The sequence below is a fragment of the Homo sapiens genome, chromosome 8, assembly GCF_000001405.40.
Source record: "Homo sapiens chromosome 8, GRCh38.p14 Primary Assembly".
Classification (NCBI taxonomy): Eukaryota; Metazoa; Chordata; class Mammalia; order Primates; family Hominidae; genus Homo; species Homo sapiens.
In genome coordinates this window covers 57331597-57403685 of record NC_000008.11, presented here as the reverse complement: position 1 = coordinate 57403685, position 72089 = coordinate 57331597, and the positions used below count along the sequence as shown (strand labels likewise).

At 43.1% G+C, this 72089-nt stretch overlaps 1 long non-coding RNA gene and 1 pseudogene across 1 annotated transcript, besides 1 other annotated feature; both read right to left on the bottom strand.

The window, feature by feature from the left end:
* On the bottom strand, positions 10804 to 11140 carry RPL30P10 (ribosomal protein L30 pseudogene 10; annotated as a pseudogene).
* On the bottom strand, positions 38829 to 59899 carry LOC101929488 (uncharacterized). Its single transcript, NR_125818.1, has 9 exons — positions 59671 to 59899; positions 58546 to 58722; positions 56623 to 56992; positions 56278 to 56464; positions 55100 to 55317; positions 51109 to 51226; positions 50278 to 50415; positions 46162 to 46240; positions 38829 to 39144 (listed from the first exon to the last, which is right to left on the bottom strand). It is a non-coding gene; the product is annotated as an uncharacterized LOC101929488 (long non-coding RNA).
* Positions 60082 to 60376: a silencer, noted in NCBI's record as "tiled region #3559; HepG2 Repressive DNase matched - State 12:CtcfO, and K562 Repressive DNase unmatched - State 12:CtcfO". NCBI's record gives its function as "represses a minimal TATA promoter and a strong SV40 promoter by Sharpr-MPRA in HepG2 and K562 cells {active_cell/tissue: HepG2 | K562}" and the evidence as "EXISTENCE:reporter gene assay evidence [ECO:0000049][PMID:27701403]".

Sequence of the window (72089 nt, the reverse complement as noted above, 5' to 3'; positions counted from 1 at the left end):
TATATAATTACAGTTTGTGAGATATTGGTGAAGATGTAGCTAGAGTTATCAAGGATAGATGCCCATATTAAGTGGAATGACATATGAATGGGGACTGGTTTTTCAAGTGGTCAGTTCTTTAGTCCTTTAATAAATATTTTCTGATATAACTAAAAAACATTTCTTGGTACAGTCTTTAAAAAACTGTGGTGCATGGAAACAATAGATGCTGCAGACTACTAGAAGGGGAAGAGAAGGGGATGTGGCCTTAAAAACTACACATTGGGTACTGTGCTCACTACCTGGGTGCAACATAGCCATGTAACAAATCTGCACATGTTCGTCCTGTATCTAAAATAAAAGTTGGCATTTGAAAAATTAATTAATTTAAACAAAAACTGGCACAACTTGAATAATGATCGCTCAGATAATGAGGCCACTCTATGCTAGATGATATGTTGTTCTAGTGGATTAATAGTGAAATGGACACCTGCCATCTTTGCAGGCAGAAAAAATAGGCTTAAAATCCCACCCACCCGTGGTGGCTATTCTTTGCCTACAACACCTCTCCTACCCTCCTGTGGTAAGAGACTCGCACCCCTGATTATAGGGGTTGGTATGTTACTGTCCTGGTTCAGTCATTATGCCCTTATCCTTTGAAGTCGGTTATTGGCTCATCCTTCTCCCGTAAGTGAAAGCTCCATTTCTACAGGAGCCATTTCTCGGCTGGCCTGTTGACCAGTAGTTGTCTATCCAGACTGAGTTCAGCCCCAGCTGCCTGAAACCTGAGCTGGTAGTCACAGCTTCAAAAGTTATTTAGTAATATCTCCTCTGCCTTGTGAACCAAAAATTATCTGAGACAAGTCTCAATCAATTTAGAAAGTTTTATTTTGCCAAGGTTAAAGACACACCCATGACACAGCCTCAGAAGGTCCTGACAAAATATGTCCAAGGTGTTCCAGGTACAGCTTGCTTTTATGCGTTTTACTGAGACATAATACATCAATTGGTACATGTAAGATTTATATTGATTCGATCCGGAAGGGCAGGGCAACTCAAAATGGGTTGGGGGGCTTCTAGGTCATGGGTAGATTTTAAAATATTCTGATTGGCAATTGGTTAAAAGAGTTATTATCAGTAGAAAAGAATGTCTGGGTTAAGATAAGGGGTTGTGGAGACTGAGGGTTTATAATGCAGATGAAGCCTCCTGGGAGCAGTCTTCAGAGAGAATAAATGATAAATGTTTCTTATCAAACTTAAGGTCTGTGTTGATCTTAATGCTGAAGGAGTATAATGAGGCATGTCCAACCTCCTCTTTCATCATTGTCTGAACTAGGTTTTCAAGTTAACTCTGAAATATCTTTGGTTGAAAGGAGGGATCCATTCACATGGCTGGGGAGCTGTAGAATCTTATTTTTGGCTTACACTCTTAAGGGTTGGCTATCTATGAGTTTCATCTTATTACTCAGCTTTATCTACTGCTTGGCAGGCATAGCAATTGTAGCTATTTGACATCTTGATGACTATCTCTGTCCTGTGCTTTTATCAAAAGAGAATGAACTGTGGCCTTCCCAAGGAAAAGGAAATGGGTATGTGTCTCAAAGATGGAAACTAGAGGCTCAAATACTCCAGCTCCCTTTCACTGGATGTTAAAGGGAAAAAGCAAAAACATTGGTCTTGTTGGTGCCCAGAAAATGATACCCTAAGTAGAGGCCTCAGAAGCAGCCTCAAAAGCAAAGTCTCTGACCTTCTCCTGCCCTCCCTTCCCTCATCTCTCATTCTCCCCTGAGGCAAGCCATAGAAAATGGAATCCCTCTTCCCAAAGCTTGGTAATAAAAAGCAGAACGCCATTCCCCCAAAGCCAGCCATAAAGCCCAAAAATATTACTCTAATCCCCACCTCCTTGCCCTTCTGTGTGATAGCTGGCCATAAAGAAATTAAGACCCTTATTCCAGAAAGGTCCTGCCCCATACCAGAGAGGAAGGAATGCTTCACAGAAAGGCCAAGAAGAATCTGAACAGACAGGCCTTTCTGGGTTTCCCCCCTCAGCCTATTAGCATTAGACCCTAGGCTTTTTGTCCAATCACCTTTCCACAGGCCTCTCTATACTTTATTGAACTTAAACATAAAAATAGATCAGTTCCCCTGTATCTTTTGGCCACTCATCCTGAAGGCTCCCATGTCACATAAAACTATAATCAAATAAACTTGTGCTTCTCTCTTGTTAACTCATTCTTGTTATAGGGGTGTTGGGCATGACCCTTATGATGGGGAGGAAAGGGATTGCCCACTTTCTGCCCCTTCAGTTCCCATCCCTCAATTTGGAATGATCTGAATCATTTAGGCTGCAATTGCTATGCTGCCCCAAGGGGATTTCATAGTGTTTAATAAAATTTATAGTGTAACTGCCCAACAGGTTCACCTTGACTGCTGCCTAGACAGAACCATTTTATCCAGACAGGGGGATTGCAATAGAGAAAGAGTTATTCATGCAGAGCCAGCTGTGTGGGAGATTCATGTTGTATTACTACTAAAATCAATCTCCCGAAGCATTCTGGCATCAGAGTTTTTAAGGTTAATTTGGTGAATGAGATCAGAAACAAAATCATCGGGAGTCAAAGCTGTCCTCTTGCACTGAATCAGTTCCTGGGTGGGGGCCACAAGATCAGATGAGACAGTTTATCGATCTGAGTGGTGTCAGCTGAGCTAACAAATACAGGGTCTGCAATATATCTCAAGCACTGATCTTAGGTTTTACAATAGTGATGTTATCCCCAGGAACAATTTGGGGAGGGTCAGAATCTTGTAGTCTCTAGCTGTATGACCTCTAAACCATAATTTCTAATCTTTCAGCTAATTTGTTAGTCCTACAAAGGCAGTCTAGTGCCCAGGCAAGAAGGGGTTTTGTTTTGGAAAGGGTTGTTATCATCTTTGTTTTAAACTATAAACTATAAACTAAGTTCTTCCCAAAGTTAGTTCAGAACTAACTTTGCCCAGAAATGAACAAGGATAGCTCAGAGGATAGAAGCAAAATGGAGTTGGTTAGGTGAGATCTATTTCACTGTCTTAGTTATAATTTGGCAAAGGTGGTTTCAAAGGAGGCTCTTGGTTTGAATTGAGCTCCTGCACTAGACACAACAGACGAAACCAAAATGGAGTCATTCATGCTGAAGTTTTCAACTGAAACTAAGCTGTTTATCTGTCCTTCTGAAAAATCAGGAGAAAGTTAACAGCAAAGTCCCCCAAACAGGCCAGTTTTAGTCAGCATGATAAGGAAGTCCCCTTCTGCTTTAACCTTCACAAGGAAAATAACTTTGCAATGACCAATCTCCTTTTTGTGTTCTGTTTCTGCTTTCTTCAGCCCTTTTCTCTCTATAAAGCAGCCTTCACTGCTTGGCTCATTGGAACACTCTATCTTATAGAATGAGATATTGCCCAGTCATAGAATTGCAAATAAAAGCCAATCAAGATGTATAAACTAGATGGGAATGGTGGCTTATGCCTGTAAACTTAGCACTTTGGGAAGCTGAGGTGGATGGAGATGGATCACTTGAGCCCAGGAGTCTGAGACCAGTCTGTGCAACATGGTGAGGCCCCATCTCTACAAAAAATACAAAAATTACCCATGTATGGTGTCATGCTCCTGTAGTCCCAGCTACTTGGGAAGCTGAAGTGGGAGGATTCCTTGAGCCCAGGAAATCAAGGCTTCAGTGAGCTGTGATTGTGCCACTGCATTCCAGTCTTGACAATAGAGAGACACTCTGTTTCAAAAAAAAAAAAAAAGAAGAAGAAGAAGAAGAAAGAAAGAAAAGAAAGAGAAAGGGAGAGAAAAAGAGAAAGGGAAGGAAATGGAAAAGGAAAGACAGGGAAGGGAAGGGAAAAAGAAAGCAAAGAGGAAAGAAAGAAAGAGAAGGAAGGAAGGAAAGAAAAAGAGGAAGAGAAAGAAAGAAGAAACAAAGAAACAAAGAAAGGAAAGAAAGAGAAACAGAGAAACAAAGAAAGAAAGAAGAGACAGAAAGAGAGAAAGAAAGAAAGATAAAGAAAGAAAGAGAAAGAAATGAAAGAAGGAAGGAAGAAAGAGGAAAAAGAAAAGAAAAAAAGAGAAGGAGGGAGGGAGGAAATGAGGGAGAAAGGAAGGGAGGAAGAAAGGAAGGAAGCAAGGAAGGAAGGGAGGGAGGGAGAGAGGGAGGGAGGGAGGGAAGGAAGGAGAAAGAAAGAAAAAAAGATTTTAAAGCTAAATTTGTTCTAATTTTGTCATTTGACAATAGAGAAATGATTTCTACTGAAATGCAGAAATGAACCTGAGGCTAAAGTCTAGATTTGCTTAGTGATATAAAATGTGCAGTTGACTTTTGATTAATCCAGTCATATAAACATTCTGTAAGTGCTGGGAGTGTTTTGTACCAAGTCCTTTCATGTCTTTCATGTAGTGAGGAGGTGGACACCTAAACAGAGTCTCCAAAGTCAGGTGCAGGTGGGGTATGAGAGTTTAAATCGTGGCTTCCTCACAAGAATGGCAGAGACAAGCTACTTTTCCCCAGGAGTCCTCAGCCTGGGCAGTGATACTATCAGCTGGCCAGCCCTTGGGGTTCTGGGAAACCCCATTTATAGCTGTGTGGCCTTCTGCCTTATATCTAACTGCTATGTAATTTTTTACCTTTTGCCATTAAATTAAGTTTGTAACTTCTTCTAACTGTACCTGTCCATTAGTCACATTGCTGTTCCTTTGTGATAACATGTCTGGTGGTTTAGACCACAGTTGGAAAAAGACTTTCAGATGATTAGGTCTGAGGTCAGGGATTTTTGCAGAAGTTCCCCTTTGTTCTGGCTCTTTAGGCCACATGCTAGAGATGATTTCTATAGTCAGTCTATTAGAAATTCACAAGCACACAAGGAATGGGCTTCTTCATTCTTTTCCTTTCAGAAAGGCAGATATTTATTGAATAAGCCAGCTGGCTCCACCGACCCTCACTGTATTAACCCTGATGGCACTATAAAATGAAATTTACAGAATAAGTCAGTTCATGTGACCAGCAAGTTCAGAAAACATCTGGATGGGTCTGACATGAAGCATAGTAACACAGTCACCTCATTCCAGCACTGCTTTCGGAAGTTCTCTCTCAGACTGGAGGCTTGCCAAGAGTTGTGAGTCCAATTTTCCACCTTGACGTATTACAAATTATCATGGTTGATACCAAAAATTATTACAGTTTTTGGCTGTATGCCAATGTAATTTCCTAGGAATTGAACAAAATGGTTCTTACAGCATTAAAAGGCCTATATTTTTTTTCTGTGGGTAAAAAAAGCCAAATTACTCCTCCCAGCCCTCATTGTATGGAACTCATACTATTGGCATTGTGACCCCAGTTAATTCATAAAAGCAGCACCATTTCATTTCTACCACCGTATTTCAGAAAATGATTCTGTAGAATGGTGTCCCCCACGCATGGAGCCTCAAACATCTGAGAGTAATTCAAAAGCTATTGGGCCCTAAACACTGAAGTTGCATCTATAAACTGAGATATTGAAAACTTAAATAAGCACCCATTTTGGGAGGATGTATCCCTTAATAGGCTAGGATTGTGTATAAGTGTCCCAGATAATTCAGTCACTATTAATCAGGACATAATGAATATAAAATAGCCAGTCCTCATAAAGACTCACACCTTGAGAGAGACTTATTTGTGTGCTTCAATTGAACGGTGGAGGTTTGAGACGCACATGAAAGTGTATCTTGCTTACATGATACTGAATTGCTGGTAGAATATTGCTAGGGTTTACCTCTCCCTTCGACTCCACTTACAAAAGCAAATGACTTGCCTTGCTAAGAGTTAAGGCAAAGAATGTGAAACACATAAACAAAAATAGAGCTCAGAAGGGAACTTGATAAAAGGAAGTGATGAAACTCAGGAAATTCAAAGGTGGAGGCACGTGGAGTCAGGAACGTTCAGCAAGTAAATGAGCGACAGGCCAATTTAAAACAACTCCCATTGAAAGGGAATTCTTGGAAGAGTCAAATAACACCTTAACAAAAAAGCACTGTGGGAATTCAATTAAATCACAAGATGATTTTGGAAATTAAAGTAAAAGAATTTTCAGATTTAGGAGTGCAATCATCAAACTCCAAGGAGAATATCCTCTGCACCCTACATCATGACCAGGCAGATGTAAAGTCTTCTCTAAATACAAAGCAAAGGCCGAGTGGGGTGGCTCATGCCCATAATCCCAGCACTTTAGGAGCCTGAGGCAGGTGGATCCCTGAAGTCTAGGAGTTCAAGATGAGCCTGGGTAACACAGTGGAATCTCATCTCTGCAAAATATACAAAAATTAACTGGGTATGGTGGTGCACACCTGCAGTCCCAGCTACTTGGGAGGCTGAGGTGGGAGGATCGCTTGATCCCAGGAGGCAGAAGTAGCAGTGAGTGATGATCACGCCACTGCATTCCAGCCTGGACAACAGAGTGAGACTGTCTCAAAAATAAATAAATAAATACATAAATACAGACCAAAAATTACAAAGAGTTGAAAATCATAATGGAAAAGAAAGATGCTCAAAGGGGAGAGTCTGGAGACTTAACAGGGAAAAATACAAATTTCAGGTGGTAAAAAAACAAGTGATGAAGAAGAGTAATGATCAAATAATAGAAACAAAGATCTCATTTGAAGATTAAAAGAATCCCTTAAATCAAGAAAGATAGAAGAAATGAGACACACATCTGAGCATATTCTCATAAAATCCTCATATTCCAAAGAGCAAGAATCATTCCAAAAAATGGTTTAAACCCAGGAATGCCTGGAGACTGGATTTTTTGTTTTTTATTAAAACAACCACACACTGAATACTCAAGAATGTGCTGGTATTGTTGGTACCTGTTGGTTGTCTTTGGAGTACATAATCAGATCTCAAGAATGGTTTGGAAGAACCAGAAGGGCATTTAAAAAACCTAAGAAAGGCAAAAGTGGGCTTCTTGTGCCCGGTGGATTGCCCCTCCATGAGGGCAGGGCCTTCAGCACTGGGCACGTCTGTGAGGATTCTGGGGGCTCTGGGATGCTACACATCCTGCTGTGAGGTGACTGCCTCATTTCCTCCTTATGTGGCCAGCTCTGCAGAAAAGTGTTCATGTCTTTTTCCACTTAGGAAACTTCGTATCCCATCATGGTATTCACTGGGATTTTCCAGACATTGATCACCATCCTAACATGACACACACAATTAAAAATAAAGTCTTCCAAGCTTCCAATCAGAAAGAATGTTATTACAAAGAAAAAGAATTAGACTTATTTCAGATTCTCATCTTAAACTCTAGAAGCTAGACAATGAAGTAGAATATATAGACTAATGGGGAAAAATAATAACACAATTCCAAGGATCCTATACCCAGCTGGGATGAACAAAAAAAAATATTGCAGGTATGGAAGAATTAGGGATTATACCACTGTATTTGTTAGAGTTCTTAGCTGCAGATAACAGAGTCTACTCTGGCTAGTTTAAACAAAAAGTTCTAGCAATAGCTGACAGAATCACTGGGAGCTCCAGAGAAATGGATAATAGCATTAGCTCCTGAGAAAAATCCTCTGACCCACACTAAAAAAATGGACCTAATAGGGCCCCCGCAGGGACATGCTGCTTCTACCTTGATCAGGAACTGCTGCTCCCACAGCCAGCCCCAGAAGAATTCAATGTTCCTGCCACCTTGCTTTTACCAGAGGGTCCCATTTCCTCACATGCTCAGCCACCATCTCACATTGCTCCTTCTTTGTTTCAAGTCTTGCAGAGGTACGATGGCCTGTGTGGTGGACAGGAGCCTAAGATGACAGTGTAAGATTTCTCACTCTAATCCTAGGAGTGTGAGTATGATAAAATATCAAACCCATGATTCTATTACATGACAGAGGGGATTTTTCAGATGTTATTAAGGTTACTCATCAGTTGACTTTGAGTTATTCAAAAGGAAGATGATCTGAGCAGTTTCAAACAAATCACACGAGCCCATTAAAGGCAGAGAGTTTTCGCTGGCTGGTAACATGAGGGCAAGTCAGAGATTTCAAGCAAGAGAAGGATTCAACACTCTATTGCTGCTTTGGAGATGGAAGAGGTGACATGAGGAGGATTGCAGGCAGCCTCCAGGAGTAGAGTAGCCTTGCCTAACAGATCAAGCCAACAAGAAAGCAGGGACCTCAGTCCTATCATCTTGAGGAAGTGGATCCTGCCAACAATGATGATCTGAATGAACATAGAAGCAGGTTATTCTGTAGACCCTCCAGACAAGAGCAGAGCCTGGCTCTAAAACCTTGATTTGGGCCTTGTAGGACCCTGAGCAGAGAACCCCTTCAAGACCTCCCAGCCTTCTGACTTACGGAATCCATGAGATAGTAAATGAGTATTGTCTTAATCCACTATATTTGTGGCCATTTGTTATGCATCCTGAAAAAGTAATTAATCTCAGTAAAACAGGTCACATGTGGAGCCTTAGCTGCACAAAAGCCTGGGAAATGTAATCTTTACCTTCTAGCATCTATTGTGAAGAAGGGATGCCAAAAGGAGAAAGGAGTGAGTGGTGAGTGAGGAAATCTGTGGCAAGTGTAACGATCACCCACGTACCTGTTTAAAATATAAAGAAAAGAGAAAATCAGGAGAAGAAACAGCATCTAAGGGGGCCCATGGAAGCCTCCCAGTATCCTGCACAAGCCAGCATCATGTGGGAAGCACCAAAATCTTTGAGGGCCACTAGAGGAGCATAGACAGGCAGAGAGGGACAGCGTGGTCAGTGAGGATAACACAGAACGCGTGGGCCTGGCACCTGACAACCTGGTAGAACCATGGGCATTGGCAGTAGATGCCCTTCTATACACAAGGTCCAGATGAGACAAGAGACATCTCAGCAGAGACCATGTGGACAGAGAATGATCAGGACCAGACACCCTCTCCCCTGGGTCACATGTGTTCAGCTCTCTGGAACTAACCAGGGGATAAGAGGGGGTAAATCAGAATGACTAAATTATTTACATGAATTTTAAATTGGAAGTGATCTGAGTTTATCCTGAATTAGCAAAATTAAATTTTCCATTATTAAATGTAAATGAGGACTTCAAGAGTTAAGTTTAATCCAGATATGCAAAAATAAAGTTTAATTTTTGCATACCTGAATTTTATGACTATAAAATTTTTATCACTATACAATGATTTGCAAACTTTTTTTAGGCATTTCCTAGTATTTTACCATCTACCTAAAATGAGGAATGAACTAAAAGAGTATAACTGGATTGTAACACTAAGGATAAATGCTTGAGGGGATGGATACCCCATTTTCCAGGATGTAATTATTACACATTGCCTGCCTGTATGAAAACACCTCATGTGCTCCATAAATACCTATTATATACCCACAAAAATTAAAAAAATATATTTTAAAATAAAATTAAAGCAAAAAACAACAAAATAAAAAGAATAATGTAATACTCAAAATCATAATTGTTAATCTATTCTTTAAATTAACATAATTGGCAAATAAATGGTGGAATTCAAAAATCAAAGAATGACTTAAGTAGTTTGCAAAGACCTTGAACTCCTTGGTTGCTTTCTTAGGGCTCTGAGGTCACTTGGTTTTTTTATTCATTTTTAATATAAGTTTGTTTCATGGGGAAATAACATAGTAAAAACTAGTCATTTGTTGTCCACTTACTCTATTCTAGACCTTATGTGTTGTTTTATTTAATCCCTGTGACAAACCTGGTCAGGGAGATATTGCCACCCAAATTTAAAACTGAGCCTCGGAAAGGTTATCTGCCCAGGGTCAAGCAGAACTGATTCTAAAAGCCCATAGTCTTTCCATCACACAGCACTTCCATTGTTTCCATTGGAAGAGAATTCCTTTTGATTTAATTCAATTATGATAGGACATTTCCCAAATTATTTGTTCCAATGAGAAGGAAATCAAATTTTTATCCCCAAGCATCCATAGTATTTTAATATCTCAGAGGCTCCTCCATGGCTTGGCCACCAGCTGATTCTGGCTAAGCCATCTCCACTCCCTGGGCCTCCTATTCTTCACCTGCCGAATGAGGTGAAGAATGCTGGATTCTAATACCCCACTGCTGCTCTGATACTCTTGAATTCTAAGACCCCCAAGAGCCTTTGAGAGGCTTCATATTGCCAAGAAAATGGTTCCAACCATATGAACTATTGGCTTATCATGGCCAGTGTCAGGGAGCCTTGATGTTTACCTGGCCACTTACCTATTCCCTGATCTTCTGCAGTTGCCAAGCTTCAAAAAGCTAAAGAGTGAATGTGTAGATATAATAGAAAGCAGACTTGTTCTGTATTTTTCCAGAAATCAGAATTAAGATAAATGAGTAGAAGTTACCAGAAAACAGACTTCAACTCATCATGAGAAAATACACTCTGTACACTACTAAAAATATTATCAATTACGTACTTCATATTACTTTGGACCTATTCCTGTGCTAATCACACTTATATATATTTATTCTTTATAACCAACCAATAAATCAGACGCTATCCTTATTTTTAATATAAGGAGATGGAGGCTCAGAGAGGTCAATTTACTTGCCCCAAATTATGTAGCTGAGTGGCAAAACTAGAATTCAGTAGTATCTTAAAAACTTTAAAAAACTTTGATCTAGACCACTGTGCTCTATTGCCTCTATAAAACCATCCAAAAATATCTAGGATTGACTGGGATTCTTAAATCTGCTCCTTGATGTTGTTCATTAGTAGCAGAAAATTTCAGACAATGCCTCTTTTTAAAAATGTTTTTAAAACAAGCTCTGGCAAGTTTTACTAAATAAAAATTTTGCATGGTTTATTTCTCACCAGCCTATTTTGGCATGCTTCTAATGATATCAGAATCATCTAGATCAATGACAGCCACTGTGCATAATCTGTAGTATTTTTCTCATGCCGTGCCCAATTCAATACTATTTTCACTATAGTGATGGACATTAGTTTTGGCCAACATTGCATAGTTCTCTATTTTGGATTTCCTCAAAGCTGGCCAATTGTTAGTGGGGATGACTAATTTTGCTTTGCCATGTCTGATCATCTTCAGAGTGTGCTTGTACCCCAGTACGTACTTTCCATTTTTCATAACCAGAGTTGATCAACTCCAGAGACTTTGTTATCTTCTTTGTGGCCACCATCTTCCTACCTTAGGTACAAGATGGCCCCCTAACCAAGAGCAGCCAGTAATACAGCTGGGAAGTGAGAAAGACACCAATAACTCTTGAGATATTATTATTTCCTATCCACTATTTTCCCTCTGGAATCTGACTAAATTTAAGTTAGACTTTCACACTTTAGCCTCTCTAACTTATTTACTGTATATCTTTTTGTCTTCCTATTCTGCATCCTGAATTTCTTCCGATTTAACTTTCAGGCCATCAATTCTCTCTTCAGTTGTGTTGAATTGGCTACTAAACCCATCCACTCATCCATTAAGTTTTACGTTTTGACTATTGTATTTTTTAACTTCTGGAAGTACTATTTAGTAATTTTTGAAATCTAACTATAGTTTTATCTTTTCAGAGATATCCTTAAACTTATCTTTACTTTTTAAAACATAGTAAATTTATTAGTTTCTTATTACTGTCCTAACTAGTTACCACAAACTCGGTGGCTTAAAACAACATGAATTTATTATCTTACAGTCCTTGAAGTATGGATTTTGAAATCAGTTTCACTGGGCTAAAATCAAGATATTTGAAGGCTTGCTTTCCTCTGGAGAGTCTAGTGGGGGACTCCATTCCCTTTGCTTTTGCAGATTCCTGAGGCCACCTACATGCCTAGGCTTGTGACCCCTTCCTCCATTTTCAAAGTCAGCAGTGTTACATCTTATCTCCTCTCTGACCTTTTTTTTTACATTCTTTCATTTCTTTCTCTCTGACACTGATCCACTTGCCTCCCTTTTATAAGAACCCCTGTTATTACATTGGACCCACTCGGATATTCCAGAATAAGCCCCCCAGTCTCAAAATCATTAATTTCATCATTTCCACAAAGTCCCTTTTCCCGTGTAAAGTAACATATTCACAGGTTCCAGAGATTAGAATATGGATGTCTTTCAGGGGCCATGATTCAACCCACCACAGTAAGCATAGTTACCTTATAGTCCATGTCCAATAATTTCAAGATCTAAAAGTATTCCCATGTTTGTGTCTGTTGTCTGTTTTTCAGATGGTTGTCACACATGCTGCTTGCTTCATTATATGCTGGGTTAAAAAAGGATGTCAAAAAATAACTTACTTAACATTTTTAGTTGTTTTTATTAGGAATGCTTGCCCTGAAAAATAGCTCACGATAACCAGAAATTAGAAGTTGAGTCTCCCAACAATCATGATAAATGTGTTGCACACTAAGATTATGGCTATCACTGTCCTCATGGTGTTATATACATTGTATCTAGAATGAAACCATGGAAGGGACTGCAGCCCTAAGTAGCAAGCTCCCAAACCCAGGACAATTCAAATAGGGATAATGAGAGCTGTTTCACTCACGTCCGTGTGAAGAGACCACCAAACAGGCTTTGTGTGAGCAATAAAGCTTTTTAATCACCTTGGTGCAGGCGGGCTGAGTCGGAAAAGAGAGTCAGCAAAGGGGAGATAGGGGTGGGGCTGTTTTTATAAGATTTGTGTAGGTAAAGGAAAATTAGAGTCAAAGGGGGGTTGTTCTTCTGGAGGGCAGGAGTAGGGGAGCTTTTTGAGCCAGGATGAGCCAGGAGAAGGAATTTCACAAGGTAATGTCATCGGTTAAGGCAAGGACCAGCCCTTTTCACTTCTTTTGTGGTGGAATGTCATCAGTTAAGGCAGGAACAGGCCATTTTCACTTCTTTTGGATTCTTCAATTACTTCAGGCCATCTGGGCATATACGTGCATGTCACAGGTGATACAATGGCTTAGCCTGGGCTCAGAAGCCTGACAAACTGAAAGGTACATCATGTTTACTGTGGAAGAAACATTTTAAATTTGATGTTATAAATGACAATGAGTCTGTGCAAATACTCTTACAATTATTACTAAAAAGTCTCACGCCCATCACACATTCCTTAAGTCACTTATTGGTCAGCAGGCATTTTATTGGACACCAATTATGTATCCGTTACTCCGCAGTGACTACAAATACAAAGATAAATAGAAGCAATCTCTGACCTTAAGGAGATCACCAATTACTTGGGAAAACACACTGAAACTGTTACAACAGCATGTGATTGTTACAGTGCAGCGATAAAGAAAAGCACACAGGAAGAGGTGCCTCATCAGAATTCTGCTGTGCTGATGTGCTGATTTGGGTTGATTTTCACTTGATTTGGACAAAGGACAAGTTCAGGGCTCTGGGCTACTAAGAATCAATGGCAAGCTCTTGTTCTTGACCACATCTGTGTGCCCATGGTTTGGCTCATGCCCTTCCATGTTCCAACTGCATGGAAGCTGTCAGCCTCCATTCTACAGTATCAAAGATGGCAGGAGGTGGCAGTCGAGTCATTTACCTGTGCACCTGCTGTGGCTGGCACCCAGGATGGCCACTCTATCTTCTCTGCAGGTCTGTGCCACATGTTAGGCAGTCGTCTAGGGAGAACAACACTTCCTCCAAGGGCTTTTGAGTCTTTGCTCCACAATGTCAGCAGCCCATCTGATTGATATCCTCTTTCTCTTGCCTCCAATCATGTGGTGACATTTTGTTTTCATAGGTCAATCTTAAGCCATGCCAAATGAGGGATGGACCTATTTGGTGAATAGGATCACTGTTTTTCCCTAGTCTTGCCTTCCCATGGCAGACGGGTTTGTGAAAGGCAGGGATGAGATCAGCATTGAAAGAGATGCCATTCTAGGAATGCAGCAATCATGGCCTAAGGCAATCAAGAGAAGACATGGCTGCAGAATGTATTGCACCATAAAATCTAAGATGGTAAGTTCAAGATGACCAGAAAACATTTTCCTGCACACTGAAGGTGAAACTTGCATTTGTAGTCATCACAAACAAAGCACAGTGACAACCTTTAGGGACCCATAAGAAGCCAATATTCACCAGGGCCATGATGGAGGATGCAGTGTCATGAGTAATGATGCACCCAGCGTGAAATAAATGACATCAGAGAACTCCAGAGGCAAGTTGATCTATAGTTTCAATACTAACAGGTCCTAAAGAGCCGTGGCATTGCCAGCAATAACAGCGTTGCTACTTTTTCCTTAAGATGAGAAATATGAAACAAGCCAGCCAAGGCACATTTTACAATAAAGAACATGACACAATGGCTCCTGAACCAGAGCCAGAAGAGATGGTGTCTGTACACTACAAAGACTTTTCATGTGCCCTAACTGCAGGATTAAGACATAATCCTCTCTTTTCTACCAATGATTCTAAATCTTTGTTGATAAGTCATTAAAAGTTATATGGCCCATGAATCTTATAACACATCTTTACTCAAATTGCTTTTAAACAGGGCCCTCCAAAAACATGTTTGAGATCTAGAAGGGTCCAATTCAGATGAATTCAAACTCTTACCCTGGTCTGAGCCCTGTCTTTTTTGTGGCCCAGGATCCAGCTGTAACTAACTCTTGCTGACTGGTTTCATTAAGATTCGGGAACCTCTGATTCACATCCAAAAGTGCATTCACTGTGATCAAATCCACGGGACAGAAGTCTGTTGATGTGCTAATTAATGAGCACACAGCTCTTTTTTTCAGTTGCTTCATCTTTGAGTGATTTTCCAAACATTCCTCTTGATAGCTAATATATCTTTTAATTTTTTTTCCTTTATGCCAATTAATGAGGTCTTGGTTACAATCTGATTCAAACTGAATTTTCTTCTCCCTTTTGGGGGCTGGATGGAGCCAACAATTCTGAACAGTTTTCTAACGAGGTGATTGGAATATTTAGGGCTTATTTTCATTTTTAGTGGGGGTAGATACACTAAAATACTTTAGATTCCAAAGTATACTCATAGGAATTGAGAACTGGGAGGAATGAATACACTTGATCTCTTGCAAAACATAAAACTGAGAATGGAGACTAGCTATGATAACTCACAGCAAATGCTATTTAAATCCAGCATTTCATTCAAGTCATGTTAATAAGCAGCCATGTGATATAGGACATGTGATTTTTTTTTAAAAGTACCTTGTTTGGATGGGTTTTAATTCCAGTTCCACCGCTAACTATCCAAGTGACCTTAACACCTAAGAACATTGAATCCTTATCAAGCTTCTGGTATGGGCCAGTCACTGAACAAAGTACTTATTTATGAAACGTATCATATTTAATTCTCACATCCTAAAAGAGAGAGGCTATTATAATATTTAGCAGCAGAAAATCTGTGTGGGTCTTCAGCAATCTCAATTTTTGCTCCTTAGAAAAAAGAAATTTGACTGAGGGGCATAAGGTAGAGTGAGAGACCAAGGCAACTTTCAGAGGAGGAGTGAAAGCTTATTAAAAAGTTTTCAAGCAGTAGTAAAAGAAAGTAAAGTACACCTGGAAGAGGGCCAAGTGGGCAACTTGAGAGTCAAGTGCATGGTCTGACCTTTGCCTTGGGGGTCTTATACATTGGCAAACTTCCAGAGAATTGCATCCCTTCTCCCCGATTCTTCCCTTGTGTCAGGCTGTCCACATGTGCAGTGGCCTGTTAGCACTTGGGAGGGGGGCTGCATGCGCAGTATGTTTCCTGGAGTTGTACACGTGCTCACACCAGGTGCTCCTCCCTTATCAGTAGAGTGTTCCTAGAAGAAGGTTATGTACTAATTAAACTCCACCACTTTCCCTCTTAGTGCATATGCTTGAGACCACTTGCCCAACTCCTGAGGTCTTATTTGGAAGCTGGTGATCATCACTTTCAGGTGTTTCTGTCTATTGGGAGACTGCCTTTCACTGGTGCTGCCTGCAACCAATTATTATTTTAGAGAGACAGCTTAACAACTGCCTATTGGCTGATGGTTGCCTGACATTCCTGGTTGGGTGAGGGGCAGGCTCTTCTGCACTACTTATGTCTGCCTGACTACCTACCTACTGTAACATGATCCCCATTCTATAAATAAATAAAAAATAAAAAAAGAGGCCTAGAGAAATAAAACATTATGAAGCTGTAAAGTAGAAAGGTCAAAAAAATTTTAACTTTAAATTAAAATATAACATGTGTACAGAAAAGAGCGCATACCTTAAGTTCATGTGATAGTTTGGTGAATTGTTACAAAGTGAACACACTCATGTAACCACTCCTTATGTAACCTCAGGAGCTGTGCTTATGGCCCTTCCAAAGACTACCTGTTGCTCCTCCGCAAACGTAACCATTAGCCTGACTTCTAACACCACATCTTGGTTTTTGCTTATTTTTGAGTTTTCATACAATTAAGGTTATACAAAATGTGGCCTTTTGTGTCTGGTTTCTTCCACCTACAGAACTGATTCTTAAATGTATTGGTTGTATACACCAACTTTCATTGTTTTTTCACCCATCACCATTTGTTGAAAAGCCATCCTGTCCCCACTACTCTGCTATGGTGCTTTCTCATAAATCAAGTGTGCATGTATATTTGGGTCTTCTGGACTTTCTGCGTTGTTCTGAAGATCTGTTTGTCTCTCCTGTGTCGATATGACACTGAAGTCTTTCCAAAGTCTTGGTATCCAGTTAAGAAATTCTTTCAATTTTGTTCTTCTTCAAAATTGCTTGGCTATTCTAGCCCCTTTGCATTATCACAAAAATTTTAGAATCAGCTTCTTCATTTTTACAAAATACCTGGAATTTTTTATTGGATTTGCATTGCATTGGAATAGATCAATTTGAGAACTGACATCTTGAGATAAATGAACCTTTAATCCATAAACATCTCTTCATTTATTTAGCTCTTCTTTTATATTTTTAACAATGTTTTGTAGTTTTCAGCATAGAACTCTTAAACGTGTTCGTTAGATTTATTTCTAACAAAATCTATTTTGTTAAATTTATGAGATTTTTAAGTGTTATCCTTTGAATATAACTTATAATTGTGATTTCTATAAATTGACTGTTTCAAACAACCTTGTTCAATTTATTTACTAAATCTAATAGTATGTCTTTAGGTTCTTAGGAATTTTTTAAGCACAAAATCATGTAATATGCATGTAATTTTAGCTTTATTTCTTCCTTTACAATCCTTATATGTTTTATTTCTTTTTCTTACCTTCTTGCACTGGCTATGACCTTAAGTAAAATATTGAGAAGTAAGGCACTATTCAAGCAAGTGTCTTTGTCTTATTCTGTTCTTACAGGGAAAAGTTAGAAAAATTCACCTTTATATGTTTGCTGTGAATTTTTAAAAACTGATTTTTTTTTATTAAGGAAGTTTTCTTCTATTACCAATATGCTAAGAATTGTTTAGGAATATGTGTTGCATTTTATCACATGCAGTTTCTACATTTATTGAAATAATTGTACAATTTTCTTTTTTATTTCATTAGTGTGGTGAAGAATTATTCAATGATAAACCAGCTTTGCTTTCCTGGAATAAATTCAATTTGGTTATGATGCATTCTTTTTTTTCATATAGTGTTTTTTTTTTGGTTTGCTAATATTTTGTTTAGGATTTTTGCATTTATCTTCTTGAATGAAATGGGCCTCTAAGTTTGCTTTCTTATAAGGTTCTTATCAAATTTTGAAATCAGGTTTTTCTGGCATCATAAAAATCTTGAGGAGTGTTTTTTTTTTTTTCTGTTTTCTGGAAGACTTATGTAAAATTGATGCCATTTCTTTTCTAAATGTTTGGTAGTATTCACCTGAGAAGTCATCTGGGTCTGGGGTATTCTTTACAGGAAGATTTTTAAATGATGCATTAATTATTTAGATTTTCTATTTATTCTTGTGTTTGTTTTGGTAACTCTTGTTTTTCTAGGAATTTATACATTTTACCAAAATGTACTGGCATAAAGTTGTTAATGATGCCCTCTTATCTTTAAAAAAATGCCTTTAAAATCTTTCTAGCAAGCCTCAATTTCACTCTGGATACAGAGTTGCAGTGGACAGCCAGCAGGCATCTTCTGTCATCAGCCCTCCATTGGGAAGACAGCTTCAGCAACAGTTCTGGGAGAGGCTTGGGATAGAAAAAGAAAGGATGTTGCTGTAGATTAAGCAAATGTTCCAAGATACTCCATTAATTAAGAAAATCTTGGAGAATATTATACAGTCCTCATGGTCCTAGATTGTAAAACCGTTGTGTTGAGCTGAAGCAAGTGTCAAAAAGAAACGTGGAATGTCACTACCAAGACTTTTAGATGGAAAGCATACTTAATGGAAACACCTCTTTCTTAACTCAGAACACTTTCTGTAGCATGCAGATTTCTGCTTTAATTGAATTAAGCTGTGTAGTGTTCTGAGCGCATTTTTGGGACATTGCAGAGACACTCTCTGTAGATTACATGATTTGAAAATATAGTTAAACAAAATTTAATGAAGTGGTGCAACTCTCAGAAATCAGACATGACTATGCTGTCCAGGTGCAGTAGCCCATGCCTATAATCCTAGCACTTTGGCAAACTGAGGTGGGAGGATTGCTTGAGCTTAGGAGTTGAAGACCAGCCTGGGCAACATAGTGAGACCACGTCTCTACTAAAAATAATTAAAAAAAAAAAAAAGCTGGGCATGGTGGTGGGCACCTGTAGTCTCAGCTACTTGGGAGGCTGTGGGAGGATTGCTTGAGCCCAGGAGGTCAAGGCCACAGTTAGCTGTGACCGTGCCACTGCACTCCAGGCTGGGTGACAGAGCAAGACTCTGTTTCAAATAAAAAAAATTTTTTTAAACCACGACTATGCAAAATAAATGACATTATTTTTGTATATTACTACCTCCAACTCTCCTGGGCCATTAACAACTAATCTCGGTCATATTGGAGTTCCCTTCCCCTCTTTCCTCTGGGATTCCAGTAAGTTCCAGGCACAGGGTAATGATGGCAAGACTTACATGGTTCTGAGGCTTTGGGAAAGGGGACCTCTCATCTTTACACATTAGTTTCAACTTGTATTATTAACAGAAACTTCCACTGTCCCAACTGGCCTGTGACCAAGCATCCACACAATTTGTCCACAAGGACTTCTCCTGATCTGTGTCCTCTCTTGGACCCATGAACATGATTCAACATCTCTTGTGTAATGGGAGGTGGACAAATGTCCAGTCCACCTAGTCACATCATACCATTTCTTCTCCTAGAAGCCATGACTTCTGAGTGTTGAAGGCTGCAAGCTTATTTAAGATTTGGGGCCTCCCTGAGGCTCACAGCCTGGGGAATGGGCTGCTTGTCCTGTTGTCTCCAGAACCTGTCCACCTGAACACCACACCTAACTCTTGATTCTGTCTCCAACCCCTCGCCTGGGAGGAGGCAAGAAAGCCTTGCGCTTAGCCATATCGTCTCCTCCCACATTTTCTGCCAGATATGTTGTGCATGCCCTGAGTCTTTCTTGTTCCTCTAAGAACCTGGACTTATTTTGTTTTGATTTGCATTTTTAAGTGTCATTTATACATAAGAAAATGCACAGATCTTAAGCATTCACTTTGAACAAGATACAGAGCATTTTCTTTAGCCCAGAAGGTTCCCAATAAAAGGGCCTAGACTTTTGAAAACTAAAAAAGCCAAAAAGATCTTCCCCTTTTTTTCCTCTACCCTGTTCTGCTACTCCTCTTTGCTGTGATAATGAGCACACCCTGGCCTACTTGCAGCTACCTAACTGGGCCAAGGTATATAAAGAAACACCAAGGGCAGAGGTACCCATGAGATCACATTTTAAACAGTATCCTCAATATTAATCACTCAATAACAAAGAATGTTTCTCATGACATTCATGCAGTACATTAGAGTCTACTAGGTGCTTTTCCACTGTTCATCTCATTTACCCTTATAATGACCCATTGTATTCATGTACAAATTATCATGCCTGTTTTGCAGGTGAGAAAATGGAGATCCAGAGAGAAGATGTGATTTTCTAATGCTCCAAAGGTGCTAGATGTCAGGGATGAGACAGGATCCTGGTTCAAGCTCCTCCATTTCCCTTTTCAGAGAATCTAATTATCACTGTCCCACAAAAGAGAGAACAGAAAAGACAGCCACTGATGCAGAAGAAGCTGAAGGGCTCCCAAGCTGCCTTCCCTTCCCCAGCCGCCCATTAAGTTTCCTAGGACAGGGCTACCTCCTTGTACTCTCCACTGGTTCTTCCTGTGTGGTAAAGCTTCAATGACCTCAATGAATTGCCCCTCTAGAGGGTGCCATGAAGACAGGGCCCAACAAATTTACTTCCAGGAGAGAAGGAGTGCTGGAAATGAAGCAGAATGAGATGGAGGTCCACAGCATGGTGCGGGCTGAACTCCCCAGGCCAAAGCTAGAGTACACACTTGTAAGCTCTGTGATTCTGGGTAATTTACCAAACCTCTTTATGCCTCTGTTTTCTCATACATAGAGAGAAGATAATAATCAAATCTCCCTCAAAAGGGTTAATGTGAGACTTACATGATATTATCCAGGTAAAATATTTCTCTAATGCAGAGTAAACATCAATAAATGCTAACAAATATTACTGCCACCAGGTGTGATAGCTCACGCCTGTAATACCAGCACTTTGGGAAGTCAAGGTGGGAGGACTGCTTGAGCCCAGGAGTTCAAGAGCAGCCGAACTGGGTGACATAGCGAAACCCCATCTCTACCAAAAATACAAAAATTAGCCAGGTTTGGTAGCATGCACCTGTAGTCCTAGCTACTTTGGGAGGCTGAGGTGGGAGAATCACCCTAGCATAGGAGGCCAAGGCTGTTGTGAACTGCACTCCATGCCACCACATTTCAGCTTGGATGACAGAGCAAGATCCTGCCTCCCTCTCTTTATATATATATATATATATATATATATATATATATATATATCCTTTCAATTATATATAATATATAATATTATACTAGATTATATATTATAACATTATAATATATTATAATGGATTATATTATATATACATTATATATATATATACTATATATATATATACTATTATATATACATTATATATATATATACTATATATATATATACTATATATATATATATATAGTACATATAATATAATGTACTATATAATGTATATATAATGTATATTATATATACATTATATAGTACATTATATTATAATATACTAGATTATATATTATAATGTTATAACATTATACATTATATATTATATATATACATTATACATATATATGTTATATATATATATTATACATTGTATATTATATATAATATGTATTATAATTGTATATTATATATATTACATTATATATAATATACTAGATTATAATATTATAATATATAATATATTATAATGTTATAACATTATAATATTATAATCTAGTATAATGTAATATATAATATATTATACATTATATTATATATTATACACATATGTAATATATATTATACACGTATATAATATAATATATATACTATATACAATATATGCTGTATAATAATATTATAATATATAATTCTAATATTATATACATAACTGAAAGGATGCTGTAAAAACATGCAGATACTAATCTTTCATTGGCGTGTCACTAACGCTACAGAAAGACATTACTGTTGTTGAAGTTGAATAAACTACCGACACAAATCTGTAAGTTAAAAATGTTTTATCTGGGAAGCAAGAATTGCAATTCAGGGCATACACACAGACCAGGTGGTCTTCTGTTTGTCCAAAGGGCAGAGAAGTTTGGAGGTTTCATAAAAACATAAATGTTACAAATTGTTTTGATAGAAAGTTCATTGGCACTAGTAAAGTTTTGGGGGCACTGGCAAACACTGATTGGTGAATGGTGGTGTTAGATTTCAGCAGATTATTTCAGTGGCTGTTAGAGAAAACTGGTTTGAGGTTAACAGCAGGCAGTTTCAGCAGCCAGGAGCACAGAGAATTGTATCCTTCGAGCAATGCTATGTGCCCTGAGTGTTTCCCCCCAGGCCTCTTGACTCTGTTTTAGTTGAATATGACAAGAAAGACCCAATTTGTATGATCAACTGTGACACTGTTTTGTAAATCCTCTTTGATGCACTGTTCTTTTGGGGAAGCTTCTGGGAGTAACCAGCCAGGCCAATCAGAAACAAAGGTGGAATTCAGTGGTTATGGGTGGAGGCCATCACTCTATTTTCCAGGGAGAGCAGACCAAGAATGAGCCTCATGGAGGACAGCAATGCTGCCCTCAGGAAGCAGAACAGCACTGAGCAGAGAGAACTGTGAGAAAAGCAGGCAGGTCTGAGCTGGTACCACTGGCCAGGCTGGGAGACATAGGGTGATGCATGGCTGGGTGAGCCACTCACCAGGTAAGAGCATTCTTCAGGGTAGCTCACCCCAGATGGAGATGGGGACTATAACCAAGGAGGGCATGAAGGTCAGAGTCATGTGTGGGGCTGAGGGGCCAGGTGGCTGCCTTTTGAGGTCCAAGGACAGGAAGCTTTGGAACAGGACAGAAAGGGGAGCCCAGGGTAAAGGGAGGGGTCCGAGCAGTTCTGACCTCCGACTTCAAGCTGTGCAGAAATGGAGAAGATCCTCTTTCATGTGGGTGTCCAGGGCACCCAGGCCTGAGGGAGCCAAGCTGAAGGGTATAAGGTTTCATGTCTGCATAGCAACTGGATGTTTAAAAGCAAAGATGTAGGTCAGATGCGGTGGCTCATGCCTGTAATCTCAACATTTTGGGAGGCCGAGGTGAGCAGATCACCTGAGATCAGGAGTCCAAGACCAGCCTTGCCAATATGGCAAAAGCCCATCTCTACTAAAAATACAAAAATTAGCTGGGTGTGGTGGCACACACCTGTAATCCCAACTACTCAGGAGATTGAGTCAGGAGAATCGCTTGAACCTGGGAAGCAAAGCCTGCAATGAGCTGAGATCGCACCACTGCACTCCAGCCTGGGCCACAAAGTGAGACTCCATCTCAAAAAAATAAAAATAAAATAAAAAAATAAAAATAAAAATAAAGCAAACTGCCCATTAAGCCCTTTGGGAGATTGAGGAGAATTGGTTTGCCATTTTAGGAATTGTTTGGTTTTGGCTTTCTTTTTTTTTCTTTTTCACTAAGATATTGAAATCTGAAAGAGTCTTTCAGCTTATTATTGAAAATCATCAGGACCTAAAAATTAGAGGCTGAGACTGAGATTTCAGCAGATTTGAACTCACTGGAGTGAGGTGGAAAAAATCATGGGAGGCAGATTGGCTAATTTGGAAAATAGGGAAAGGGAAGACAAGCTGTATCAGAGAAACACAGTGCCTATCCTCTCCTTGATGTAACCTGGACCACATGTAAATCTTTGTCCACTGAGGCTGAGAGGCCTGCTCTGGGTCTAACCACTCTACCTTGGGGCCTGACTTGGCCCTGCCCTTTGGAACATTCCACAAACACTTGTAGAAGGAGTGAACAAATGACAAGTCACTAAAGCTTCAATTCAGGAGTGTCACAAGAACTCCTCCAGGCAGCTAGTCATTTAGCACTGCACAGATAGCAATGTTTTAAATACTTTACCTTTAGTGATGGTAATTTCATATTTCTTTCTTTCTTTTACTTTAGCATACTGTTTTATGGTGTCTTAAACTATCACACAATTTCATGGATATACAGCACAAAGAATTGAGAAGCAGTTCTGCTAAGGAACAGGAAGATATCAATCAGAACTGACATCCATGTGACACTTTACAGTTTACAAAGTGCATTTGTTGCAATTCCAGAGTTTTCAGTTTTGGAGGAGACTGATGTGAGGGGCATAGAAAAGCAGACCATTATCTTAGAGACACAAAAATGACCATGATAAATTCATTTAAAGTAAAACCACATGAATTCTGTTACATCACCAAGCCCTGATCATTTCCAGCATCCAGGTGAGTGGATGGTGTAAATTCTCCACCAATAATTACAGAAGGAAACAAATAAAAGGGAAGGGGTAGGGGGAGAAGAAGCCCAAACCTACATTTATCTTCAGGGTCTCTTTACAAACAGGTGAGCTGGATGAGTTGGGAGTGAAAGCTCTTCTGAGTGTGGAAGATTTGGACCAGAAAAGCAGCCAGATGCCACGACTCAAGGCCAGGAAGCTCCGCTGGATGATTTGGTCTCCCCTTGGTGTGTGGCTGTTGGAGGTGAAGGGAAGCAAGCTTCCTGCGGGGTGAGGAGTGAGGCCATCCCCTTGTCACCTAAGCCTTCCTTTGATGTGCTTGGAAAGCAAGTTTCTCTCTCTTCACTGGGAGGGGAGAATTAATTAATGTTTGCAAAGACCTTTATGATCTTTGTCAAAAGGGGTTTGGCTGGCTCTAACTATCCAGGTTCCAGCTGCCACTGCTTCTATCTCAGCATGGCATCTCTGCCCTGGAAGATGTCAAACATGATTGCTGTTGTCAGGGGTGTATCCAACTCCTGTGGTTTTCTATCTGCATCACCAATTACTGCTGAGATTCCAAAGCCCTATAGAGAGAAGGCATCTTGTTTGGGGAGGTGGCGACACTAGACCTGTACCGTCATCTAGCTCCACCCCATGAGAAGGCAGCTGCCTGAGAGGTATACTTTGACAAGCTTCTCAAATGCCTCACACATTCAAAAGCAACTCCCCCATTACTTCTCATGGGGGCCAGAAATTTCTCCACTAAATATTCACTCCTTTATGGGTGTTGGATGCTTTTTTGAACAATATAGAATGTGGTCATGAAAGGAGAACTTGCCCAGGAGCCAGGAAGCATAGTCCTGAGTTTCCTCCCTTGTTTTTGGTGCTGGCTCTGCCCTCACTGGCCTGGTGACCTGGATAAGCGCATTCTCTTTCTTTCTCAGTTTTTTTTTTTTCCTATCTAAAATGGCAATGCTGATGCCTGTCTCAAAGCACTAATGTGAAGATTAGATGAGATAATGGATGTGAAAGCCAAGTGTTACAGAAATGTAAGCAGCATCATAGTTACTGAAATGTCCAGGCTAGATAATGCTCAGGAGGGATTAGCTGATGGCTCACCAGAACCACATGGGCACCTGGGGTGGTCACAACAGAAGAGGCAGAGGGACTACAGCGAGGAGAAAGACTTCAGGAAAAGGAAAGAAAGAGAACTCACTGCTGGCACAATCACGGAAGTTTTGTGGGTGGGGAGGGGCTCTAGAAATTTCCTCTTTTCCCCAGACAACTGTGTGCACTTACAGGGGAACCGAAGCTGCCCAGCCCAGCTCAGGCTTGACCCCTCGCCTTTCTGCTGCCCTGCATGTGCAGGATGAGGAGTGATGGCTGATGAACACCTGCTTGGTGAAAGAGCCAATAAGAAAAATAAACAAATGAACCTGAATCAATGCAGACACATCACTCAGGTAATTTAGACAAAAAAGCCCAGTTTGGGCACCAGTAACTGATGTATGTCAGACTGGAGTAATTGCTTTCTTTGTCAGAATTCCTGGATAATTTCTTCCCCTTTGTTTAGCTGAAAGAAACTGGCCTTGCATCTGGGAGCCTGCTTGCTAAACATGATTGGATCCTTAGAAACGAAAGACACAGCATGAGCTACTTTCTATAAACACATTGGCACATGGATTAATTACTACAAGGGGAATATAGGCCCCTATCTTTTATGTGAGAGGTGCATGGTGCCATGGGGCAGCAATGAGTGAAGGGAGGACAAATCCTCGTGAGATCACAGTAGCTACTTCTCACCAGGACCCCGCCGCAATCTAGGCTTTGTTCTGGATATTTTGCATTAAAAATATTAATCTTCACAACAGGCCTATGAGGCAGAATCCAGGAACGAAAAGAACTTGAGTTTAGAAGCCAAACATTGGTGGATTTGATTCTGTACTCTACCATTTACTGGGTGAACTGGGCAAGCTACTTGCTTGTTGGAGCTTCAGTTTTCTCATCTGTTAAATGGAAATAATGCTGGCCTCAGTGGGTTGTGAGAATTAACTGTAGCAATGACCATGAAGCAGCTGAAACCCTGCAGGCAGGGGGTAAAAGATAGCTCTTGTGTGACCCTTTACAAAGAAGCATGCAAGAAGGATAGGATGCTTGGCCAATGTCACATTGCTGGTAAACAGCAGAGCTAGGCCTGCCTCCCTCCCAAGGGCAGATGTTTTGCTTGGAGGCCACTGAACCCATACCTTTCATGACCACCTTTGCAGTGGCTGGATATAAGACTCTCCCCACTGAGAGTAAGACCATGCATTAGGTCTCTGTATCCTTAGCATCCTCTCACATGATACCTTCAGTATTCCTTAAGTGAATAGCAGAATTCAGGAGCACCTAGAATAGATGGACTAAGCTAAGTGCAGATAATTGCATAACAGGTGTTCACTGTGTGTGTAATAAATTCAGCATCTTCCACATTGGTGGGACACGAGGTCCCTTCACTCCATATCAAAAAATAGTCTGAGCAACTCTAAGGCTAGCTTGCCAGGATGCAAGACTCAGGACAGGAAGAGGGATGGACCCAAGGAGAATTGGGTCAGAGCTCAAAACTGAACCCACATAGAACTAGCACAAATGGGGATTCCATAAGGAAGCTTGTGACGAGCACACATGAGGAAGATCAAATGGCACAATGGATGGGAACATTCCTTAAAAATGCGAAAGCCCATGACAATGGAAGGGGTCACTGCTTAGATCAAGAGCAGAAGCCTGAAACAGTGGTGAACAGGAGGCTTGTTAGTGCTTCCCTGGGTTGTAGGGAGATGGCAGGGAAACAAAAACCAGGGCAGAATCCCGGTCAGTGACTCACACGGAGAAGTCTGTGTTTGAGAAGCAAAATCTGAAAAGTCTCCTCCCCACTCCTCTCCTGTTTTCTGTCACATCCTCTGGTCTGAGGCCACAGTGAGGCAGCTCCCTTGGCCCCCAGTGGAATGTAGAGGCCCTTGGCAAAAACCCTCCAGCTAAGCAAAGAGGGGCAGCATTGTGGGACTTGGTCATCCTGGGCTAGTCCTTGCCTCCCTCGAGCTGCCAACTTTCTTCAGAGAGACAAAACCCTCTCCAGGCAGGCTTTGATAAGTGGTATTGTCCCTGAACCCCTGCCCAAGTCCCTGGGCACCCCACCAGGCAGGCCACCACAGCCCCTGCCTGGCCTGGCACATGGCACATGGGGTGTCTTGCCACATGGAGTGGTGCCAAGTACCTGTAGTCATAGACTGGAACTCACTGGAATCCCGCCCCACCCCATGCTCCTGGCTGACAGCTTCCAACATGCAGGAGCTGAATCTGAAGACAGTGTTCTGACTGGAGCAGGCCTTATAATGAGCTGGTGATTTGATTTCCTCCCGACAGAAGGAGAAGTCTATCCCTCCCAGAAGGAACATCAGCTGACCCATGACAGGTCTGAGCCCCCAGAGGCCTGGCTTCAAGCCTGCTGGATGAACTCACACTCCTCCAAGTAGCTGCCACTGTGAGGCCTTCAGAGAGTGGCTAACTAGGGTCTCACCTGGCCAGCTCTGATCTGCAATCATGAACTCGTTGCCCAGCTTCCTATCCACGGTACCTTTGGGACCCTGCTGCATGTCTCACAGTTGGTGTTTGACTTCCTTCATCTTTGCAAACAAGAATTCTGCTTTATTCAAACAGAAATAATCGATTGAAGGATCTACTATGTACAACACACTGCCCTTGCACCTGATACAAGAGTTAGAAAAGAAATGTGATATCCTCTGATGTAAAGAGGTGAAGAACCCCGTGGGGAGGTAGCAGAAAACATCAAACAGTAAGTGGCTGTCAAAACAGAGATTGGGACATGTGTGCTGGTCAAGGAGGGCTTCTCTAGCAAAGTCATTCATGAATTGGGTCTTGAGGCACAGATGAGCAGGAAATGGCACAGGACACAGTTAGATGCCATTTTACCACTACTCCAGTGGCACAAATGGAAAAGGCTGACCATGCTGAGTGCTGGGGAAGAGGTGGTGCATAGCTTGTCTACCTGTTGGCTGTGGGAGTATAAAGGAATCAACCACTCAGGAAAATAGCTAAACAGCCTTCAGAGGAACAGTCTCATACACAGTGACCCAGCAATTCCACTCGTAGATGTATACCTTAGAAAAACTTTTACACAAAAATGTTTACAGTAGGACTGTTCAAATGCCTACTGATGGAAGAATGGATAAGCAAACTGAGGGGTGTTCCTACCATGGAGTGCCATTCAGTAGTCAAAAGAGAGGAACTGCAGTGACCCCTAACAGTATGGACAATGCCTATCAACTTATTATTAAGTAAGAAAAGTAAGTCCTAAAACATTGCAAACAGCATGACACCTTCTTAAAGCAGGTAAAGAGAGTTAAAATGTAATATACACATTTTAGGACTCCAAGGAATAGGTAAGATGAGAGGACAGAAAAGGAAAATAGGAGAGGTGCAGTGGCCCACGCCTGTAATCCCAGCACTTTAGGAGGCCAAGGCAGGCAGATTACTTGAGCCCAGGCGTTCAAGACTGGCCTGGGCAAAATGGTGAAACCCTGTCTCTACAAAAAATACAAAAATTAGCCAGGCATGGTGGCATGCACCTGTAGTCCTAGCTACTCAAGAGGCTGAACCAAGAGGATTGACTGAGCCCAGGAAGTTGAGGCTGCAGTAAGCTGTGTTCACATCACTGCACTACAGCCAGGGCAACAGTGCAAGGCCCTGTCTCAAAAGAAAAGAAAAAGGAAAACACAGAAAGAAGGTACATGGGATTCAGAGCGTTGACTACCTTGGAGAAGGCGGGGATCAGGTGGGATGGGGTGGAACACACAGCCAATGTCAGCCATTGCTAAGGCCCTAGCTTTCAGGCTAAATGGTGGCTTCAGAGGTGTTCATCTTGTTACTTTAAAATGTGATCTGGCTGGGAGTGGTGGGTCACACCTGTAGTCCCAGCACTTTGGGAGGCGGAGGCAGGCAGATCTCTTGAGGTCAGGAGTTTGAGACCAGCCTGGCCAACATGGTGAAACTCCGCCTCTACTAACAATACAAAAATTAGCCAGGCATGGTTGCAGGTACCTGTAATCCCAGCTACTTGGGAGGCTGAGGCAGGAGAATCACTTGAACTCAGGAAGTGGAGGTTGCAGTAAGCCAAGATTGTGCCACTGCACTCCAGATTGGTTGACAGAGCGAGACTCCATCTCAAAAAAAAAAAAAAAAAAATGGGGCCTATAACACAGCTAAGGAAGTAGGGCCATGCCTGTAACAGCAAATAGCATTGTAAGCCACAGGGTTATCATTTCACCACCTCTTGCGTACCTGTAGTCCATTAGACTTCTTCTAGTGGGAGGGCATTCATTGAAGGGGAAATGGCATGAGCAAAGGAATGATTCTGGTTGTATGGGGGACCATAGAGGAGCCAGACTGGTGCAGAAGGTAACATGATGGTGACCTGGATACAAAAGGAGTCTTTATGCTTTCTAGTCACTCTGGTCAGCAGTTCAGGTGTGGGTGCTTGGAACCTCTCAAGTGCCAAGGGCCCAGCCCTGTGGTCTCAATAATCTTGCCCTTGGCTTCTAGGAGCAGAGAGCTCTGCAGCTGTCCCCCCTGCAGATAACACAGACTGGGTGTGAGCTGGAGATCTGGGGTCAGTGGCTGCAGGACAACACTCTCAGATAGGGTGGGAAGCAGGGGATTTGCCTTCTTGTGCAGTAGTTTACCCATCCCTAAGTCATGTCTCTGAATTGACATACCTTTCACTACAACAACTTAAATGTTCTAGGACTAGGGCACATCCTATCAGGCCTGAGATCCCACTAGGTTCTAGAATATGTGCTGCTTGTGAAGAAGGTGGAGCCTTGGATTCACAATTACTGGGCAGTGTTCTGTCCCCCTGGTCTCCAGGCATCCACCCTCATGACCTCCAGGGTCCCCTCTGTACCTAAATAAGAGGTGACTTGTTATCTGGCTCAGACCAGATTCCTGGAGCCCTGAGTTCTGGCTGTAATTCTCATGAGTGCCCACTTCCAGAGGGGCCACCCCACAGGCCTCCAGAAGTTCTGCAGCCTGGGCCGCCTTCCTCAGACCTCTCTGCCTCAGAGTGTGCAAGAGCCTCGGGGCCTTTCCACCCTCCAAGAACCAGGAAACAGCAGGGAGCAAGAGAAGTCTGTAGCTCCACTGTGGCAAAGAATGGCCTATTTAGGCCAATGGCGGGCCCAAGAGATCACAAACTTACATTTTCTTTGCCCAAAACGTTGAATTTAAGGCTGATTTAAAAGGATGTTCAGGAAAATCATGCTAGAAATTCCAAATATGATTAAAGAATCCTACATCAGAGGTGAACAAAGACCTGTCCCCATGTAATTCCCGAGAAAGTAGGAAGATAGCATTCCCTTTGCCCAGCTCAATGACAGGCCAGGGGACCAGATGTGGTTGTGCACAGGATGAAGCAGCAAGGGTGGAATCTTCCAGAACCCCAGGGAAGACAGGAGCAGAGGGAAGCCTTCACAGAGTACCCAAGAAGGGTGCAGGGAGCTAAACTCTTCTGCCAGAACCCAGCCATATTGCAGTCAAGGGCAAGGATGCCACTGCTGGGGCCTGCAGGGACCTGTGACTGAGGCTGCAGGAGTAGAGAATGCCTCAACACAGCATGGACAACCCCCTCAACACACTCATCCCTCTCTCCCTAAACACACCCCCAACCCCACAGGGCTGGTCCTTGGCAAGTTTATTGGGATTGAGCCATAACAGAGGGAAAGGAGGGCTAGAGGACCCAGGGAGGCTGGGAAGAAGGCTAGACTTGTTTGAGGTAGACCTCCCGCCCTGATAGAATGAGAACCAAAGCAGGCATTTAGACCAGTTAAATAAGAAAAATGAAAGAAATTAGCACAATGGCAAAGTGTGCGCTGGCTCTGGGGCCAGATGGCCTGAGTTTGTACCATGACTCCTTCACTTAGTATTAGTAGTGACAGGTCCATACAGGTCTGCAGCAACCTCAATTCTTGCCTCCTCAAAAAAAAAAAAAAAAAAAATTCAACCAAGCAGCATAATGCAGAGAGAGAGAGAGAGAGAAAGAGGGAGAGACTGAGGCAAGTTTTAGAGCAGGAGTGAAAGTTTATTTAAAAATATTAGGGCAGAAATGAAAGGAAGTAAAGTATACTTGGAAGAGGGTGAAGCAGGCAACTTGACAGAGTCAAGAGAGTGGTTTAACCTTTGACTTTGGGGGCACTTTTCTGAAGGGTTGTATCCCTTCTCCTCTGATTCTTCCCTCAGGATGGGCTGTTCACATATGCAGTGGTCTCTCAGCATTTGATAGGGGCCACATGCACAGTGTGTTTACTGTAGTTGTATACAGGCTCACTTGAAGAATTCCTCCCTTACCAGTCAAATGTTCTCAAAGAAAGATCATATACCAGTTAAACTCCACCATTTTTCCTCTTAGTGTGCATGTTGAGACCACTCTCCCAACTTCTGAGACCTTATTGGGAAGCTGCTGATCACCAACTTCAGGTGTTTCTATCTACTGGAAGACTGCCTTTTCCTAGTGCTTGCTGTGACCAATTATTGTGTTAGAGAGACAGTGTAACAACCACCTAAACATCACCTGGTGATTGCCTGATATTCCTGGTGGTGGGTTGCCAGGGGAGTCTCTCCTACCCTGCTTGTGTTTAACTAGCTACCTACTGTAACATCTCCCTTCTCAAGAGAACAACAGTCCAATTCTTTAAGACAATGGATGAAGTTCAGTCTTCTGTAACTGCTTCCTGTTGACAAAGGCATGGTGGTGGTTGTTTTGTGGGTCTTGGCCTCTTGCTAGCTGTCAGGGCAAAGTGGCTCCATAGGTTGTTGAAAGCAGTATCTGGTCAGGTCTAAGTGAGACAGGAGCAGGATTTCACCTCTGTCATGTCCCACTGATGGGCAGTCTAAAGGTCCCCTGTAAAAGGGTGACTCTTGAATATTGAGAGAATGTTATCCCTTACTAAGGATCATCTGGAATTTGATAGCACATTCCTCTTGTTTCTTCTGAGCTGCAGCCAGAGATCACTGGTTGGTTCACAGGAATAAACAGGGGTAGTCTAAATTGCAGAACAAAATTAAAAACAACTGTTAAGACTAGAATCTAGTAACAGATGTACCACAGTTTTTTAACATAATTGTTTTTCTCTCCAGTTCTCATTTTTATTAAAAACAAGTTATGATAGGACTGATTTCTCTACATAATAAGCTCTAGTCTTATTATATGTGGCCTGATTATTTGCAAAAAGAACAGCAAGAATAATTATCTGCATATATATATATATATATATATATATATATATATATATATATATACTCCTTTTTAAATTGGCTTTGATGAACCATCCTTTCATAAGGAATCTCAGACAAGACTTTCTAGAGCCTTAAGCCCAGCCATGGGTTTGTGCCATCAAATACCTGTATGAATTGGATAAATTCCTCTTATTTTGATGTCCCAAGATAACTTGAGGCTCCTGGACTTGTCAGAAAGTGACATTCTTTACTTACTACAGGTGAGAAACCCCATACAGGGACTGTGTAGACAATGAATTCGGCCAATTTTCCCAAGGGACTTTTATGGGCTTTATAAGTCAAATTTGATTCCTTAAAGGAAAGCAGGCCATTCCAGTCAAAGCCTTGGTAAAATAACCAGTTTATCTAATTGTGTCCTGTTACAAAAGAAAACAGATTCTTATTGTACTTGTGCAAATAACAATATTGTCATAAGTTAAGAATACTCACAAATAGTTTCCAAATTCTAGAGAAATCAGGTAGAGTGAAACAAATATGCTCTAAATATTATTTACAGGAATACTCTATTGTTAAATGCTGTAAATAGCTCAAAAGAAAAGTTTTCTTGACTTCAAAAAACAAAACAAAGAAGCAATGCTTTAAGCAAGAAATTAAAAAAGATTTACTTTGGTTAATTAATTCCTGTTTTGCTCAAAATTTATGAACATTTGTTTTCCAAGAGAGTCTTGAAACTTCTTTCATCTTCATTTTGATGTAACAATCTCCAAAGTTATCAGAAACCTGCAGCCAAAGCACCTGTCAAAGTTTTATAGCCAATTTTAAAACTACCTTTTAAAGAGAATCAAAATAAGACAACAATTGTCTGTGGATAACAAAATGTCTTAGGGAAGCCACAGTCAAAGACAAAATTAACAAGAAACTTTGTTACTTCTGTGGCACACAATAGTTTAACATAACACTTATAAATATTACTGATAATTAATAGTGATATATATCATAATAATTGGAGTTTTAAATAATTTTGGAACACATATCAATAACACATCTATATTATTGATATTAAACACAATTCTTTATGAAACCTTATAGACAAATCTATTCAATCTTAATCAGTTCGACCATAAGGTAAGATTCTCATAAACCTTTTATAACTATTTCCAATTATTGGTTAAGTGAAGTGCAATGTTATAAGAAAACATTATTGTGTTTTTTTCCAATGTTCAATGTATGGATAAACTGAATAATACCCCTTTAACTTTAGCCAATAGGTTTACAAACAGAATTTGTTTTACAACATTAATCCTTCACAAACCTTTCCTAAAGTACTCAAAACTTCAGATTTATTCTGTCTTACTTAAAACAATCCTTTAACCATCTAAACTAAGCAGAAAAACCCACATTTTCATGCTTTCTTGTAATCTTTTACCAAAAGCACATTCTACTTTCCTTACACACCTTGCACGTAAAACTGTTTTTCCAGTAGTCTTAAATACAGTTACACTGTTAACTCTTAGCAACTTTAACTTTTACTTTTGGTGAAAAACCTGGTAAGTTATTTTAGTTATGTACTAAATGTGGACCCTAGGACACCAGACAGAAATGCAGACAATCTCTGACACTTTTTAGCATAGCTAGGGGTCATGGGTAACTCTGTATGCCTCCAGCCTTATATAGCTTAAAAGCACACAAGTTGTACAGTTAAGAGTCACAGTAACAGCTTATGAAGCATTTAGTAGATCTCATAATCTTTAAAATTGTATAAGATTTCTTTTATAAATTCCCTTTCATGAGTTTTTAACTTACCCAGACCATCTATGACATGCTTGGACTTTCTGACTTTTCCTAAACAACCAGTTATTTTACTGTAGGACAAAAATTTACCATACAGGATCCTTTTTCATATAAAATCTCTTTTCTTTATACCCTTTCTTCCCAGAAATACCTTTACCTTTATAATCTTTGAACTAGACAAAAGTCATTTTCATTCTGTTAGGAAGTTATGGTTTGTACTGCATGTTGCTGTGTGAGTCCTGTGAAGAGGGAGCAAGTAAAGAGGTTGTCTGCATACCATAGAAGTTATCCACCCTCAAGAGATTGCGTGGTTAGATTTATTGCTAGGGCACATTTGAATGAGTGTGGGCTATTTTAAACCACTGAGGTAAGATTATCCAAATTAAAGTTATTGCTTAAAGATTTAGGTTGCTTTCCCAGAAGAGATAGGACTATTAGAGGGAGAGATGAAATTTAGAGGTTGGGTGAATATTGAGCAGGCACCCATCTTGGAAAGTATATTTTCACCCCAAAGGGGTGTGAATCTTTTCTTTTGGAGGGAGAGGGTGCTACTTGCCTCCATTATTGGGCCGGATTTGGAGGAGAATTGCTTAGAGAAAGAAATTAGCAGAGTAAGAAGCTCTTAAATGCAAAAGAGAAATTCACAATTTTACTTGCCACTTCGAGTTGCCCTTGGCTTTGTCCTATTGATGACCATGTCTGATCTGGGAGCCAGCTGGAGCAGAGGGTCCCTTCAGCTCAAAACCATCAGAGATTGGGGTTCTGTCCCAAGGGCCCTTCAGCCCTCAGAGCAGTCCTGTTTCCTGTGGCTGAGCTTGTGGCAGAGGGGGCATTCCATGCAGGACTTCTTCTTATTTATCCCATTAGGCAGTTTGCCTTCCAGTGGCCTGGCTTCCTGTACTGATTGCAGTTACCTGGAGGAGTGTCCTTAGGTCAACCTGGAGGGGGCTGTTGGACTAGCAGAGCAGCCAATAGTTGAAACTGCCTCTTCTCCCTGCATTTGTTTTTTTCCTTAGCCCTGTCCTTCTTGTTCTGATCTTGGTTACAAAAGACTCAGGAGGCTAATTTGAGGATTTTCTGCTTAAGAACCCTGGATTTTAAGGTTGACTTTTGTAATTTTTCCCAGTTCATTTTTAGGCCAAACAGTATTACCAAGGAAACCTAGCTTTTGTTTAGGTGATCAGACTTTTCCCAGTCCTTAAGGATTCATCTGAGGGGCATGGCCTGTGGTATGGAGATTGAATTACCCACCTGCAAAGGGAGAATGAGGAGAAATAAAGGAAAAAGGAAAAAGAAGGCCTCCCCTCTTACTGTTCTATTATCCCAAATGGGGTGTCCCAAATTCATCCTTAGCCTTCTGGAATGAACTGGTCTTACCATGTACCCTTAACCTTGGTACCATCTCATCATGATTACCCACTTGAGGACAGAAAACCTACTGGAGTGAACAAGGCGGGCCCCTCTTTATCTTTGGGGTTCTGGAATAAACCAGTCTTATTTTGTACTTCTCACCTTGCCTTCATCTCTGCTCTAATGGTCATGTGTTAGCCTGGGACAAACCTTCATCTCTGTCTTATGGGTCTCTTGTGCCTGTGGCCTTTGGCCAGGCTCCATCCTTGTCTCTATGACCTTAGAATGACCGTCACTCAGAGCATTTGAGCAACAAAATAATGATCTCTTTTCTCAGATTTCCATTTCCCATGTTCTTTAAGTAGATGAGAAGCCTGCCTTTTAGCTAACTGCTCCAAAGGGGCTGGACTTCCTTCCCTTCGAATAGGACTGTAAGGTCTTGATGTATATTAAGAAGGGCATGGAATTGATTAGAGAAACGAAGGCTATGATAGGAAATGGAAGGAAGCGAGAGGAATACTCACAGAAAGCCTTTCTATGCTCCCCAAGACAGCAGCCTTTGGACTCGAGAGGGTAACGTTTATTTGCCCTCCTGACATAAAGTAGTAACCTCTGGAGGACTTGGGGCTTAGGGTAAGAACCTGCAAATGGCAAAGAAAGAATTTCTTCTCCTCTCAAAGAGGTACTACCTCAAAAAAAAAAAAAATAAAGCAAATAGATGGGGTCCTTAAAAGGCTACTGTTTAAGGCCCTATGCAGGCAGACAAACCGCTTCAAAAGCCACCAAACAATTTAGCCCTGGAGCATAACAAGAATGAAAAGTGTGTGGTAAGTGATGATGCAATAGGAGAGCTGGGGTTCTGATTAGCGTCTGTTCTGGCAATGCACCATCAGACAGGTCTTCCAAGCTGGCAGGATAGAAACAAGTATAAATCTCAGGGGATATCAGCAAGGCAGCCCATGTATTTGCTGTCAAGCAAATGCAACAAGAGCCACAGGTACACAAATAACAGAGTGTGTATTTAAGAAGTCACAGGGCATTCAAAATGAAAGCAAAGGAGTCAGAGTTGCCCCTGAGGCAGATGGTCTGGTAAGTGTGCAAGGGCATTTTAGAATACACACAGAGAGAACAGAAGAATAAGCAGTGTGAGTTTTTGGGAAAGAGTCAATTTTAGTTGAAAAAGCAGAGGAAACCCCAGATATTGCATGGTATTAGGCTTTAGCCCTACCACTCCTGTCCAGAAAAGCCAGTAGTGTCTCAGGTCTACTTGGTATTGACTCCAGGGTTCTTCCCGCCCCTGCAAGTCACCGGTGAGGGTAAGCTGAGACATCAGCCAGCGGGAGCAGAGGCAGTGTGGCCAAGAGAAACAATTTTTAGGGTTGGTTAATAAGCAGGAGAGCAAAAGGAGAGAAGGAAACTCTCTATAGGGGTTGAACGCCTGCAAACAGAAAAGGTGAGGCTTAGATGTATCTTATTGCCAGGAAATGTATCTGAGTCATGCAGCAAAAAAGTATGTTAGCAGCAGTGAATCCACAGGGGTCTGCAGCAACCTCGATGCTTGCCTCCTCAGAAGAAAGAATTTGACCAAGGGGCATAAGACAGAATGAGAGACTGAGGCAAGTTTTAGAGCAGGAATGAAAGCTTATTAAAATATTTTAGGGCAGGAATGAAAGAAATTAAAGTATACTTGGAAGAGGGCCAAGCAGGCAACTTGAGAGAGTCAAGTGCATGGTATAACATTTGACATGGGGTCTTATATGTAGGCAGACTTCTAGAGGATTGCATCCCTTCTCTCCTGATTCTTCCATTAGGGTGGGCTGTCTCCACATGCCATGGCCTGTCATCATTTGGGAGGGGCCCATATGCAGCGTGTTGAGAAAAATACATCACAAATCTAACTGCAAGGAACTTGTAGCCAAAATAATTAAAATTGGTAAAAATGCATAATGTGTAGGTCTAGATGCCCCTCCAGGACATGAGCAAAGGACAAGTCCAGGTGGTTTTCTCAGAAGCCATTGTCACAGCCCAAGAGAGCCACACTGTGGCCTAGAGGCCCCAACTTCAGTAGTAATTCAGAGTCCACAGATCCAACTGCTTAATGAGCCTGCACTTATTTCTTCATTTGTAAAATGGGCATGATTATATCTACTTTGCAGAAATCTTATGAGGACAAATTAGACAGCCTGTCATTATAGTAAGTATACAAGAAATGGGATTATTCTATTATCAGAGGAATTATTCTAATAATTATTCTATTATCAGAGGAAGAAAATGCACAGCATCACTAGCAATGAAAGATGTGGAAGTGGTGACAATTTAAAGGTAAGATGACTCATTCATTAAAGTAGAAAGAGATATTCTAGTTCACAAAAAGACTTCAACAAAAACATTAGCAGCCGTATCCTTTATAACTTGCAAATTCTCAAAGAAGCCCAGATGTCCATTCGTAGATAAATAAATTGTAGTATATTCATGCAATAAAATGCTTCTCAGCAACAAAAAAGAGTAATTCACTGGTGCATGCAATAACGTGAATAAATTGCAAAGTCACTATGCTGGGTAAAGGATGGCTTATGCAAGAGATTTCACACTGATTTTTTTTAAGACAGGGTCTCTCTCTGTCACCCAGACTGGAGTGCAGTGGTACAATCACAGCTTACAGTAGCCTCAACCTCCTGGGCTCAAGGCATTCTCCCACCTCGACCTCCTCACTGCAGGTGTGCACCACCACGCCTGAATAATTTTTCATAGAGACAGGGTCTGAGTATGTTGCCCAGGCTGGTCTTTAACTCCTAGACTCAAGGGATCCTCCTGCCTTGGCCTCCCAAAGTGCTGAGATTACAGGTATGAGCTATAGTGCCTGGCTATAGGATTTAATCTGTATGAAATTCTGGAGCAGAAGAAACCAATCTTTCTTAGAAAAAAATCAAAACCCTGATTCCCGGAGCCCAGAAATTCTGATTTCATATTCAGATTGTATCTATTACAGAAGCGTATCATACACAAATATATCTACATAATACTTTTCACTTATCCTTCTTAAACATTTTCTGTAAAACATACCTAACCCCTTTTGGTTATAACTTTGGAATTCTGTTGTGTATGACTGCTTCAAGATCTTATTTTCTTCCTCCCACCTTTAATACTCCTTTTGGTACTGTCCAGTACTGCCTTGCCCAATGGAGAGATGGAATATTTGCTGGGTACTTCCATATTCCAGGCCCTGTATTAGGCACTTGGTATGTGTCCTCTTACTTTATCTTCACAATAGCCAGGTGGGGGATACATTATTTTTTTCCATTTTACAAATATGGAGACTAAGACTCAGATTGCTAATGTAACTTGACAAATGTAACATAGGTAATAAGAGGTGTTTTCTTCCTAGTGAATAAAGATAATTTTTTTTAGGCTAAGACCATTTTGAATTAATCTTATTTCAGAGTGAAAAAATTTCATTACATTAAAAATGGCAAACTCTTTCATTCTATAAGAGTAGAATTGGCGGTCACTTATTTGGTCTAGAATCTTAGGAAGCAAGATGCTTATAGTTTCAATAAAGAGCTAATTTTAATTAATTGATTGCTTCTCTGTTTTAATCCCACAGCTTATAAATGACATTAGCAGTGGCTTGGATTTATTGTTGTGGTCTCTGGAAGAAGTTGGACTTGGCATAACCTCCTGGGGTACAGATTTGTTAATCAGGTACTGAATTGCTGATGAAGGATGGAGCTGGTTGTGGAGGCAGTTGTCCTGGGATACTCTGCCTGGCCCATGAGAGCTGGCACAGAGGCAAGGCCGTGGCCTGTCTTTCCTCAGCCTATCCTCATTGTCCTGGACAGCTCCTTTCCTGGATCTGAGAAGAAGCTATGCAACACATAGAAAAAAAAAAGGAAGAGTCTTTTAAATACTTTTAATGAGTTATTTATTATAAAATAACACATGCCCACTGGAAAAATGAATTTCGTTTATCTCAGCAAAAAGTATAAAGGTATTTCCAGTTCTTAAGGAAGTTTTGAAAATCTTTTGTTATATGCATAGGTTGTTGAATCCACCACTGCTGATTTGAATTCCTGAAAGTGTTATCCATGAGATCAAAGGCAGAAACAGGTTTTGTTGTTGTTTGTTTGTTTGTTGAGATAAGGCCTTGCTCTGTTGCCCAGTCTGGAGTGCAGTGGCATAAGCATAGCTCACTGCAACCTCAAATTCCTGGGCTCAAGTGATCCTCCTATCTCAGCCTCCTGAGTAGTTGGGACTACAGGTGCAGGCTGCCATGCCTGGCTAATTTTTTTTTCTTTGAAGAGACGGGGGTCATCATGTTGTCCAAACTGATCTCAAATTCCCGCGTTCAAATGATCCTCCCACTGTGGCCTCCTAAAGCACTAGGATTACAGGCATGAGCCACTGCACCTGGGAGAAACATTTTTAAGGCTCTGAAATAATAGAAAATATTGCTAAATTGTCTTCCAGAAAGGTTGTATCAATGTATGCTTTTGTCAGCAGTGTGTAAAAACCATTTCACGATGTCCTCAGCAACACTGCACATATTAATTTTAAAGACAGAGCCAGATTGAGCCAGGTGCGGTGGCTCACGCCTGTAATCCCGGCACTTTGGGAGGCCGAGGCTGGTGGATTACGAGTTCAGGAGATCGAGACCATCCTGGCTAACACGGTGAAACCCCGTCTCTACTAAAAATACAAAAAATTAGCCCTGAGTCGTGGCGGGCGCCTGTAGTCCCAGCTACTCGGGAGGCTGAGGCAGGAGAATGGTGTGAACCCGGGAGGCGGAGCTTGCAGTGAGCCGAGATTGCGCCACTGCACTCCAGCCTGGGGGACAGAGCGAGACTCTGTCTCAAAAAAAAAAAAAGAGGACATAGCCAGATTGCAAAATAAAGGGTATTTAGGAGTAGCATGTTATTCATAATAAAGTCTTAATTTTTCTATATGCTTATTTTTGGCTTCTATGATTCTATTCACTTGAAACTGTAGAACATAGAGTTTTTATTTATTTATTTATTTCTGTAAGTAGCTTTACTTTGTAAGTCCTTTGCTCATTTTTTCTTACAGAGTTAATATTTTTCTAGTTGATTTTTATGAGTTCTTTATATATTAAACACACTAACTCCTTAAACACACACACATAGTAGAAGAAAAGGTAGAAAGTGGGTCATAGAGTGGACAAGGTATTGGTAGGAGAGTAGACAGCAACTTCAGTATGTATATTAGTTTTACACTCAGAGTTTTTTAATGCAGTTTTTAATTGGTGACTCAAAGATATGGGCTCTTTCATCTCACTTCCAGCACATGACTGCCAAGGTCATGGTGGAAGAAGGAGAAAGAACATGGATGGCCACTCAGGGCATGATGACCAGGCCTGGAAGTGGCATGCATCACTTCCAACTATTTTCTATGGACCAGAACCCAGTCAGATTGTCCAAGTCTAACTGCAGAAAAGGCTGAGCAACATGATCTTCTTGTATGCAAAAGAAGAAAAAAGGGGAACTGTGAGCATTTGGCCATTTCCTACCACCTTACCATGACAACCATCCTATGTTAACTTGTGAACCACCACAGCCCTAGCACTCTTAATCACGTTCCCTTTTTTTTGTTGTGTTTTTCTTTTGTGTAGCCCTTATTTTTGACATGCTGTATGTATTCATTTATTATTGCTAGTCCTCCCCCAAAGAACATAAGCTCAACCAGGTTAGGGATTTTTGTCTATTTTGTTCACTGACCCAGAAGAGCACCTGGCACTCCTATTAGTTAAGGAGATATTTCCTGATGATATTTCCTGGTACGAAGTCCTGGCATGTTTCTCACACTTTCTCTGTGGTGCATCCTTCCTCTATAGCCTGCTGCCAACACCTAGTCAGCCTTCAAAATTCAACCCAAGATCCTTATCCTGCATGAACTCCTCTATTACCCTCCCACCTCCTGCAGAATTGATTGTGACCTTCTTTGTGACATAGTCACACTTTGTACCAAACTACTCTGCATTTATCTCACTATTTTTCATTTGTGAACTTGTTTGTCTGCCCTATGCAACAGTAGCTCCTATGAGACCTGGCCACATTAAGGATGTCATAGTGTCAGTTGAATAGATGAATGAATGAATGAATGAACGAATGATTTGATAGGCCAACCAATTCTTTACAATTTGGACAGTTTTAAAAATGCCCCCAATGAAGTCGGAATATGGACTGCATATAAATGACACTGTTAAATTTGTTAGGTGTAATAATGACCTTAGAGTTATGTAATATATGTAACATTATATAATGTATATATACTGGGCTTATTTTGTTGTATAAAGTATATATTATATAACAGACATATATTATGTAATGTACTTTTATTGGAGATAAATCCTGAATTATAGGTGGACTGATAAAGTGCCTGAAATTTGCCATACAATAAAATAAAAGGAAATAAAATGGAATAAAAATAAAGTGTGTTGGAGGAGGAGGAGAAATGGAAGACAAGATGGACAAGAGACAAGTTGGAAAAATGTTAATAACTGTTCAAGTTTGGTAGTGAGTATTTGACATTCATTGTACTGTTCTCTCCACATTTGTATATGTTTAAAATTTCCTTAATAAAAATTAAAAACAAAGGAAGTGATATAGCCACTTATACTCTGCCAATATGAAGGAAAAAAGGTTTCCCAACCCTGTGACCTTGTTCCACACTTAGCCCAGTTCTGCATAAAATGCCTCTCGCCTCTCCTGGTGTTGACCATGACATCTCATACTATGTGTAGAGAAAGCCATGTGTATCCCCACCCTCTGTGGGAGGAAAACAGATGTATGTATTTGTAGCAAGAGGACACCTTGCCCCTGCATGTCATAGTGTATTCTTCTAGAGTGTTAGGTCTGGTGAGGGGTCTTAAAATCACTTAATTTAACTCCCTTATTTTACCAATGAAAGGAAACTATGAATCAAAGGTTGTGTGACTTTCCTAAGTTTACGCAGTGAAATAGCAGCAGCAAGATCAAAAATAAAATTCACCTCTGTAGACCCTTGAGCCAATCTCAGATATGTCTATGAAGAGTGGTTGCCTCACATACAACTATCAAATACTTTCCCTTCTCTACACCAATCAGAGAGGCAGGCCTAGAAAATAGATTAGTATGTTGTGGATAAATATTTGTAAAGAAGTGACTGTGGCTCAGACATACAATAAAACTTACTAAAACTCATCAGGTTAAAATTCAGAGTCCCCTGGAGACCCACGAGTTTATGGAGATGTAGCAGAAGGGTCATTTATGGAAGAGATGCATCCATCAAACAGCAGAATAAGCCTCCTTATTTCCTGCCTTCTATCTACGGGTCAGGTGAGACTGACTGAAGAGAGTCAGGTGTGTCTTAAGCAGGTCACTCAGCAATCTTCTACATAACCAGTGACCATTCATTGACTGTCAACCCTACAGCCACTTAGTGCTTGTCCTCTGGTGCACTCAACAACCCCACCAAGTAAGAATCATTATCCTTATTTGACAAAAACAAATAGGCTTAAAGAGAGTGATATAGTTTGGATTTCTGTCCCCACTCAAATCTCATGTCGAATTGTAATTGCCATTGTTGGAGGTGGGGCCTTGTATTAACCCGTTCTCATATTGCTATAAAGAACAGCCTGAGACTGGGTAATTTATAAAGAAAAAAAGTTTAATTGACTCACTGTTCCATAGGCTGTACATGAAGCATGGCTGGGGAGGCCTCAGAAAACTTACAGGGGCAGAGGAAGCAGGCACGTCTTACATAGCCAGAGAAGGAGGAAGAGGGAGCAGGGGGAGGTGCTACACACTTTAAAACAACCAGATCTCATGATAACTCCCTCACTATCAGGAAAACAGCAAGGGGGAAATCTGCCCCCATGATCCAATCACCTCCCACCAGGTCCCTCCACTGACACACGGGTTTACAATTTGACATGAGATTTGGGCAGGGACTCAAATCCAAACCATATCATTCCACCTCTGGCCCCTCCCAAATCTCATGTCCTTCTCACATTTCAAAATATAATCATGCCTTCCCAACAGTCCCCCAAAGTCTTAACTCATCCCAGCATTAACTCAAAAGTCCAAATTCAAAGTTTCATCTGAGGCAAGGAAAGTTCTTTCTGCCTATGAGCCTGTAAACTCAAAACCAGTTAGTTACTTCCAAGTTACAATGGGGGTACAAGCATTGGCTAAATACTCTCATTCCAAAAGGGAGAAATTGGCCAAAATAAAGGGGCTACAGGCTCCATGCAAGTTCAAAACCCAGCAGGGCAGTTATTACACCTTAAAGCTCCAAAATAATTTCCTTTGACTCTATATCTCACATCCAGGCCACACTGATGCAAGGGGTGGGCTCCGAAGGTCTTGAGCAGCTCTGGTCCTGTGGCTCTGTAGGGTACAGCCCTTGCAGCTGCTCTCAAGTCCTGGTGTTTAGTGCCTGCATCTTTTCCAGGTGCATGGTGCAAGCTGCTGATGGATCTACAATTCTGGGGTCTGGAGGATGGTGGCCCTCTTCTCACAGTTTTACTAGGCAGTGCCCCAGTGGGGTTTCTTTGTGTGGACTGCAACCCCACATTCACCCTCCCCGTTGCCCTAGTAGAGGTTCTCCACGAGGGTTCTGCCCCTCGTAGCAGAGTTCTTTCTGGATACACAGGTGTTTTCATACACCCTCTGAAATCTGGGCAGAGGCTCCCAAGCTTCAACTCTTACACTTAGAACACCCACAAGCTTAACACCACATGAAAGCTGCCAAGGCTTATGGCTTGCACCCTCTGAAGTGACAGGCTGAGCTTTTTAGCCACGGCTGGAGCTGGAGTGCCCATGATGCAGGGCACCAAGTCCCAAAGCTGCACAGAGCAGTGGGACCCGGGGCTTGGCCCCCAAAACCATTTCACTTTCCTAGGCCTCCAGGTCTACAATGGGAAGGGCTGCCTCAAAGTTGTATGAAATGCCTTTGGGGCATTTTCCCCATTAACTTGGCTATCAACATTTGGCTCCTCTTTACTCATGTAAATTTCTGCAGCCAGCTTGAATTACTCCGGAGAAAATGGGTTTTTCTTTTCTACCACATGGTCAGGCTGCAAATTTTTCCAACATTCACACTCTGCTTTCCTTTTAAATATATGTTCCAGTTTCAGATTATCTCTTTACTCATGCATAACAAAAGTGACCTTGGCTCCACTTCCCAATAAGTTCCTCATCTTCATCTGAGACCTCCTCAGCCTGGGCATCATTGTGCATATTATTGTCGGCACTTTGGTCATGACAATTTAACAAGTTTCTAGGAAGTTCCAAATTTTCTCTCATCTTCCTGTCTTCTTCTGAGGCCTCCAAACTGTTCCAACTTCTGCCCATTACACAGTTCCAAAGTTGCTTCCACATTTTCAGCTATCTTTATAGCAATGCCCCATTCCTAGGTACCAATTTTCTGTATTAGTTTATTCTCATATTGTTATAAAAAACTACCTGAGATTGGGCAATTTATAAAGAAAAGAGGTCTAATTGACTCACAGTTCCACAGGCTGTGCAGAAAGCATGGCTGGGGAGGCCTTGGAAAAACTTCAATTATGGCAAAAGATGAAGGGGAAGCAGGCACATCTTAGGTGGCCAGAGAAGAAAGAGAGGGAAGGGGGAGGTGCCACACACTTTTAAACAACCAGATCGTATGATAACTCATTCACTATCATGAGAACAGCAAGAGGGAAATCCACCCCCATGAATCAATGACCTCCCACCACGCCCCCTCCTCCAACACTGGGGATTTCAATTCAAAATGAGATTTGGAGAGAGATACAAATCCAAACCATATCAAGCCTGGTGGGAGGTGATTGGATCATGGGGATGGATCCTTCATGAGTGGTTTAGTACCCTCCCCTTAGTACTGTTCTCATGATGGTGAGTGATTTATCCTGAGATCTGGTTGTTTAAAAGTGTGCAGCACCTCCCTCCTCTCTCTCCTCCTCCTGCTCTGGACATGTGAACTGCTGGCTCCTTCTTTGCCGCCATCATGACTGTAAGCTTCCTGAGGCCTCCCCTGAAGCTGACACTGCCATGCCTCCTGTACAGCCTGCATATCTAATACCCAATTAAAGCTCTTTTCTTTATAAATCACCCAGTCTAAGATATTTCTTCATAGCAGTGTGAGAATGGACTAACACAGAGGGTAAGGGGCCTGCTGAAGGTCATGCACCTAATAAGTAATTAGTCCAGGGCTTGAATCATGTCTATCCCAACTTATAGCTTTCCCCTTTCCACTCTGCCAAACTGCATTTGAAGAATCCAAATGATTTTGGCCAAATTAAGATCACTCCCACAAGAGCCGGAGATGTCTGTAATCCTGAAACATGATGGACAGTGAAAGATGGAACGGTTACATTGTCCTGGATCTCCACATGAGGTGTAAGGCAGCAGCATTACACTCTACAGATTCAGGGGGCATTGCAGGCTACTACTGGAATAGGGCCATGGGGCAATAGGAAGTCTGTCCATGTTGGCTGACCCACTGATGGGTGATTCCACATTCACTTACCAAGTCACAGGGCCAAGCTGAGGCCTGAGCTTAAATTGCTTTAAATTCTCCTCTCCTGTATCTTTTGCTAGCTCAGCAAAAAGGAGCAGGAGAGGAGGAGGGGGGGTCAACAATTCATCACTCTTTCCTCCAAGAGTTACCTTCTGTCATGAGTGCCTCTACAGCTGTTCTCCTGACTAGCACCCTCTCTCCGCCCTCACCTAGCCAGGCATACAGAAAGACATACACCTGTCCTCTGCACACACACACACACACGTGCACTCACATACATGCACACACACAAACACACCTGCACACACACAAGCGCATGTACACACACTCACACACTCTGTGCTGCTCTTCCCAGACCCAACTTACAGACAAGGAACGTGAGCCCAAGCAGGTTTCTGGTTTACTCAGTGTCCTTGATGAGAGTCTCTATCACCATATTTGGCTTCTAGAAAACAATGATATAAAAATAAATAATTGAAAACACATGTCCACACAAAAACCTGCACACGAATGTTCATAGCAGCATGATTCATGATAGCACCAAGGTGGAAACAACTCATGTCCATTGACTGGTGAATGGCTCAACAAAACGTGACCTATCCATGCAATGGAATATAATTCAGCCTTAAAAAATAAGTGCTGATACATGCTGCGACACAGATAAACCTTAAAACTTTATGCTAACTAAAAGAAACCAGATACAAAAGGCCCCATATTTTATGACTCATTTATATGAAGGATCCTGAATTGGCAAATCCCTACAGATAAAAAGTAGATTGATGACTGCACAATGACGAGAATGGCGGGGGATTACTAGAGGGTATGAGGTTTCTTTTGGGCTGATGAAAATGTTCCAAAATGAATTGTGGGCAGGGCGCAGTGGCTCACACTTGTAATCCCAGCACTTTAGAAGGCTGAGATGGGTGGATTACTTGAGGTCAGGAGTTCGAGAGCAGCCCAACCAACATGGCAAAAACCCACCTCTACTAAAAATACAAAAATTCGCCAGGTTTGGTGGCATGCGCCTGTAATTCCAGGTACTCAGGAGACTGAGGCACGAGAATCGTTTGAACCCAGGAAGTGGAGGTTGCAGTGAGCCGAGATCACACCACTGCACTCCAGCCTGGGTGACAGAGTGAGACTCTGTCTCAAAATAAATAAAATAAAATTAAATTAAATTAAAAAAATAAAATTGTGGTAATAGTTGCACAAGTCCAAATATAGTAAAAAGCATTAAACTGTACACTTTAAATTAGTTAATTGTATTGTTTGTGAATTATATCTCAATCAAGCTGTTTCCCAAATAAATAAGCAAATGATGAAGCTTCCTAGACTCTCTAAGGATATTGCACAGCTACCTGCAGTCTCTCTAGCACAGCTCACTTTAGGAAGCCTTGAGACTTGTGGGAAGCTAAAACACAAAACTGGCCATCTTAAGCAATCTTGCTGAGTGGCCAAAACCCACAGAGAGCCCACCTCAGGGATCACACTGCACATAAGGCATGTCCAGCACAGGTGACAGGACTGACACTGTGGTGCCAGAAGGACCTGAGTTCCAGCCTGACTCTGCCACCTCTCAGCTGTGAGATGGGGGCAGGTCACCTAAGACAAACTCGCATCTGTAAAATTGAGGGGGTAATAATAGGGCTGTGGTGAGAATTAAACGAACTCTTCTACATGGCTCACACCAAAGAGTTAGTTGTTGCTATGATAAACATGACATCACCCAAAGAGAAGAGCTGGATAGTTAAAACTTGGCTGACAAGGGGCGAGTGCCTGTGTAGAACGTTCATCTCAGCGTTCCACACATCCACAAAGGGACATATTCAAGGGCACGTCCCAAAGTGAGCAGGCTCTGCCTCCTTCTTGTAGAAAACCTCAGAGCAGCAGAGTCCAGATGGCAAATCTGCACAAGATATCAGTGTGTTATGGAAAACCTAGTGCCAGTCTATCATTTCTGAGGCTTTGCCTAAGAGGTTTCCCCCATTATTTCATGTTGCAAATAATCAACAAGTATGCACTATTAATAATCAACAAGTATTAGTTTATTCTTGCATTGGTGCTGGCCTGAATTTCACACAGGTACAAAAGAAAGAAGTTCAGTCCTTGTTCTAAAGGAGTAACTCTTATAGCAATTCTTTGAGGTAGGCAGGACAGTTATTAGCATGTCCATTTTGCAGATAAAGAACCTGAGGCCCAGAGAGGCTAAATGCCCTGCCCAAGATCTTGTAGCTATTATAGTCACTGGCAACATTGAAATTCAAGCCTAAGGGGTCATGACCTCCAGCCTCATGTCTTTTTTATCTGGCTATGGATTCTCTAAGACATCAGGATTAAGGCTGTCTGAGGCACAAATCACCTCACAAATAATCAAGTGATGAGGACAACAAACTGAGACAGATGCTTTGTCGGGACCTACTATGTAATTTGCAGGGCCAAGTACAAAATAAAAATGCAGGCCCTTTGTTCAAATATCATGAAGATTGTGACAGCAGAGCATCAAAGCAAGCTCAGGGCCCTTCCATGTATGGGGACCTGTGTGGCTGTGACTGCACAAGTCACACATCCCTGGAGTCAGCCTGCCCCTTATCCCTGTCACACAAATGCCTAGCGCAAAGAAGATGCATCTGAGCAATTCTGCTCTCTGGCTCCAACAAAAGCAAACTCTCCTGGCAAGGCTGTGAGCTTGCCCTGACCCCACATCCAGCCACGTGCCAGGTGGACATGTATCTCTCCCGGCTGGCTGATCCAGCAGCCTTCAGCATTTCCGATTTTGCAGATTTGCAATCTCTTGGCTTACACTGCAGCCACCTTCCCTGCCTGAGAAACCCAGTCTTCCTTGCTAAGGTTCAGCTGCAGTGATACACAGGTCCATTAATGCTCCCCTGGGCACGGAGAAGTGGAAATGTCTACTTAAAGCTGGAGGGCTCTTTGGCCGGGGTGTCAGAGCTGCATTTTTCTTATGCAACTGTTTTCTCCCGGTTTGTAATAACTGTGACTGTCTTGCAGAAAACAACACACTACAGTGACAACCGGCTGATCTTTCTTTTTTTTTTTTTTTTTTGAGATGGAGTCTCGCCCCGTCGCCCAGGCTGGTGTGCCGTGGCACGATCTCGGTTCACTGCAACCTCCAGTTCCTGGGTTCAAGCTATTCTCCTGCCTCAGCCTCCTGAGTATCTGGGATTACAGGCATGCGCCACGATGCCCGGCTAATTTTTATGTTTCCAGTAGACATGGGGTTTCACCGTGTTGGCCAGACTGGTCTCAAACTCCTGATCTTATGATCTGCCCGCCTCAGTCTCTCAAAATGCTGGGATTACAGACATGGGCCACCACGCCCGGCCTGATCTTTCTTTCCATCTGTCATGTAAACCTTATTTTTCTGAATAACAGGGACACAAGAATGGCAGACAAGCCAGATGCTCCTAGAATTTCACGAGTAAGAAAGACAACTTGACATTAATTAGAAATAGAGGCAGACAGAAATGAGCCTTGGGTCTTCCAAAGATCCAATGAATTAGCTGTGAGATTTAAACAGAGCATATTCTCTCTCTCTTATGGCTTGAACTGTGTTTCCCCAAAAACATATCTTGAAATCCTACCCCCAGTACCTCAGAATGCGAGCTTATTTTGAAAGTATGGGGTTGTTGCAGATGTAATTAGTTAAATCAAGATGAGGTCATACTGGAGCTGTGTGGGACCTTAATCTAATATTTCTGGTGTCCTTATGAGATTAGACAAAGAGGCTGAGTGCAGTGGCTCATGCCTATAACCTCAGCACTTTGGGAGGCTGAGGTGGGAGGATTGCTTGAGTCCCGGAGTTTGAGACCCATCTGGGTAACATGGCAAAACCCCATCTCTATAAAAAGTACAAAAATTATCTGGGTGTGGTGGCGCATGCCTGTAGTCCCAACTACTTGGGAATCGAGATGAAAGGATCACTTGAGTGTGGGAGGTCGAGGCTGCAGTGAGCTATGATCATGCCATTGCACTCTAGCCCAGGCAACAGAGTGAGGCCCTATCTTAAAAAATAAATAAATAAATAAATAAAAAGTAAAGAGAGAGAGACACACCACGTGGCAATGGAGGCAGAGACTAGAGTGATGTTTCTAGAGGCCCAGGAACATTGAAGATGGCCAGCAGACCACCAGAAGCCAGGAGAGAGGCCTGGACTAGATTATCCCTCATGGCCTGTGGAAGAAACCTACTCTGCCATTACCGTGATCTCTGCCATTACCGTGATCTCAGGCTTCTGGCCTGCAGAGATGTGAGAGAACACATTTCAAGTGTTTTAAGCCACCCAGTGAGTGGCAGTCTGTTACAGCCACCCCAGGAAATGGGTGACCCCCTTTACCTGAAACATAACAAGGTTGGTCTGAGTGGTCTCTGGGTTCCCTTCCATCTACACATTTATGCTATTCTGACTTTGGTCACATAGCCACCTTGTCCCAACAGTCAAACTGCCACTCAAGTCAAACTTACCCAGTTCTTTCTACTGTTCCTTCATTCCGGGAGATTCTTAGGCCCCAGCAATTTGGGCCATCTCCCTCTGAAGCTCCCCAGTGAGTTGGCTGCCTCTTTCACACTCCACTGCACATCTGCTTTGTGTCTGGGCCTGTGCTGGGAAGTGGCGTAAAAATACAGACTGGGAACTTGACCTTGTGAAGGTTGAATTCTATTAGAGCCTGGCTTTGAACACATTATCCACTTGGCAGCCATCCCCCAGGATAGCTGCCAGTGAGCCCCACATCCTAGTGAGTTCATACTCCCATGGAGTTGCCTCCCCCATTGACACCGGGCTGGCCTATCAACCGATGAATGGATACATGAAGTGTGGCACATCCATACAATGGAATAGCACTCAGCTACAAAAAGGAACAAAATTCTGACACATGCAACAACATAGATGAACTTGCAAAACATGATAATAAGTCAAATAAGACAGGGACAAAAGGGCAAATACTACAGGATTCCACCTCCATGAGGTACCTAGAATAGGCAGGGTTCACGAGATGAGAAGCAGGCCATAAGTTACCAGAGTTGGGGAAGTGAGGGAGACGGGAGTTATTGCTTAATGGGTACAGAGTTTCTGTATGAAATGACAGAAAAGTTTTGGAAGTAGATGTGTGATGGTTGTACATTGTGAATATAATTAATGCCACTGAATTGCACATCTAAAATGATTAATATGGTATAATTTGCTGTATATATTGTACCACAATAAAATAAACATAAGTTCTAGACCAGCCTGGGCAATATAGTGAGACCTCATATCTAATTTTTTTTTAGTTAGCGGGGCATGGTGGCACACACCTGTGGTCCTAGCTACTCAGGAGGCTGAGGTAGGAGGAACACTTGAGCCTGGGAGTTTGACGCTGCAGTGAGCCGTGAGTGTGCCATTGCACTCCAGCCTAGGTGACAGAGCAAGATCCTGTCTCAAAAGAAGGAAAAAAAGAAATACAGGCAGAGAGGGGAATACCAGCACTGTAAAAGAGGTTAAAATGCTTACCTCTGAAGAGTGGGAATCAGGTGCAAAGGTATAAGGCAGAGATGGCTGTTTTTGTTAGAAGTGTAGTTAACTATTTGACTTTATAACTCTGCACATACGTCAGTCCAATAAAACAAAGAGGGAAAGGCTATATGTCATATCTGATACATTAACAAGCATTAAAAAAATTAGCATAAAATTGCGGTGAAACTAGAGCACTAAAATCCTGTTAACAATATAAATGAGTACAAGCCTGGTGGTTTTATTTCCAGAACACTCCAAGAGCCATTGAAATGCTGGGACCTTTTGACCAATTCTCTCACTCTAAAGCAAGGATCTGTGTGGGAAAACTATGACCCACAGACCAAATCCAGCCTACCACCTATTTTTGTATGGTACATAAGCAGGAATGATTTTTACGATCTTTTAATTGTTTAAAAAAAACCCAAAAGAGTAGCATTCCGTGATGCATAAAAAATGATAAGGTATTCAAAGTTTGGTGTCCATAAATAAAACTGTGTTCTCACACAGCCTGGCCCATGCATTTGTGGAGGGCCTATAGCTGTTTTGTGCTATAAGGACATCTGCAATAGAGACCACATGGCCCATAAAGCTAAAAATACTATTTGGTCCTTTGCACAAAAAGCCTACTCATCCAGGTACAGAGGGAGGCAGCACAGTCAGGGAGGGAAGCTGAAAGCCTGGACCCTCTGATGCCTGGTTATGTGACCCCGAGCATAACTTGTTTGTGACTTGGTTTTCTCATCTGTAAAATAAAGATATTATTAGTACCAACCTTCTAGGGTTGTTGTGAAGATTCAGTGAATGAGCCAGCCTAAATCAGAAGAGCATCTGCACTTGGTGCAAGTGAACTGCCATTGCTTCTCCAGAGAAATCATCAGGAAGCAACAGGATGTGCATAAAGGTTTGCACAGCTAGTGCTACCTAAGGCATGCTCCTGACACCTGGGCATCCCCACCCACAGCTCAGGCCACAGCACAGACCCATGGCCAGACCATGAATTCAAATATTTCTGCGATGCTGTGACACAGGCATCCCTAAAAATTATTAGGCTCTGCAAAATCATGTGATATGACCCGCAGGGCTATGAGAAAAATAGAGTTAGGGGCTTCATCAGCAACACATTTTTAAAAAAAGATTAGAACCTAATAAAAATGATAGCACAGGTTTACAGGTTAAATGTTTAAGAAATACGTAAATACTAAAATAAATATGGTATTTACCTTTAAAAAGACGAGGCTTGTTTGAGAAAGTGGGCATTGGGGTTGTAAGCTGGTAATCCGGGATTAGGAGGAACATTCTAGCCCCAGAGGTTAGTGGATGTAACTCCTAACACACCCTGTGAATGGAGGGACAGAAGATGCTAGGATTTGCATGGGTGCAGTATGTATTCATAGGGTATGTGCACGGATGTGGTTGTGTATCCCTTGGGTGTGCGCACAAGTGGGTTTGTGTATCCCTAGGGCGTTTGCACAGTGGAGTTGTGTATTTTTAGGATGTGTGCAGAAGTGGGGTTGTGTATCCTTAGGGTTCGTGCACTGGTGTAGTTGTGTATCCCTAGGGTTTGTGCACTGGTGTGATTGTGTATCCCTAGGGTTTGTCCACTGGTGTGGTTGTGTATCCCTAGGTTTTGTGTACAGGTGTGGTGTGTAACCCTAGGGTGTGTGCAGAAGTGGGGTTGTGTATCACTGGGCTGTATGCACTGGTGTGGTTGTGTATCCCTAGGGTGTGTGCACTGTTGGGGTTGTGTACCCCTAGGGTGTGCACTTGTGTTTGTGTATTCCTAGGCTCAGGTCGGCCAGGCGCTTTTCTCTGTATTAACCTGGTATTTCTGAGGACAAAATCATGCAGAGCAAATGTGAACTTTGAAACTCATGTCATGTTCAATTGTTCCCTAATCTAGCAATTGTATTGGAGAAAACTCATGTTTTAAATCAAGCCATAAAGCAGAGCTGAATATATCACATCCCTTGAGGACTCTGAACATGGTTGGAGTAGGGGAACTTTCAAGGAGGTGGCATTGCAGACAGGGACTCAGAGCCTTGACTCATTCCCTGATGTGGACGTCAGTGGTGGCACCAGAAAGGGTTCTGCAAGGCCACGTGGCAGCAGCTCCTTGCAGCTGCCTCACTCTCCGGGCTGTATACTCAGTGCTGAGCCCGATGGCCCATACCAGGTATACAACATGATGTGTACGAAGCCCTTCCACACACACACAGGGCACCTCACAACAGGCTCACAGGGGCAAAGTGCAGGGATCATGAATCCATATTTGACAGGGATGGAGAATGGGGATCAGATAAGTTGATGACTTGCCCAAAGACACAGAGCCTGAAAATGGAGGTGGGCGCTTCCACATCCCAGGCCCTGGCTGACCTGCCATCTGTCCTTTGACACTGTACGTCTTGGGATCCCCTAGCCAAACACTGGGGTAAACTCCAGGGGTCACGCTCAAGGCCACACGTCCAGAGGCATAGTCTACAAGAGGAGGGGTGCAGGACACCTGGGCGACATAAAGGCACCTGCCTCAGATGGGCTCACCTCCAATCCTGACACCTATTTCTCCTTTAAATGGAAAGGACAAGCCTCCATCTGCACTGCATCTTTAACAATCACAGCCAGCAAGGATGAGGAATGTTCCAGCACAGTCAGAACATGAACTTCTTTGTAGCAGGATTGCAGCATTTATTTCAATCCTGAGTCAGAAGGCCGAGCAAGTAGCTTGCATGATGTTTCAGGAGCTTAACATCGACTGTGGCAGGCAGTTGCTTCTCTGATTAAAACAGGCCTGACACCCTACCCCTGCCACATCTGTCCTCAACTCTCAGGATGCACCTGGGCCCTCAGGCTGGGTGTGCTCAGGGCCTCCGCGTGCCTAGGGAAGCCATGACACTTACGTGTGGTCATGTCAGTGTTTGGCAGGTGCGCCACCTGCTCACATTTGCCCAGCAACTTCCCCTAACCCAACAGAAACAAGGCATGGCCTGAAGAAAGCAGACCTGAAATAAGACCCCCCAACAGCTATTTCTCCTTCAGCGCTCTCCAGGCTGTATAGGACCAGTCAGTCACTGCACAACCCCACATGGCCTTGGGGAACAAGCTTACCCTGCTGGAATATGCTTTAAAGATGTGGCCATGTAACACTCATCTGGGCCAGTGGGCCTTCACACACACACACACACACACACACACACACACACACACACACACACACACACACACCCCTGGGAAGCAAAAACTGCTTTGTTCAGGAAAGGCAAAAATGCATTTATAACCCAATTCCAATGTCAGCTACTTGGAGCATAAAATGAGGTCACATTCTCTAGCATTTGGGATTACATCATCTCTTTCAAGGGAATCTCGGGGTCCTCCTTCTAAATAACTCCAAGAGCCCCCCAGCCCAATGGATGCTTTCCAAGTCCAAAAGGTCAAGTCCTAGTCACAGCACCTCATCTGAGGGTCTGTTGCAGTGGCCACTGTCACAGGGTGTCTCTGTAAGGAAAGGTGGCCTACCGGCCTGACATGGTCCCCCAAACTCATGGCCAGGCAGCCTGCAGGCCTCAGCTGCCAGGCCAGGAGCTGGCCTGTCTTATATTCCCAGCTCCTCTCTGCCTCAGCTGGACCCACAACATCTAACCCCCTGGTGATGGGGCACGGCATGCTGACCACTCTTCTTAGGGACGCCCAGTCACAGCCCCATGCTGTGTTCAGAAACCCACATTCAAGATCTCTAGCCAGGCTGGGGCGGGAGCCAGGCTCCCGTCTCAGTTTCAAAGCCCTTCCCTCAGTGCCCACCTTGTTTCTCCTGTGCAGAGATCAGTGATGCTTCTTTCAGGGGAAACCACAGTCATTCCATATCAAGTTTGAAAGCATGTAAATTACAGCTGTGTAGTGGAGGGCACATTTTCTTGTGAATCTTTGTAATTGCTATGAGAATCTTGCTCCCGGCTGCACTCCATCTGATGCCTGTTGGAGGTGTGCACTGCATCAAGTAAGGCCAAGATCCTGCCCACCTGTGATCCAAAAAATATTTGCAAGGAGAAGGGAGATCTGGATCAGCCTGCATGATGGCTTCCTGAGCCTCAGAGGCAGAAGTCAGTGGTGCAAACTCCAGGGCCAAGTTACTGCAGTGTGCATATATTTGCACACAGGTATGTGCCAACTCATGCATTTGTGCATACACACAGATGTGCACGTAGGCTGTGTGCATACATATGTTCACACTTAACATATAGCGTGTACAATATACTGCTCTGTATGTGTATGTATATGTATTATATCTATTTTAGACATATATACTGGTTTGTATGTATGTGTATATATACTAGTATATGTGTGTATACTATCATGCATGTATGTGTGTATACATATACAGGTATGTATGCACGTATATAGAGAGAGATATATGTGTGTTATGTGTGTACATATATCCATTTACTAGTATGTATGGTGTATGTGTGTGTACTGGTATGGATATGTGTGTGTGCACACACACATTTGCTGGTATGTATGCCTGTTTGTGCTTATAATGCACAGGCAGAATGTTTCTAGTGGACCACACAGCCTCTAGTTCTCAGTCCCCAGCCCTCCCTTTTGCCCTACACGCAAGGCCTTTCTGAGCTTCATTTACATGTAAGCATGCAAGTTCTGACCCAGCAGCACCACTTCCTGGCCACCTGGCAGAGCCTAGCCAGGAGCACTCAGAGGTCAAGATGAATCTGACCCATATCAGGGATGGGACGCTGAATGAAGTCCCCAGGGTCACAGGGTTCTCAGACATCCCCAGCAGTTCATTTACAACTCCGTAGATGGACTCCAAAGAACTAGGACCCTTAATAAGTCAAGGAGTCCTCAACCCTACAGCGGGGAAGGCTCAACCCCAAAGGCGTACAAGTCTGAGTGACCTCAGGAAGGGCGTCTGGCTTTGTACTTCTGCAGTTTTCATGGGAGGCTGGCCCCAATCCCATGCTCACCCCCCATATCCAACCTCGTGGCCAGGCGGCGCCTCTAAAGAGGGTGATGACCCAGGATGAGGGAGAGTGTCTCTTGCAAGGTGGAGAGAGAGGGTGGTGGGAGCAGTAAGCCAAGGGAGGGGAGGCTCCAGACGGTCCAGAGATGTGGTGCTCAGGACTCAGGAGAGACAGCTGGCGGCAGGAGAACCTGGAGTTGAAGAGAGTTTTCAAATAATCAAGCCAGAGAACCAGGCTGTGTAAAGACCAAGGACCCTCCAGATCCTCAGGGTGATCGGCTGGGGCAGGGGTGGGCTGATCTTGGGGGTCAGAGCTGGAAAGGAGCTGGAGCACCCTGGTTCCACCAACCTCTCTAAGCAGGAGGCTCTTCCAAGGCAGCAGCCCCGCAGGGAGTCAGACAGTGGGCCCACACCTTGCAGAGCTGCTTGTTTCCAACATGGGCTCTCTGCCTGTTACGAAGTCCTTCCTTGCCTAAAGCTGGATCTGCTTTCTCAGGATGTCCTCCCACTGGTCCTCAATCTGCCTTTGGGATCATCCTGGATAAGCCCACTCCTCTCCCAGAAGACAAACTCTGTCTATCTGAACACAGCCTTCTTGTCCTTGAAGGTCAGTTCAGCCTCGCATATTTTCCACCTCTCCCTCAAATTCTTCCCTCCTGGCTAGGTGTCCCAAGACTTGGATCTTGTCACTGCCATACTGCGGGTCTCAGATCCCTAATCTGTAAAATAAAGAGGTTAGACTGGGTGGTTTTGAAAAGCTTTGACATCCATAGTACTCTGAAAGTGCGAAAGTCATCTAGCAGACAGATTGGTAACATAAAGGGGGCTTGATCAAATAAGTAAATGTTTGATCTAAATATATGAATGTATAGCTACATATAGAAATATACCTGTAAATATTATGTCTACATATACATACACATAAATGTGTGTTTATCTATACTTACACAGACATACATTTCACTGAGGGGGTCTGGAAACAGCACCTCCCCCAGTAGCAATGAGCACAGCTCACACTCACATATTCTATTCTCCATGAAAGAAACTGGGGCTCCTTGAAGAAATGGCTGACTCCAGGGATGCGATAGTGAAAGCACAAGTTGAACTCAGGGTTTTTTGTTTGTTTGTTTTGTTTTTGTTTTTGTTTATTTGAGACAGGGTCCTGCTCTGTTACCAAAGCTGGAGTGCAGTGGTGCAATCATAGCTCACTGCAGCCTGAATTATTGGGCTCAAGTGATTCTCCCACCTCAGCATCCTGAGTAGCCAGGACTGCAGGTGCATGCCCCCATGTCTGCCCATTTTTGTTGTTGTTGTTGTTGTTGTAAAGACAAGGTCTTGTTATGTTGCCCAGGCTGGTCTTGAAATCTTGGCCTCACATCTCAGCCTCCCAGAGTGTTGGGATTATAGCCATGAGCTACCATACCTGGCCTGAACCCAGGATATCAAGATACCTTGCTGAACCAGAAAGCAAGTGAACACTTAAAGAACAAGGGAGCATGTCAGAAGGACATAGAAGCCAGCTTCAAGGGACTCCCTGTTTGCCAAATCTGAGACAATTTGAGCATCAAATAAATCATGAGAGTAATGGATTAGAACCTATTGACTTAAATAAGAAACCACAAGTCTACAGTGAAAAAAATGAATAAACTGAATGTCTGATGAGAAATGGAATATTCAGTCTCAATATACCACCTCACAAAATATTTATTTATTACAAGAGGAAAAGAGTAACTTTACAGAGAACTCTGGAAGACACCACTTTAAACGAATAATCAAAGTGAACATTAGCATTCAAGATGAGCCTTGGCATCACAGCAAGACCCCACCTCTAAAAAAAATAGCTGGGTGTGATAGTGGTGCATCTGTGGTCCCAGCTCCTCAGGAGGCTGTGGCAGGAGGATCACTTGAGCCCAGGAGGTTAAGGCCGCAGTGAGCCATGATTGTGCCACTACATTCTAGCTTAGGTGACAGAGCGAGATTCTGTCTCAAAAAAAAAAAAAAAGAAAAAACAGAAAGAAAAAAAAAGAATGCTTACACAGGGCAAACTGAAATCAAGTGCAGTGGAATAACGCTTCTGCCATGTTCCTGCCATCAAATCCCAAGGGATCAGCACACACTCAAGTGAAGGGACAGTCCACAAGATAACCAGTCCTTCATCTTTGAAAGTGTCAAGGTTATGAGACTCAAGTAAAGACTGAGCACAGCCTCAGACTGGAGACTAAGAGATGTGACAACAAAATGCTGCATGCCAACTTGAACTGGATGCACTTACTGTGAAGAAATCACTGGGCTTGGGGAGACTGAGCGGCAGTGATGCACCATGTGACCTTCTCAGTTGTGACTGAAGGTTGTTCGGACTGACCATGTAGGAGAAGATCCTTATTTGCAGGAAATACACAGGAGTGTTGGGGGTGATGACGCATTGGAGAGTAAGTGTTGATAACTCGCCCTCAGATGGTTCAGAAAACATACATTATTTGTGCTGCAATTGAAGCTTTTCTGTAAGTTTGAGATCGTTTTAAATTTAAAGAAAATTATACACACACCCACAAAACTATCTCTTGTAAATGCCTGAGAAGATCAGGACTTTCTTCCTGCAATGAGCAATTCTAACCAGGAAAAGCTCTCTAATCTGTGTGTACCTGTCTTCAGAATCTGGCCCACAGGGTGTGCTTCCCTGACCCTGCCCCATCTTCCCTGAAATTCTAACAGCATGGATGTCAGGGAAACAGGATATCAGCACACCTGGCTGCCCAGCCCTAAAGAGCACCAGTACATAGAGTCATGGCTGGCTTTTACTGAGCCCTTATTGTATGGATGGGGTTTGATGTCAAGCTGACCAGGCATTGGATCTTGGTTCACATTCGCTGTATGATCCTGGACAAGTCACTTCACCTCTCTGAGTCTCTGCTGTCTGCTGGGTAAATTAAAGACAATAGCCTCTGTCTTGCCAGGTGGTGGTGCGGATTAGAGAGAATTGTGCAGGATGTCAGGTACAGTGATAGTTTCTAGACTTTAGGCCTTTGGGAAGTCAGCCTCATAATCTTTTGGGAATCTCCTTATCAAATACAGATTCCTGCAACCTACTCCCAGAGTGATCCCAGCTCACCTGTCCTGTTTCAGCTCCAGCTGATTCACTTCCCCCGCCTCAGGCTTAGACCAAACACTTCACAATTTCCCACATGCACCATAGCACCTCTTGCTCCCATGCCTTTGTACACACAGTTCACCCATCCGGAATGCCCTTCCCCCTTTGATTGGAAAACTCCTACTCCTCCTTCAAAACCCAGGCGAAATGTCTCCTGATTTTTGAAGCCTTTTCTGATCACGCCCCACCTCCCAATTCCCAGTGCTCTCTTCTTTGACCAGTTGTTATGACATTAATAAGTATAATTACCTCTCATTTAGTGAATCTATTATATACCTGCAATTTCACACGCGGTATGTATTTTAAGCCAAGGACTAATCATTAGCCCTGTTTTCCTGTTTGCTCATGAAAAAGCTGAGCCTCTGAGAGTTTAAGTAGCTTGCCCTGGGTTTCCTAGCTGATACGGGACAGAGCCAGAACCCCAGGCCGGAGTCTCTAGCTCTGGCTGTTACGGTTTTGGCTCTGCCTCCCGCCCAGCGCACGCGCTCTCAGATGCAGGGTTCCCATCAGCCAGCACAGTCCCTGAAGCACAAACATCAGGGAGCAGTGTCAGTCGGTTCCTATCTCCCAGGTCCACACTTCCTTCAGTCACACCAGGCTCTCTCTGGGCAGGCTGAGAGAATGGAGCTAGGAGCCTCTGAGGCTGGTAAGCCAGGTGCCTTTGGGAAGTGGCCAGGACTGAGAGTGGGTTAACCAAGCAGGACCTCTCTTAAGGAGGGTATTGGCCTTCCACGGGATGCAGCACTGAGGTCTGCCACCAGGGGGCGCTGCTGCTTTATTTCAGGAGCTGCCTCTGCCCGGCGAAGGACGGGAGCGTTTTCCACTGTGTGTGTCTGGGGCTGTGATTGTCAGAATCCTCCAACTTTAGAATTCACAGACTGAAGAATTCATGCTCACATGACTGAACAAAAATATGTGGAGCATGAAATTTTTACTCAAGAAGTAGGGAACCTCTCTCTCCCTTGAGGAAAAGCGTCCTCCCTACTTTCCTGGGAGTTAACTTGCTGAGGCTCGCAGGAGATTCCACGCAGCTATGCGCTCTGCTCTCTTGTTAGAAAAAAGATGCCAAGATTGTAGAATTTGACCACAAACAACCGAGCTCCACAACGGAGTGTCGCTAATGTGCCAGGCCCTGTGCTGGGGGGTGCAAAAAACCCCAGTGTTTAGATTTGCAGTGGTAACTTCAGGGTCCCTTCAGCAAACTTTAGCTACAGTTGTTAAATCTTGCTGACTGATATATTCTACAACTATAGCTCCATTTTTCCAGCCCAAATTTAGTACATATGAAGTGACAAAGCATCCCAGAGGCAAACTGCTTTCTAGGAAGTGTAGCTCAGGCACCTAAATGTTGGCATTTTAGGGATAACGGCTTATGGGACCTATGAGCAGAGCATTTGAAAATAGACCTGTCTGAAAAGCCCAGGTCAGAGGCTGCCAAGAGCAGAGCAGGGCAGGCCCCAGACCACATGGCTCTGGGGTCTTTTACCCTCATAGACCCTTCTCCAGGAAGCTTCTACCAGGGGTCACAGCAAAGCCCCTCTTCTGTCTGGCATTCCACTCCAGGCCTTCTCCTTTTCTCTCTCTGCACCTTCTCCTGGGAAATCTCATCCAAATCCATGGCCCTAAGTATCTATTAAAGATGCCCCTAAGAAACCATTACTGAACATATAGACCAAGAAATAATACTGATAAATGATTGCTGCGGTGATTACACAAATCTACACACGATAAAATTTCATAGAACCAAACCACACACCACACACACACACACACACACACACACACACACACACACACAAACAATAAATCCAAAAGTATGAGAGAGGTCTCAATCAATTTGGAAAGGTTTTTTTGTTTTTTGTTTTTTGCCAAGGTTAAATGTGTGCCCATAACACAGCCTCAGGAGGTCCTGACCACAGATGCCCTAGGTAGTGGGCGCACAGCTTGTTTTCCTACATTTGAGGGGGGCATGAGATATCAACCAATATTATCAGATGTACATTGGTTCTGTGCAGAAAGACAAGACAACTCCAAGTGGGGCCTTCTAGGTCATAGGTGGACAGGAAACCTAAGGTTGCATTCTTTGAGGTCTTTGATCAGCCTTTCCCTGAATACACAATTTACATGTGGGAGGGGATAGAATAATAGTCACTTATGCCTTAATCTGACTCAGTGAATCTGCATCTTTACAAAAGCAATAAGGCAGAGGAAGCAATTAGATATGCATTTGTCTCAGATGAGCAGAGGGATGACTTTGAGTTCTGTCTGTCCTTTGTCCCACACCTGTGAACATAAACTATCAATTCACATTGCCAGGGTGAAATTCAACAGAACTGTTTTCAGGTAAAGATCTTGCGATCTACAAAGAATTTCCTTGTGGGCAAATCGTGATGGAAGAATGTAGCTTTAAAAAAATATATTTTGTAGCTATCTTATTTAGGACTAAAATGGGAGGCAGGTTTGCCTGACTCAGTTCCTAGCTTAGCTTTTCCCTTTGGCTTAGTGATTTCGGGGGTCCTGAGATTTATTTTCCTTTCACAACACACACACACACAGAAACACACACACACACACACACACACACACACACACGAGGTATTAAGCTGGTAAAATATGGATATTGCGTAGGAGTCCTGAGGCTCACCTTGATTGGACTTCTTGGATCATATGCCCAATCCCAAACCAATGACCATGGCAGGGGGAATGGAACAGCTCAATCAACCAGGGCCCTTCCAGCTGGGAGTGGAGCAGGCTCCCCTCAGGCACAGAGATATCCTGGCTGGGATGGAGGAAGTGGTGAACAAATACCAGTGGACAACCAGCCATTCTGGCCACTCGCCCTAATCTGCATTTGAAGCTCACCTTTTCCTCTGGTCTCCAGAGCTGGACACTGGATATCCAGCACTAGACGTTTCTTCAATGCTGCACAAGCATTCACATTCAACAAGTCTAGAAATGAACTCTTGCCCTCAAGCTCACTCCCCCTCCTTCCAGATTTTCTGTCCTGGTTGATGGTCCCACTCACCATCCTAGTTCCCCAAAACCTGGGAATCAAGTCTGGTCAATTCTGTCCCCTTGGCAACTTTCATATCTGGCACCATTTCTTCTCTTCCAGTTGCCACCAACCAGACCCAGATCCCAATACCCTGTACCCCCAGGCCACTGTCTTCAGGCCAAATATTTGCTCTCTAGCTCTTACCAGAAGCTTGCCAACCCCCACCTCAGTCATGGCGATGGCACTGTAACTGGTTTCCCCACGCCTGTCCATTCTCCACGTCTGACTGCATCATTTAACAATGTCAGGTATGTGGCCCCTAGTGACGACCCTTCCTTTGATTGTCACCCACAGCCTCACCCTACAGCTTCACACCCACCCTGTGCTCAGGCACCCTACACCAGCAAAGGCTCCCAAGCACACCATGGTTTTTCGCTTTTGCTTTTTACTTCAGGTACAAGAGGTTGAGTTACTCATATTCCTCAATATGATCATTGCTCCATGTAAGATCCCATCTTTCTAATGATCAATTTTATCTCTTCTATTTCCATAGACCACTCCCACTTCCCTTCTTCCCAAAGGCAATAATGTGTAATATGTATCTTTCATTTGGGTCTTGCAAAATATATATTGCTGAGTTTTTTATTTGTATTATGTGTCTTTTAATGCCTATATATAGTGTTGTTTTATATATTACATTCTGGGTTTTTTTTAACCATTTCTCTCAACACTGTGTTTTAAGACACATTCCTTTTGCTCTTTGTATGACTCATTTAACAATTTTTATTGCTTTGTAGTTCTCCAAATTGTTGATTAAAACCACTTTATGCATTCATTCTTCTGGATTGCTTTTGAATTGCCACCAGTACAAACAAAGCTGGAGGGCATAAATTTGTATATGCCACTTATGGATGTAGGTGAGAATTTCTTTGAGAACTATTCCCAGGAGTAGAACAACTGGGTCACAGAATAAACGTGCTTGATTTGGCACATGTTTATTCTTCTGCAGAAGTGCAGCTACATTCTCTCTTGAAGACCAATGTGGCACTTCCTTTATTCCCTCCCATCCTCATCAACACTTGCGTATATTCAGGTTTCTAAATTTTTTCAGTTGAGTGGTTTTAAAATATTATTTCATTATTGCCTTAATGTACAGTATATTTCTGTTTACTGTAATTTGGGCATCTCTTGATATGCTTGTTTGATATGGGGGAATCTTTTATAAATTACATGTCCCTATCCTTTGCCCACTTTTCCATCGTGGCTGCTGATTTTCAGGAGTTCCTTTGCCTCTCGTTCTTACCCCTGTCCCCGTGGGCCTAATCCATCTCTGGTCCTTTTAAGGTGGCTGTGTGCTCACATGGCACACTGGAAAGCAGGCATTCCCAGCCATAGACAAGCCCCTGCCTCAGGTGGTGATGTGAGATCACTGCTGTGTTCTTCTTGAGTTTTCTGCTCTTCCATCCTGGACCTATGCTCTTGCTCAGTGACTTCTGGGATCCACCAGGCTCATTCCCTTGATCTTGTCTCAATAAAAAGCCTTGCTTTCCCTGCCTCCATTCAGTTCTGGCTGCTGTCTCATGCCCTCCTTTCCCCTTGCCAAGCCAGGGTGGGGGCTGGGTACAGCCACCTCGGCTACTGCTCCTGCGGCTCTGCTGATTGCTTGGCTGGGAAGTTAGAGGGGGTCCCCTGGTTATTTATGTTGCTCATGTCCAGGAAATTGTTGGGTTAAGCCCCCTTTGGGAGGACCAGCCCGGGATGGGCACCTACCTGTGAAGAACCGGTGATGATAATCAGACAAAGCCTCTGGGCCACTTTCCTGTCTCTAGGGCAGCCCCTAGTTGGGGGACCCTGGTGATGCTCAACAGCTCTGGGCTCTGTGTGTCCTGGACAAGGCTGACCAGCTCCTGCCTGCCCCCAGCAGCACTGCCCCATTGGTGGACTCCCCCTACCCCATGAAACCAGCTACAGAGGAAATGAAGCTTGATCTCTGGCTGGAATAGGCCAGGGATCCTGGCTTTCCTACTTACAAATAGAGTGATTTAGGGCAATTTACTTAAGCTCCCAGTTTTCTCGTTAGTGTGGTGGGAGCAATAGTGCCTCCTCCAGGGCTCTGTGGAGACTCGCTATGATATGTTTGAGGTACTGGAACAATGGCAGGTAGAAAGTCCTCCGTGTCTGTGAAGTGTGATTGTTCTATAGCCAGTGCGCGATGTTTGGATGGGAAAGGAAAAGAGTCAAGGCCATCAAGGGAAGGGAACCAGCATTTGTCAAGTCCACATATATTTGTTGAGTGCCCTGTGGTTAGGCAGTGATCAAAACTGTGCTCAAAATGGTCCCAGCTCTCAGAGCTCATGGTCTAGTATGGAAACTAGATACTTGGGGCTGAGAATGGGGCTAACTCCAGTGAGTATAAAACCACAACCTGGACAGTATGCTCTGAAGGAGTGGAAGAGTGTTCTGAGGGACTAAGGCTCTGTGAGGTGGTGGGGGCTGGGCTGGGCTTTCCTTTCCTGGACACCACACCAGGCATTTCCAGGATCATTATTCACTGAATCACCTCAGCAGTCCCCTGGGGCAGGTCTCTTTGATGCCTGTTCTACAAGTAAATAAACAGTGGCTTAGAGAGGTTGAGCTACTTGCTCAGTGTCACATAGCAAGGGTGGACAGAGTTAGGAGGGTCAATCGCAAACCCACCTAAATGGAATTCAGTCCACACCTTTCCTACCACTCCTCACTATGCTGACCCTTAGAATTTTGGTTCACAGGGGTCACCATCAGTCTCTTTATCCCGAGGGGAACAGGCTGTGATGGCTGCTGAGGCAACCTGCATTTCTGTCCCCCACAGCTGGCCATGAGGGGACAGCCCTTGGAGAGGCCTTGGGGAAGGCCAGGTTATCCAGGTCCAGAAAAGAGCCAGCCATGGACTCTGTGACTCAGCCTAGGGACGAAGGACCCTTAAGGGTCTCACTGACACAAGGCTGCTGGCGGAGTACCTGGAAAGGATGAAAGTTCAGCAGCTCTCAGGTGGCCACATCTGTGCCCCAACACTGTCTGAAAAAGATGTGGAACCCAAGGGGGCAAACTCCAGGAATAAAATTACACTTCGCAGCAGGTGGGGGCATAATATTCAGAACTGACCGTTCCTTTTATTTGTCCCAAATATGACAGAAAATTCTACTTTAAATGACTGCCACTGGGGCATATTTAATCCATTCTTCATGTATTGACCATCAGAGTGCAGTGACCTGGCACGAGGCACCCACTTGAGGCACTAGAGCTTCAGAGAAACAGGGGAGACTTCTGTCCCCAGGGAGCTCTCGGGCTATAGGGAGACAGGGACAGACACGCCAGCAGTCATTCTGAAACAGCATCCGTGTTGAAGATATAGCCCTGCACGAGATATCATGGGACCCTGATGGGGAAATTTAGCCCAGGAAATCCACACAGGTTTCCTGGAGGTGGTGATGCATGAGTTAGTATTTGTCCAGCTATGAAAGGAGAGCCCAGATGAGAACAAGAGGCAGGAAACAGAGGGCCTGCGTGAGGATGCTGCAGACAGGTGTGTGTCTCAGAGAGTTGGTGACGGGGTGTGGAGAGCGAGGTGGAGGCGGACCGGGCTCCACACCTTCCTGAGTCTTACTGAGGAGCAGGCCCTGGAGACTCACTCTGGGGCTAGAAGCATGGGATGTCCTGATGGATTGGGTGGACATGAGGGAAAAGAGGGAATCAAAAACTTCACCTATATACCAGGGCCGGCGATGCACACACCTGTCATTTCAGCTACTCGAGAGGCAGATGCAGAAGGAGTACTTAAACTCGGTAGTTCAAGCCCAGTCTGGGAAACAAAACAAGATTCTGTCTCAAAAAAAAAATTATTTTAATACCTGGAATTTTTCCCACAGATACCATGGATATTTGTGAAATGATGTTTATTAAAGCATTTTTATAATAAAAACTAAATGCCAATCAATGAAGATGAGGTTAAATAATGATGGTGCATGGAACACTACACAAGCATTAAAATACATTCTTTTTAGAACTACTGTGGGATACTCTACAGTGGCCTCCAATGACCCTGGCCTTTTGGAGTTGACAACCTCATGTGAAGGTGAGCGATGTCACTTCTAAGACCAGGATACAAACTGTGGCTTCCATCTTGCTCTCTCTTGACTGTATCCGTGCTCACTCTGAGGGTGGCCCTGTGGACAGGCCCAAGTGGCAAGAAACTGATGTCTATGGCCAGCAGCCATTGAGGACCTGCAACCTGCAGACTGCTACTTGAGTTAGCATGCAGTGGATGCTTCTCTGGCTTCCCCCGATTGCGGCCAGTGAGAGATCCTGAGCCAGAGGGCTTGGCTAAGCCCACCATGTTACCGACCTGGAAATGACAGTCCCCATGCAGCCCTTCAGGTGGCACCAAGAGTGAGGGACAGGGAAGGGTCAGGGACTCACCCTGGCTCCAGCAAGCACCTACTTGCAATTAACCTAAAGCTACAATGCCATGGTGACTAACAAGTGAGAAAAAATATGTAAATATACCTGAAAGAATGCCCAGGAGGCCAGGTGTGCTAGGTCATGCCTGTAATCCCAGGACTTTGGGAGGCAGAGATAAGAGGATAGCCTGAGGTCAGGAGTGTGAGACCAGCCTGGCCAATATGGTGAAACCCTGTTTCTACTAAAAATACAAAAATTAGCCAGGCATGGATTAGGTGGTAATCCCAGCTACTTGGGAGGCTGAGACTGGAGAATCGCATGAGCCTGGGAGGTGGAGGTTGTAGTTAACCGAGATTGTGCCAGTGCACTCTAGCCTGGGAGACAGAGGAAGACTCCATCTCAAAAAAAAAAAAGGAAACTGGTAATACTGCGTGTTTCTTCAGAGGGAACTGGGAATACTTAAGGTCATTGGGAATTAAGGTGAGGAAGAAGTTTTTCACTGTATACTCTGGTGCCTTTGAAATATTGAACCATGTGAACATCTAATCTATTCAGTAAATATGCAGATATAATTTAAAGAGGAAAAAGATTGAACTTTCCCTCTAGACAAGGGATTATGAAAGCATGGGGAACAGGGCAGACTGATGATGCCTTGCCTCTCACTCCATCTGGGACTGACCATCAACTAATCGATGATGGATGGATCCAGGAAGCTGCTCAGAACCCACAGAGACAAATTCTCAGTGCTCCCACTGTACATACACCCACCACACACACCCCAGAGCGTTGTTTCACCTCCTTCTCTGCCTACTTGCCCATTTCAATGTATTACACTCATGAGGAAACAAGGACCATGTATTTGAGTGCTGCAATTAGGGAAGGAAATGGCCCCAATCACCCGTCCCAATCCCCTGTTCTGGCTGGTTCACTAATAGCAACTCTTCAATCTGAGGATGGATGGAATCGGTTGGGGGTACAGTAGGGTTTCCCATCTGAGTAGAGCTTGGGAAGTAGGGATTGCCTTCCTCACAGGAAGTGTTTGTCCAGCTTTGAGAGGAGAGCCCAGATGAGAACACGAGGCAGGAAACAGAGGGTCTGTGTGAGGACCCTCAGAGGCATGGGCTGGCCAGGGTGGGTCTAGGGTAGTGCTCCCAGCCCTAGATGGCCCTGGTAGAGTGCTCCACCTCCTCCAGAGACACCCTCCTGCTTCTTGACAGCTCCAGCTCCACAAGCATGGGGAGAGGAAAAAAGAAGGAAGGGATCTCCCTCTATCTGCTCATTGTCCCCAAGGCCCAATCAGAATACAGAGGGTGTATAATGACTAAATAGCTCAATTGCTTTAATTAGATTAGGGAAACAAGGTTAGTCAAAGAAAACATCCTTTTAGTGATCTTTTCTTGACCAACACAAGGATGCCTTTTTTCATGGCATCATCTGGACCCCAAACAAGTCAATATAAATGTTGCTTCTCTACAGAGGCGGAAAACAGCATGCACAAAAGACCTCGCAGACATGACTGACCCCTGCATTTCCTTTGTCAACTCATTCCCCATCATTCAATCATTATAAGAAGACCTTTCACAAATTCCCTATGCACTCTATTCTGCAGAAGGAATTTATATATATTGTGTAATTTAATTCTACCAGGTGGAATTGTCATCTCCATTTACAGAAGAGGGCTTCGGGGACGTTAAATACTCTTCTCCAATTGGACCAGGTCTTTGGACCAGAAACCTTTGGTCAGACCAAAGGTTTCTCTGCCCCAGGTCTGTGCTGTCCTCACCCTCTTCAGGAAAGCAGCCCTGCCAGATCCTGCAGGCATGAGAGCTGCTGGCTTCTTCCAGGGGCAGCATCCCCTGCCAGTGCTCTGTGCTGCTTCTGTCTCCACCTGATAGCATCTGACCTGTTTGGAGCCAGTGTGAAATAAATCTATCTAAAGCCAAGGGGAAGAGATCCCTTTCACTTTGTTAAGTTGTGCTCCTTTTGTAGGTTATTTAAAAAAATTGACAAATCAAATGCTTTAAAAATAAAAAATAAAACTATTTCATTCAAATAGCCTCCAATTGTACAATGCCTTGTTGTTCTAAAGGGGGAGAGGTGGAGATATTTAGGGTTTCAAACCTGATGGATGAGTTGCTGGACAGAGTAACTGGACGGAAATTGCTCAGCAGGCATGGCGCCTGCAGGAGCTCATAAGGCACCTGTAGTTTCTCCTAGGTGCTTGGCCACTAACTCATCACCAGGGCATGCTGGCACATGCTAAGGAGTAAACCAAGTCCTGGGTGTTGAGCCCTTTTCTTCTCCTGGCTATTGGTGGTCATTATCTTTTCTTCTGAACTAGTATCTTATGACTGGGATTGAGAAAGAGCAACTTAATAATCATTTTCCCTTTCTTCCTTATCAATCAAACCTAGATTTAATTCAAGAAAGCAATGTGTCCTACTAAAGAGCTACATTTTCCAGCCACAATGCTGTGTGGTCCTGTGACAGTTTTTAAAATAAAATTAAATGGAAGATCTTGGGTGAAACTTCTAGGAAATCTCCTTCTGCCCTTTAATGTTTCCTTTCTTTCTTCCTGGAACAGAGGTAGGATGGCTGGAGCTCCAGCAGCCATCCTGTGACTACAAAGGGCAAAAAAACACCCTTGCTAGGGATGGCTGTAAGGAAGCACAGACGGAGAATGGGTCTCTGACCAGCTGCCAAATCCATTATGGAATGCCCTTTACTGGACTTCTTTTGCCTAATATAAACATACATCCCAGTCTTCTTTAAGCTACTGTTATTTATATTATCTGTATATATAAACAACATTACATTAAGGAGACATCAAGATGATAATAGCATATTAAATAGAAAAAGGGGAAATTACAAACCCCAGATGTTGTGCCTCAATCTTGGAGCCATCATCTGTAACTGGCTCTTCCATTGACTCTTTTGGCTTCATGTTAGCTTCCAGGATGACTCCTTCCCTCATACCTCACAAGCCGGGGAATCTCAAAGGGAGTCCTTGAACACTCCCCAGGGTATGCGGGAGCCAGGATGCAGCCACTTGCCAGAGCCAGTGGTGTGCCTCTCTCCCCACTATATGTTCCATGGGTGGGTAGCCTGAAATCAGTTGTGGTGGGAGCATTTGCGCCACAGCAATGGAAAATGCTTCACATCAGGGCTGGTTCCTGGGAGAACTATTCATAAACATTTACCAGCACACCACCAGCTGCTCCTCTCCGTAGATCACCAATATGACCATAAATGGTCTTTGGAAACAATACTCAGATAGTGGTTTCCAAACTTGGCCATGCAACAGAATCTGAGGAGCTGTTTGAAGACAGCATCTTCAATCCTGCCTCTAGTAGTTGTGAACCAGCAGGCTCCATCCATGCACCACAGACAATGACAAAATGGGGATCATTTTGGGTGTGTGCTTGAGTGGATGAATGGGTGGAAGAAACTTTGAATAACGCTGCAGTTCCTTGGAGGAGTTATACAGCATCACCAAACTCTCCACCTATTATGATAATTGTACCTTCCTGAGCTCTTCTAGAAGTAGACAAAGCTCCTTCCATTTGGCAAAGATGAGATATACCTAGGGAAATTCTTCCCTCAAGCTATCAAAGCATGACAAGTTGAAATAGATTTTCCTGCAAAAGCGTGATGGAAGAGAAAGACCCCCTTAGTTCAGATTAGACCAAATAAAAGCTGTACTTCCTTCACATGTCCCAGTTGTAGTCTGACTACATAAGAAGTTTCATCTGGGACCCAGGATGTTGGACTTCCCCTGGGAACTGGTTCCTTCCAGTGGCCACATACACCATATATTTGATCCTCCTCTTTATCTCACAGACCCTACGCAGGATAAAAGTGCTCACGGGAATTCAAAGGATAGAATAATCAAGAAAAAGTGGGCCTCATCTTTCATGGAAGAGGTGACTTTAAAGGATGGTAACAGCGTCCAGGAAGAGGGAACCACTAGGGCACATTGAGCGTTCTGGCCCAGATACGGTAAATAATGTTATTTGGGGCTAGACTGGTGTGGGCGTAATTTGTGTAAAATAATGCTGTCCTTTAACTTGCATAATCTCCCCCTACCCCCAAAACATAGAATCTTAGACTACTAGAATTTCAGGTTTAGATATTTTATTTTAGCATTGTCACAGACAAACTGCATGTTTTATTGCTGGGCCGGCCATGCAGGGGCTGAGAGGCTGTCACATGGCCAGGGCCACACAGCCAGTCAGTGATGGAGCCAGGCTGGCCCTCAGATTTCTTGAGGCCTCCTTAGCTCAGGTTTCTTTCCTCTGTCTAACAGCAGTGGCTTCATGCCTGTTCTTCCTTCTGTGAAGCATCAGCTTCAAACTCTATCCTGTGAGGACCTTGAATGTCTTGAATGTGCATGAACTTGGAGTGAACTTGGTCTATGCATGGAGGTCTGTGGCTCAGCCTGCCTGTCGCCTGTCTCTGCCTATTCTATCCTTTTGTCTCTAGAGGGGACAGCAATGCTTTCCCCATATAGTAATTTTCATTTGGTGCCTAATGGATTTCATACTGATAAACTGGAGCCACGTACTGCGGTTTGTCCTATGCTTAGATGGACAGTAATTTGTGGGCTATTATAAGGCCCTGTCTGCTCCACATGATTCCTAGGAGTTGTTAAGATTGTCCTGTAGGAAAGATTGCTGAGGTCCTCTGGATAATTCCTGGGAAGGAAGTGACAGGCTGACTCGTCACACAGGCTCCATATCTGTGACTTAGCAGGGTGGAGCATGCACACGATGGTGTGGAGGACAGAGAGTTCACAGCCTGTGTGAGGGCGGGTGCTGGGCTGGGGTTTCTGGCACTGGCTAAATGCCTGTTCGTCTCCTCACACTGTAGGCAGGTGTACCCAGGCTGGTAGTGGAGCTGGACACAATGCCATCCGAAGAGGACAGGGCCTCCTAGGGATGCTGCAGAGGATCCCCGAGGGGCATAGCCAGAGAGAGGCCAGCCTGAAAACACTCTTGTAAGTTTCTAAATTTTTGTTTTGGGCTGATCTTGCTCAGGATCTGTGAGAAGAGTGTAGGAACATTGGGCTGCCCTCTCCTGCCCATCAAAATGCTTCATGCCATGGCAGAAGGAGGACAGAGTTTAGGGTCAAGTCTGGGTGGACATCTCTTCCCATCTGTCTCATTTTCTTATTTGGAAAATTTACTTACTCACTTGAGCCTCAGTTTTACCGTCTGTAACATGAGGAAAATAATAC